We start from the raw sequence: 72,089 nt of genomic DNA, 5'->3' as shown, positions 1-72,089 counted from the left end.
AACATCGTTGGGAAGTATAGAAGTGTGAGGAAGCCTAGACTAATATGTATTCAATAAAATAAACCCAAATCATATTTGAAATTCCTCCAACATTCCATAATATACATAGATTAAGAATTTTAGGGACAAATGTGTGTAAAAAGCAAAACGGCAAAACCTACAATTTCGATTGGTCAAGTACTTTAAGAATGATATATTGAATATACTTACATTTCTCCAGTCTTGTTCCTCCAATGAAGACCAAGAATAGGTTTCCCATTGCACAACTTAGAAGTCATAGTGGTGACTGCCTGTCGTAGAAATGATGCTCTTACTAAATGTTTATTTAAAGCTTCGTAAATTTCATCTTTTTCACGGAATTTAATCCTCTCAAAGTCTACCGGACTAGTCATTACAACACATGGCGATGTCTCTGCTTCTTTCATACGCTGCTGACATTCGGACTCTGACCGAGGTAAATCTTCAACCGAAGGGATACTTATTCCTGCCCTCGACCATAACCATTTCCTTTGTGTCAGATAGTTGGCACTGCTCTCACTCACCGTATAATGTCTAAGGTATGGATTAGTGATAACGTCATTGATATCTTTACCACACTTCTCTACAAATTCATCAATAGATATGGTCGGCATAAATTCTTTAAACGTGTCGACATCAAATGTTTCGTGAAAATGGACTCTTCCTATGTGCTCTTGTGTGCGATGATGTCTAAAATCTGATAGAACTATCGTTCTTCTCGTATCTATCGCCATTTGTACAGCGATCTTAAACTGTCGATACTGGAAATTTGGTCCACCATTGAAATTGACAACTGGAAAAAGGTAACGTCCTTTCATCGCGTGACGTACTTCCGTTGATAAAACACTTCCACTTAACAGCTCTGTCTTAAAGGGCTCGGTTTTTGAATTATCTGTAGCGGTGTTTTTATCAGTTGTACCTCTTTTATGGGATGCAAATATTGTGGTTTCGAATTCCTCGGTTGTTTCTTCTGGTATTTTGGTACTGACAATAGATATATTGATATTGTCACTAGAAGTACTGTAAGTGTTCTGTCAACAAATAAAGGACAGTCTAGACAATTAAACTTGTTCGGACTGATTATAATGATACATGGTAAGATAGACGGACGGACGGACGGACGGGCGGGCGGGCGGGTGGGTGGGTGGGTTGGGCAGGCAATTAAACAGGGGGAGATACAATGAGAGGTACAAATTAAACAGACTGGCAAATATCTGTGGGAAGGCCTACTAATCAAGCGTTCAGCTCTTGATGATTGACAGACCATTTGAGCGGGTCGCGGATGGAATTAAACATATAATTTGAATCAGATGTCCGTAAATGAAAACCTATGCTATGATACAAAACTAAGGCTGCGGTCAGAATGTATGATAGGGGAGCCTGGGGAGAAATTGGGGGGGGGGGATTGAGGGTTCAAAGGGGAGCCATGAAAATTTTGATGATCTGACCTGAAATATTTTGCCATGATTTCAACCAAATTAAAACTCAGGAGCAGTCATTTACCGAGAACATTTATAAATTACCTTGTACTTTGCAAAACGTTCACTTCATTTACCTAACATACATCTAATTACGAGGCAGTCAATAGCAAAGCGAATGTGTGTGTCTGCCAAAATATCTCGGTATAAGTTAAAGTGTAGGAAATATAACCATACAGTTGGTGGGGCGGTGTTGCGAATTTTTTTTTGGCCAAACTAATTTCTCCTCAGGTACCCCTCCCCCCGCCGTAAACGTTGATCCCTCAGTGCCTAACTAGAAGGAAAAGAAGAACAATGTGTTGTTTTGTCTTTGTTTTGTCCTTCAGTAATTACAAGCAGGAGGGCCGGGGGATATCAGGCCCGGGCTGTTGTGTAAAACAGGACCCACCCCCGATTCCGTTGTGCTAAAAAGTGCCCCCCCCCCCTTCTCTGAAACATGACTCTCCCCCTGTTAAAGTAATTAAAACACATAGATTTTTAAAATTAATCCCATTTTCCATTAATCCCATTTTCTAAGGGACCGGTCAGTTTCGGGGGGGGGGTGTAAAACCGAAAACAGGCTGATCCCATCACTTAATTCTAAAACATAGTGACACCCCCGACCCCCACCCCCACCCCTGATGTATCATATTTACATGACAGGTATTGATCGTGACTCAAAGCGGACTGCTTGACTAAATACTTTATAAGATATCATACTAAATTAGCGACTACTCAGGGTATATATATTGAAAAAGGAATTTAATAGCATCTTGACTGTAAAAGGTAGAGGGAAAGTTTGATATGATAATATGTAGACTTCTCATGGGGTCCCAAGGGGCCCCCCGAGAAGCTCTGGAGGTTCAGACCCTTTTGGGCAATAATTTTCAAGCTTTACAAGACAGCACCAACATATAAAAAGCAACTACATAGGGTTGAAATATTAAATGAAGTTGAATAGCATCTTGACAGTAAGAGGCAGAGGGAAGGGCTAGCTTAAGACTAGGATATGTCCACCTCTTGTGGGGGTCTTAGGGAGTCTCCCCCTTGGGAATTCTGGAGGTTTTTACTCTTAAAGCCAACTTGAAATATAAAGCCTTTCAGGCTCTGAATAGACAGCATCATCAAGTATCAGAAATTAAACTACTTTTTACACATAGGGTTGAAATATGTTCTTAAAAAGTTAAATGGCATCATTGTAGTAAAGGTCAGCACATGTGATGGTTGCATAATTGGCAGGGGAGATTTGGAGAGTTTCCATACTTTAAGAGTCTTTTCAGGCAAGTTTTAGACTATCCTGGCAATAATTTTACATCTCTAAAAGACAGTAAATCTAAAATTATCAAGAATTAGTACAGTTCATACCATTATGACAGTATAAAATTGGTGCATCTGATTGTTGTTTGACTGCATGAGTGACCTCTGGGTTGAGGTAGTCTTAGCAGGTCTCTCCATAGCATATCTGGAAATAGTTTGGCTCTATTAAGGAAATTTTAGATTATTCATAGCTTTTACATTATTAGATATTATTTCACAGCTTCGAAAAGCGTAAGTTAATGGAAGTTGTAAATGAGTTTTGCATGACACATAAAAACGGGCCAGGTAGTGTGTCCGTGACATTGGTATTGTGGCATTACTGTTACAGATATAGTAAACTCACTGGTATGTTAAAGAATGTAAGGTCCTCATACCTACTACATGTATTATTATGTATAATACAAACTGGAATCTGATGAGATGTGGTGATTTGTAGTGTCGATAAGTTGTAGTGTCCGAAATAGAAAGCATTCAATGCTGGGTTGAACATGTTAATGTACTATGTATGTAGCTTATTGCCCGAACAGATGCCAACTCATAACGTCAGAACATCTTTGGATTTATATATAGTGTGTATTTTCCTACCTCAATAATCTTGTCAGCGTTTGTGGGATGTATCTGTTGGGTTCTTCTACTCTTTCTAGATGCATTCATGATATGGAAAAAAGAAAGTGAAACCGTTCCCAAAACAATAATCCAAACGAAAAGCTTGTGAAAAAGTCGCATTTTGGGTGAATGTCTGTCACATAAATTGCAATCTACAGTTATACACGATAAGTATGTACGAGTGATAAGAGTATATGTGTTTATTAGATAGATTAGCATATATATTAGATTTTGTGTGATGATACATTGCAATAGAACTACACAATCTGTCACCATTCAATTGTACGACTATAGACAGTGGAGGGGAAATGGTACGACACAGCAAAGCACAAGTACCGTTACAGCGCCCCCTACATAACAAGATATTGCAAAATAAAGTCATAGGTCTGGCTCTGATGTGGCCTATCACAGTTTCTATGCATCTAGGGAAGCACCTTCTTTGTGTTTCTGTTGACATGTATAATAGCATGTCCTACTTTTAATGCCATTTCTACCCACGCTTGTACACATGACATAAATTGCAATCTACATTAACACACGGCGAGTGACTATGTACGAGTAATAGGACAATATATGTTTATTAGATAGATTAACATATATATTGGATTTTGTGTGATGATACATTGCAATAGAACTTCACAATCTGTCACCATTTGTACGACCATAGACAATGGTAGGGAAATAGTACAACGCAACAAAGCAGAAGTAACAGCGCCCGCTACATAACATTAACAAGATGTAATTTGTATTGCAAAATGAAGTCATAGGCCTGGCTCTGATCCCGGACTGAGGGATCCGGATCGATCCGGGTCGATCAGTTTTGACGGCCGGAGGGGGGGGGGGGTGTTGTTGGAATCGGGGGGGGGGGTCACCTCAATTTGGGACTAAAAGAAGGGGGTGGGAGGGTCGCCATATTTTCAACAACTAAACAAAATCATGAGCCACGCTGCTGTACTTAAATTTTCACACATTATACTAAACAACATAACAAATGTATGTGCATAAAATAAACCATAAACGAATCGCTATAAATATACATTCAAATATAACGTACACTCTTTGTCTCTTGATACATCCCATGCCTATGACATGGAGTCACAACATTGCACTATGGACACCTTTAAGCAACAGTTTTGTTAGAAATGACTTCTCAATATTGCACGTCATGAGTTGATTGTGTCATCATGTGATATAAAAACTAATTATGTAGCTGTACACGTAACACATAAGAAATGAAATACTAGTACTTTAAAATTTACTGGATGGACTGACTCTAAAATCTGTGCCTCCATTGAACTGAACATGTCCTTCGGCCCGAGACCAACAGATTTCCGTTCGGACCGACAGTTTTTCAGAATTACAACGTATCGGTCCTTATGACCGATTGAAATTTGGAGTAAATAATAACATTTATTCAAAGATATATCCAATTTCACCTACATGAATCTGATCTTGTGTTACCTATTTTACTCTCGACATCTAGTTCAAGTCAAGCGACACGGAGTTAGCTCGCTACGTGTTGTTGCCAATGTTGATATCATGTCTACATGACGTAGCATACAGCGTATGGCGTAGAATGCCTGCCAATATTCGAAAATACAATACTGCAATGACTATATGCAATACTGCAATGACTATATGCAATACTGCAATGACTATATGCAATACTGCAATGACTATATGCAATACTGCAATGACTATATGCGATATGACTATATGAGATGACTATATGCGATATGACTACATGAGGTGACTACATGCGATATGACTACATGCGATGTGACTACATGAGATGACTACTTGCGATATGACTACATGAGATGACTACATGCGATATGACTACATGAGGTGACTACATGCGATGTGACTACATGAGATGACTACATGAGATGACTACATGCGACATGACTACATGAGATGACTATATGCAATACTGCGATGATGACATGATATGCGGCTATTTTGTAATGACGTTATGCCATTCGTAGATTATTCAATACGCATAATACGAGTATTGATATGAAACAGGCTAGGGAGTACTCCTCAGCACGTTGCACCGTTGCACGTGGTAAGAGGTGGACCATTTGATATCCTGGGGGGGGGGGAGGGCTTGGAAGATTTTGGGGGAAAAAAGATGCCAAATGGATTTGCTTGAAAAAAAAAATCCGGATATGAGAGGGTTATGGAAAAAAAAGATGGACCACTGCTGCTAGAAAAAAAATGTCTTGGCAGGGAAATGATGCACAGGTTCGAGTATACTGTTCAAATTGCTCGTACCTCTCCAACCAGGACACTTGTCAAATCATGACAAACAGTTTCAAACACATGTCAGGTACCAGTCAGTTTCGTTAGCATGTGGTACATATATATATATTTGTTCTTGTCTCTGTTTCTTTCATAAATGGTTTAAATATTACTTCATGCAAGGGTTCATAAATAACTATACATAACATTATACATATAATACATGTATTACCTAGCTACCACACTAGTTACAGAACATGCCATGTAAGTGTTTGGCTGTTTCACAATCAGTGCTTCACTTATCTTACACTTTGGGGCAAAAGTGAACTTGAAGGTTTTGTAATGGTAACCTTCATACTATTGGATAGTTTATAAAAGAACTTAATCTAAATTGTTCTAGTCTCTTCAGTATGAATTTGTCAAAAGGGATGCTATACTTCCTATTTCAGACACTACATGTATCGACACCACAACTCAAATTCAAGTTTCTATTGTACACTAGGTATGACCTCCTAAAGTGCTCTAACACATCAGTAACTTTACTATACATGCAATATCAATGCCCCAATGTTACAGGCCCACTTTTATAACATGGAAAACTTAGGTAAAAAGTTATATTTACTTTAGCTTTTCGATGCTTGGCAATATATATCTCAGAGGCTATGCATAACCTAAAAATTGCCTAAATAGAAACAAAAAACTGCAGATCTGGCGGGGGGACCCCTTGCACTCCATCACCCCAGAGGCCACTCATTTGTTAAACCAACAATAAGATTCACCAAAATTGGTAAAAAAAAACGTAGACATGTCCAAGCCTCAAATAGTTGCTTTTTACATGTTAGAGCTGCCTTGTAAAGCTTGTAAATTATTGTCTGAAAGTGTCTGTGAATAGCCTAAACATTGCCTTTAGAAGTAAAAATCCTCCAGGCCGTTTTGTAGAACCCTAGAAACCCCCCCCCCCCCCATTCACACACACAATAACACACAAGAGGTGGACATATCCCAGTCTCAAAGCTCTTCCCTCTACAACTTACTGTCAGATGCTATGAAACTTTATTCAGGGGGGTCAGTGACTTTTTGTCGGCCCAATGGAAAAAAAACACTGACACCCCCCATCCCCCAAGCTTGAGAAACTGACTGGTCTATCTGAATGTTTGAGCTCACCAATCAAGTTTCCGATTTGTATTTATCAGTGTGTCACCATACCATGGTATAAAAACTGTCAACGATGTTTATTTAATTGAAAATCAAACATGTATGAAATATGTAGTTTTCTAAATATAATATGTGTGTCATAGAACATCTTTTTACTCTCTCTATTACCGTGTGCCAAAACCAAACAGAAAATTGTGGCAACAAATGTAGGTGTTCAACATTGACGTAAAAAAAAATACGGATATCTCAGAAAAGCAAAGAAAAAAAAAGTTGCCAGCATAGGCGAAGGAGAAAAAAATAATTCTCAGGCAAGCAGGTGGGAAAAAAAATAATGACTCTCCACCAATCTTCAAAGCCCCCCAGGATATCGAATGGTCTACCCCTTATGCATATTGAATAATCTACGAATGGCATAACGTCATTACAAAATCGCCGCATATCATGTCATCATCTCGCATCGCAGTATAGCATGTAGTCATCTCATGTAGTCATATCGCATGTAGTCATCTCATGTAGTCACATCGCATGTAGTCACCTCATGTAGTCATATCGCATGTAGTCATCTCATATAGTCATATCGCATGTAGTCATCTCATGTAGTCATCTAATGTAGTCGCATCGCATGTAGTCACCTCATGTAGTCATATCGCATGTAGTCATCTCATGTAGTCACATCGCATGTAGTCATATCGCATGTAATCATCTCATGTAGTCATATCGCATATAGTCATTGCAGTATTGCATATAGTCATTGCAGTATTGAATTTTCGAATATTGGCAGGCATTCAACGCCATATACAGCGTCTAATCAGAACGTCTTAGACATTCAGACTCATTTTACGCATTCAGCGCATGCGTCTTTTTCCGCCGTGATGTCGTAATCATGTACGGAATTTCATTGTTGTAAAGTTTACTGTTCGAAGTGTATGAAACTTTTAACTTCACGTGTTTGAGACAGTTCCACGTTGCATTTATAAAGTATGTGGCGATATTTAGAAGGTGGCAATGAGCTTCCGAAGAAGAAGACGAAACAGACACTGTTTTTTTAAAGGCTGGTATTAAAGCCGGTAAATGTTAGCGGGTTTCCCGATCACTTTACCGGAGTTCCCCATGTCCGTTGTCATGGTCAAAACAAACTGACGGAAAACATACGAAAATGGCGTTTTACTAATAAAGAAGGCAGGTACACTTCGTAAAATACCTTCAGTACGATAGGTTTTTTTTGGTAAAAACAGTAAAAAATGCGTAGTCTGATTGCTTTCAATTTGATACATATGATAATGTACGTCCTGTCATGTTGTAATAACGTGTAGACTTAGAAATGTTGCATTTTTGTTGCCATTGTTGTATCTGGAAAATTACTGCATCATGCCAAACACGCAGTGGATGACACGTTACAGTACAGTTACCATATCACGTTCCCACGTCAAAAAAACTCGCACTGTAAGACATGCTTAGCCATAGTTCTCTTCATCATGGTCAGATTTCTTACACAAACAGTCAGAGACGATACTCAATACACCACGGTAGGGTATACGAGTAGGGCTTTATGGGGGGGGGGGCGATGAAACCACTCCGTGTCACTGTGTGGATGGAAAAAGAAATAAAGCAAATACACAGTTTTCAAGAGGGGTAGTTATGCGATAAAACTTTCTGCTATGATGAATGTGTGGGTGTACGTTCGCTAAGAGTTGGAAAGCTACATCAGCTGTTGCAACAGACGATGAATCTGACTTTGGATTATCGTGATTCAGAATTTAGTGAATCGTACAGAGAGGAAGGAGAGGACTGTGATCTCTGTGACTCTGTGACTGTGAGATTGCAGATAATGTAGATTTATTGATTCATTCACCCATATTATCTACAATCTATGGATCTGTATTTCTATGGTTGAATGAATACATTCAGTCTCAGACCACTATAGTCTATATGAACAGATTATGCGAGAATGAATATTCATAGTCTCTGGGTCCATAGTTACAAATGAAAATCTCTACTCACAGAGTCAAAAATTACTTGGTTGGGAATCCAAAATTTACTTCCAAGTTATTTTTTGACTCTGTGAGTGGACATTTTATGAAATAATAGTGGATAGTGTACAATTTGTTGTACTCTCTTTTACTTTTATATCTAAACATATGTTGTATCATATTAAAGTTCAAAATCATTTAATCTGTAAATGGGGGGGGGGGGGTGTAGATACAGGTCGTGAACATGGACTGCATTGAGTATGGACCAGCAGTTTTCCTTAAGGACCAGCAGCATTTGCTACATGTCGGTCCTTATGACCAGTAGTCATTTTCCCTTAAGTTCACACACTGGTTGAATTGCGTACAAAACATAACCAATCGCTTAATATGTGGCAAAATAATATGTGGCAAACACTTTGACTGAAAGTGCCTTACCTAGCCTGTGTCTGGATATTGGATATTCAATGTCCATGTATATAGTTCAAGTCTAGTTCCTATACATTTTTGTACGTACGCGTTCTACGATCATCTCCGTTAGAAGTCCCAAATTGATTTAGGGCTGAGATCAACAGTTCAATAATTCAATAGTTCAAAACTATATTCTTTTAGTGTGGGGTGGGGAGGGGGGTCTCATCCTACATGTATGTTTTGTACCCCAATACAAGCATTTATAAAAATGTCAAATTGAAAACTGGCACGTATATTAGTGCCAATAAAAGAGCTATTTTTCCTCACTACATACTGGCTTTGTATTCATAGCACTACATAGTACTACATACTGATTTGAAATTGATTATGCTGTGTTCAATAATTTTAAGTGTTGACCAATTTAGCTAGAAGGGGGTGGGGGAAAGGGGGTCTGAGGCCTTACTAAAAGAATTTAGTTTTTTACCTATTGATCTCACCCCTAATGTGTTGATTTATCATGTAAAAACTACTGAACTGTTACGTGGCATAGCTATAGTATGAACTACATGTCTTCTTATTAGAAATAACCTATCTGTGTTTGTGTTTCATTTATTCTCTGCTACCACCATCATCAAGTTTAATACAATGTTACCGGGTTACATGTGAGACCCCCCTTTGTCTTGCTATTGTTTTACACCATAAACTACCAAGAATGAAATACATCACAGGGTGAACACAATATTACTCGGATTCTCGGAGAATATATTATATGAATGACTGATAAAGTTATAAACACAGACTTGTTTGATGATGATCTAGTAAAGGGCTACTTACTGTAGCCAGGACTTCTATAGTACAGACACAGTGCAATGTTACGATTCGGAAGAAAATTAGATTTTACATCTTCCCCGGAATATGTTAAACCGAGTATCCATCATTGAGTGACTGTATACTGCGAGTAACATTTTGTCAGCAGATAATAATATTACATTTCCTTGGTATTTTAAAATGTATTTATTTTCAAAGCTTTCATGTTGTCAGCAATATACTGGACAACATAGCCAGTAGTAAGTGAATTGAATTAATAGTATCTAGTTCTGAAACAGTTGTACTACAAAAAAAAAACATTTTTATGACATTTATTAAAATTTATTTTGAAATCAATGACATTCATCACATTTCATTAATCAAAACCTGTTCAAAACATTTTGGTCAATGAAGGGAGGGGAGTTTTGAGTCAGTGCCATGATTAAACTGAACAATTATGACCTGGAAAAACAAGTGCCTTGAAGTGTGCAAACTGCAGCTGGTCAATGTGTTTACACAATTGCAGTTATTGACATGGGTTTACAATTATATTAACTCCATTTCTAATATTGTACTTCTATCTATATAATACCAGCTAATCTTCTTACGGATATCACAGCTGAGGAGGGAGGGATGCACACAAAACCTAGTAATAATGTTTTTGGAGTTTAGCCTTGAATGTGTCAGTGTCCTGACTGGCAATCATATCATGGTTTAGTAAGTTCTAGAAAAGAAACTGTGTTTATATGCTTGGTGTTTAAACTGAAAGTGCTTGAAACGGCCTCTTCTACCCGGTGCTAGGAGATCAGCATCTCTAGTGATTACTATTTCCTCATTTACCATTTCGAACAGTAGTATCAGCCTTGCATTTGGGCGCCTATCTGCTAATGGTTCCCATTTCAAACTCTGTAACATATTTGTTACACTGGATCTCCTACAATAGTCTCGTTTCACAAAACGAGCACCTCGTCACTGGATTTTGAAAACTTTTGATCCAAACTAGGGTACTTCCATTCCATGTACACCATAGAAATGAAGTTTGGCCAACAGTTTACGATGGTTTGTTTGGCCAACAGTTTACGATGGTTTACAACGTCATATGCTTTGGAAAAATCCAGAACATTGGTTGTAAATATTTAATTTATTTTAATTATCATCTGTGAACTGCTCTCATCTGTTATCTTGCAGTATGCAAAACACTTCATAGGGTGTCTGCGCATGCGTCCATTTTCGGAGTACTTTCTCACCAAACGTGTAATGTCGTTCGTTTTCCCACCCTCCCACCCTTTAACTGTCAACCAGTAAATATTCTAGATACCTTTCATTGCTTTGCTAGTAGAGGTGCCTTTCGCACAAAACAGTTTAAAACACTTGTTTACTCGGCATTCAGTCATGTATTACAGTTTATTGTGCTTACCCTTGTACTTGGAATTTTATAGTTTTGTACTAACTTGATTGGTGGAGTTCCAATAAATGATGAACATCCAGTTTTGCCGCCAAACCCCTCTCTTTTGTCCTTATTTTCTTTAGGAGGGTAATTTATATCAAACTGTGTGTTATCTGCCCTCAAGAAAACTTTTGATCCAAACTAGGGTACTTCCATTCCATGTACACCATAGAAATGAAGTTTGGCCAACAGTTTACGATGGTTTGTTTGGCCCAGATGCTTTGGACACATTTAGTGTAGATAGGAGTTTATGCACACCATTTTCTGTAATTAGTATCTTATCAGCTATTAGATATGGACCACCATGTACATTTCTGGGATGTCATCTTTACGATCTGTGGTAAAGGCAGATGTGAACTGAGCATTCAGAATCTCAGCAATCGGTCCAGCAGTTTTTGACGTTAAGTGGTTTACACACACACACACACACAGACTCTTAGTGATGCCTATAGCACTACTGAACCTTATTAGTTCAGTTGTGATAAAAAGTAAACTTACCTCAAACCGTGACTAGGTACACAATTGAAATACATGTATGTCTCTGGTTATAAGATTTCTAAAGTTATTGAACAATTTGCCATTTGACCTTGACAATGAAGGTCAAGGTCAAAGCTTAGTTTCCCACTTGCAGGCATACCTTTATAAACATAAGCGCACAAACAAAACTTCATAAGTTACAGAGCAATTTTGATATTTGACCTTTGAGACTGAGGTCAAGGTCGAAGTATAAAAAGACAGCTTACCTTTGATATTAATGAGGTAGTAGACAATTAGATTGAGTCTCTGTGTTCAACTTCTTGAGTTATGGTAGAAAGAGAAATTTTGGCTTTTTTAATTATCAATAATGGGGGTGGACACTTAAGTGGTGTCCATATAAATATGAAGCTTTGGAGATAAGAGACAAAAAGTGTATTTTTACGACAAATATGGCTACAATTTTGTCATAGAGGTTAAAGGTCACAAAATTAAATAATATGCACATGCTCCTACACTGTTTGATATTTGTGCAATGTTTGGTTGAACTGAGTCACAGATGTCAGGGATGTGACTGTCCATAGAGAGATGGACAGACAGACAGACAGACAGACAGACAGACAGAGAGACAGACATGGGTCGTTCAAATAGCCCCCTCTGGGCTGGGCTAATAACATGGAAGGAAATATAAACATATAAAGAATGGAGCAAGATTTCTACTTCAGATTTTAATCAGATTGCTCCTACTCAGGACTTACAATCTCATTCATAAATAAATTTCCAGTCTTAGCCAGGCTTACTATTTCATTCAACTTTATTTGCCACACAGTTGTACATTCAAAGCAATCTACATGTATGCTAATTTTTACATAACATTTTTCTCTTTTCATATGACATAATTAATTAAAGAACACATAGTGCAGGTAATTAAAACTGCTTAAAACAACACAATTTTTATCATCTATGAATTAGTCAGACTTGATCAATATTTGCTAAGAGAAATGTGAAATTCAATAAGTGCCAACCCATCCTTTAATGGTATAGTCCATGTCAGGGTAAGTGTCAACCAATTCTCTAATGGTATAGTCCATGTCATGGTAAGTGCAAACCCATCCTCTAATGGTATAGTCTATGTCAGGGTAAGTGCCAACCCATCCTGTAATGGCATAGGAATCTTGTAACAGTGCCAACCCATCCTGTAATGGTATAGTCCATGTCAGGGTAAGTGCCAACCCATCCTGTAATGGCATAGGAATCTTGTAACAGTGCCAACCCATCCTGTAATGGTATAGGAATCTTGTAACAGTGCCAACCCATCCTCTAATGGTAGTCCATGTCAGGGTAAGTGCCAACCCATCCTGTAATGGTATAGTCCATGTCAGGGTAAGTGCCAACCCATCCTGTAATGGTATAGGAATCTTGTAACAGTGCCAACCCATCCTCTAATGGTAGTCCATGTCAGGGTAAGTGCCAACCCATCCTGTAATGGTATAGTCCATGTCAGGGTAAGTGCCAACCCATCCTGTAATGGTATAGGAATCTTGTAACAGTGCCAACTCATCCTCTTATGGTAGTCCATGTCAGGGTAAGTGCCAACCCATCCTGTAATGGTATAGTCCATGTCAGGGTAAGTGCCAACCCATCCTGTAATGGTATAGGAATCTTGTAACAGTGCCAACCCATCCTCTAATGGTAGTCCATGTCAGGGTAAGTGCCAACCCATCCTGTAATGGTATAGTCCATGTCAGGGTAAGTGCCAACCCATCCTGTAATGGTATAGGAATCTTGTAACAGTGCCAACTCATCCTCTTATGGTAGTCCATGTCAGGGTAAGTGCCAACCCATCCTGTAATGGTATAGTCCATGTCAGGGTAAGTGCCAACCCATCCTCTAATGGTATAGCAATCTTGTAACAGTGCTGATCACAAAACACTATCATTGCTGTCATCTTGTTGATGCTCCTGATTGAATAACTGACGTAAATCTTTGATAGTCAATATCGCTGCATCTGATTGGGTTGTATCCAATGTAGCACTGAAAGGAGGAAAGCAATGGCTAATTAAATAAACAAGTTTTCAATGAAGACATATTCACCCATGGCAACATTTTCACTTACAAATTCATATTTTGAATTTATACAACAAATGTGTCCATCATTCAGCCATTATAATGAAGATCATGAAACAAAGTGATGTACACATGTAGGCTAATGTATCTGACATTTGTGCCATATTTGGTTGCAATCAGTCAATGCCTCTTATTGTCACATGTATATGTACACTTTGAACATATTTTCGCTATTGAGGTAAAATATGGCCCTAATCAGTTTACAATTGCTGCAAGATGACAAGGTAGTAGGTTAACTATGAATGAAACTCATACCTTGGTAATTATAAGGTGAGAAATGTTTTCATTTGGATAAAGGCAATTGAATGGAAGAAAGGACACAGTGTTGTTATTCAGTCACTAAGGAGACACAGTGTTGTTATTCAGTCACTAAGGAGACACAGTGTTGTTATTCAGTCACTAAGGAGACACAGTGTCAGATACTTACTTTGAGAGTGTGTGTGTGTGTGTGTGGGGGGGGGGGGGGATTACAGTTTATTAGGCACCCTGAGATGCTAAAACAAGAATTTTAACACACACTTACCTGGAATGCAGTGGTTTTAACATGGCATGCATTCTTTCTTCTATGGTATTTCCAACAAGGAATCGATGAACAATGGTTGGCCTGTAACAGAAGCAAACTGTAATATTCAATATTTGGTAGTCTAAGTGTCTTTGTGACGGTCTTTCATTCCTCATGTGTATTTTACATGTAATCTTTTTTTTCAACCTTGTCATCAGTCAATTCATTATAGCCTAGGTATACACTGTAGTATGGTAGACAATAGTATATGGTATACACTGTAGTATGGTAGACAATAGTATATGGTATACACTGTAGTATGGTAGACAATAGTATATGGTATACACTGTAGTATGGTAGACAATAGTATATGGTATACACTGTAGTATGCTAGACAATAGTATATGGTATACACTGTAGTATGCTAGACAATAGTATATGGTATACACTGTAGTATGGTAGACAATAGTATATGGTATACACTGTAGTATGGTAGACAATAGTATATGGTATACACTGTAGTATGGTAGACAATAATATATGGTATACACTGTAGTATGCTACACAATAGTATATGGTATACACTGTAGTATGGTAGACAATAGTATATGGTATACACTGTAGTATGGTAGACAATAGTATATGGTATACACTGTAGTATGGTAGACAATAGTATATGGTATACACTGTAGTATGGTAGACAATAGTATATGGTATACACTGTAGTATGGTACACAATAGTATATGGTATACACTGTAGTATGGTAGACAATAGTATATGGTATATACTGTAGTATGGTACACAATAGTATATGGTATACACTGTAGTATGGTAGACAATAGTATATGGTATACACTGTAGTATGGTAGACAATAGTATATGGTATACACTGTAGTATGGTAGACAATAGTATATGGTATACACTGTAGTATGGTAGACAATAGTATATGGTATACACTGTAGTATGGTAGACAATAGTATATGGTATACACTGTAGTATGGTAGACAATAGTATATGGTATACACTGTAGTATGGTACACAATAGTATATGGTATACACTGTAGTATGGTACACAATAGTATATGGTATACACTGTAGTATGGTACACAATAGTATATGGTATACACTGCAGCCATACTTTCATGTGTTCTCTGTTGCCATACTTTCATGTGTTCTGTGTGGCCATACTTTCATGTGTTCTCTGTGGCCATACTTTCATGTGTTCTCTGTGGCCATACTTTCATGTGTTCTCTGTGGCCATACTTTCATGTGTTCTGTGTGGCCATACTTTCATGTGTTCTCTGTGGCCATACTTTCATGTGTTCTGTGGCCATACTTTCATGTTTTCTGTGGCCATACTTTCATGTGTTCTCTGTGGCCATACTTTCATGTGTTCTCTGTGGCCATACTTTCATGTGTTCTCTGTGGCCATACTTTCATGTGTTCTCTGTTGCCATACTTTCATGTGTTCTCTGTGGCCATACTTTCACGTGTTCAAAGAGGGTACAAGTGCAGCAGACAATATCACAAACAGGAGATTATACAAAAAGATGCAAGTAACCACTGGTTAACCCATAATAATAGATACTCTTTATGTGTACATATCCCATATGAAACAAACATGGATACTTACTTAGTTTGGCCAATACGATGTACTCTGCCAACTGCCTGGAGTTCACTAGCTGGATTTATAATAGGCTCTACAAGGAGTACATGTGTCGCCTCAATGATATTCAATCCATGACTACCACAGTGTACTGGTAACAGCAATGTACTCACACTTCTATCATGTTTGAAATCCAGTAAGTTTGTCTGTCAGCAGGACAAATGGGTAAATCTTAACATCGCTATTTAGTACAGGCAAGTTACATGACAAATGGGTGAATCTTAACATCTCTATTTAGTACTGGTAAGTTACATGTATGTCAACAAGGGCAATATCTCACCAGTACTGTATTGGCAAACAATGTGAAAAACACTCTTATCTATCGATACACTTTCAACTAACAGTCAACAAAATAAAATTCAAAATTCTCTCTGATACATTGTCAGCATTGTTACTGTATCTTACTAGAAGTACATCCTTAGTGATGCTGCACCAAACATTCAGATTCAATTGTCATCATTTTGTGACTTTGAGTACATCCAAGTGTGTAAGTGTGGTGTACTTGGGGTATTTACATTGAGTGCTTGCAGTGTTCTCTGTTAGCAGTACTTTCACAACGTGTAGTGAGTGAAAGTGCAACAGAAAACACTGCAAGCACGAATGAAAATACCTGTGAGTTTTAGTGTCAGCATTTTAGATATAGAGTTGACAGCTTCATGTATTCAAGTCATTTTAGTATAAAGGGTTCAAAACAGTTTTTGAAACACTGCTGCAGCTATCAGTTACTTAAAGTGATAAGACTAATTTTTGTAAAGCTAGGGTAGACTATTGCACTGTATAAACTAAGTTAGTGCTATATTTGTAAAGCTAGGGTAGACTGCTGCACTGTATAAACTAAGTTAGTGCTATATTTGTAGAGCTAGGGTAGACTGCTGCACTGTATAAACTAAGTTAGTGCTATATTTGTAGAGTTAGGGTAGACTACTGCACTGTATAAACTAAGTTAGTGCTATATTTGTAGAGCTAGGGTAGACTGCTGCACTGTATAAACTAAGTTAGTGCTATATTTGTAGAGCTACGGTAGACTACTGCATTGTATAAACTAATATGTTAGTGCTATATTTGTAGAGCTAGGGTAGACTACTGCACTGTATAAACTAATATGTTAGTGCTATATTTGTAGAGCTACGGTAGACTACTGCACTGTATAAACTAAGTTAGTGCTATATTTGTAGAGCTAGGGTAGACTACTGCACTGTATAAACTAAGTTAGTGCTATATTTGTAGAGCTAGGGTAGACTACTGCACTGTATAAACTAAGTTAGTGCTATATTTGTAGAGCTAGGGTAGACTACTGCACTGTATAAACTAAGTTAGTGCTATATTTGTAGAGCTAGGGTAGACTACTGCACTGTATAAACTAAGTTAGTGCTATATTTGTAGAGCTAGGGTAGACTACTGCACTGTATAAACTAAGTTAGTGCTATATTTGTAGAGTTAGGGTAGACTACTGCACTGTATAAACTAAGTTAGTGCTATATTTGTAGAGTTAGGGTAGACTACTGCACTGTATAAACTAAGTTAGTGCTATATTTGTAGAGCTAGGGTAGACTACTGCACTGTATAAACTAAGTTAGTGCTATATTTGTAGAGCTAGGGTAGACTACTGCACTGTATAAACTAAGTTAGTGCTATATTTGTAGAGCTAGGGTAGACTACTGCACTGTATAAACTAAGTTAGTGCTATATTTGTAGAGCTAGGGTAGACTACTGCACTGTATAAACTAAGTTAGTGCTATATTTGTAGAGCTAGGGTAGACTACTGCACTGTATAAACTAAGTTAGTGCTATATTTGTAGAGTTAGGGTAGACTGCTGCACTGTATAAACTAAGTTAGTGCTATATTTGTAGAGCTACGGTAGACTACTGCACTGTATAAACTAAGTTAGTGCTATATTTGTAGAGCTAGGGTAGACTACTGCACTGTATAAACTAAGTTAGTGCTATATTTGTAGAGCTAGGGTAGACTACTGCACTGTATAAACTAAGTTAGTGCTATATTTGTAGAGCTAGGGTAGACTACTGCACTGTATAAACTAAGTTAGTGCTATATTTGTAGAGTTAGGGTAGACTGCTGCACTGTATAAACTAAGTTAGTGCTATATTTGTAGAGCTACGGTAGACTACTGCACTGTATAAACTAAGTTAGTGCTATATTTGTAGAGCTAGGGTAGACTACTGCACTGTATAAACTAATATGTTAGTGCTATATTTGTAGAGCTACGGTAGACTACTGCACTGTATAAACTAAGTTAGTGCTATATTTGTAGAGCTAGGGTAGACTGCTGCACTGTATAAACTAAGTTAGTGCTATATTTGTAGAGTTAGGGTAGACTACTGCACTGTATAAACTAAGTTAGTGCTATATTTGTAGAGCTAGGGTAGACTACTGCACTGTATAAACTAAGTTAGTGCTATATTTGTAGAGTTAGGGTAGACTACTGCACTGTATAAACTAAGTTAGTGCTATATTTGTAGAGTTAGGGTAGACTACTGCACTGTATAAACTAAGTTAGTGCTATATTTGTAGAGCTAGGGTAGACTACTGCACTGTATAAACTAAGTTAGTGCTATATTTGTAGAGCTAGGGTAGACTACTGCACTGTATAAACTAAGTTAGTGCTATATTTGTAGAGCTAGGGTAGACTACTGCACTGTATAAACTAAGTTAGTGCTATATTTGTAGAGCTAGGGTAGACTACTGCACTGTATAAACTAAGTTAGTGCTATATTTGTAGAGCTAGGGTAGACTGCTGCACTGTATAAACTAAGTTAGTGCTATATTTGTAGAGCTAGGGTAGACTGCTGCACTGTATAAACTAAGTAAGTGCTATATTTGTAGAGCTAGGGTAGACTACTGCACTGTATAAACTAAGTTAGTGCTATATTTGTAGAGCTAGGGTAAACTACTGCACTGTATAAACTAAGTTAGTGCTATATTTGTAGAGCTAGGGTAGACTGCTGCACTGTATAAACTAAGTTAGTGCTATATTTGTAGAGCTAGGGTAGACTACTGCACTGTATAAACTAAGTTAGTGCTATATTTGTAGAGCTAGGGTAGACTACTGCACTGTATAAACTAAGTTAGTGCTATATTTGTAGAGCTAGGGTAAACTACTGCACTGTATAAACTAAGTTAGTGCTATATTTGTAGAGCTAGGGTAGACTACTGCACTGTATAAACTAAGTTAGTGCTATATTTGTAGAGCTAGGGTAGACTGCTGCACTGTATAAACTAAGTTAGTGCTATATTTGTAGAGCTAGGGTAGACTGCTGCACTGTATAAACTAAGTTAGTGCTATATTTGTAGAGTTAGGGTAGACTACTGCACTGTATAAACTAAGTTAGTGCTATATTTGTAGAGCTAGGGTAGACTGCTGCACTGTATAAACTAAGTTAGTGCTATATTTGTAGAGCTAGGGTAGACTGCTGCACTGTATAAACTAAGTTAGTGCTATATTTGTAGAGCTAGGGTAGACTACTGCACTGTATAAACTAAGTTAGTGCTATATTTGTAGAGCTAGGGTAGACTACTGCACTGTATAAACTAAGTTAGTGCTATATTTGTAGAGTTAGGGTAGACTACTGCACTGTATAAACTAAGTTAGTGCTATATTTGTAGAGCTAGGGTAGACTGCTGCACTGTATAAACTAAGTTAGTGCTATATTTGTAGAGTTAGGGTAGACTGCTGCACTGTATAAACTAAGTTAGTGCTATATTTGTAGAGTTAGGGTAGATTGCTGCACTGTATAAACTAAGTTAGTGCTATATTTGTAGAGCTAGGGTAGACTGCTGCACTGTATAAACTAAGTTAGTGCTATATTTGTAGAGCTAGGGTAGACTGCTGCACTGTATAAACTAAGTTAGTGCTATATTTGTAGAGCTAGGGTAGACTGCTGCACTGTATAAACTAAGTTAGTGCTATATTTGTAAAGCTAGGGTAGACTACTGCACTGTATAAACTAAGTTAGTGCTATATTTGTAGAGTTAGGGTAGACTGCTGCACTGTATAAACTAAGTTAGTGCTATATTTGTAGAGCTAGGGTAGACTACTGCACTGTATAAACTAAGTTAGTGCTATATTTGTAGAGCTAGGGTAGACTACTGCACTGTATAAACTAAGTTAGTGCTATATTTGTAGAGCTAGGGTAGACTGCTGCACTGTATAAACTAAGTTAGTGCTATATTTGTAGAGTTAGGGTAGACTACTGCACTGTATAAACTAAGTTAGTGCTATATTTGTAGAGCTAGGGTAGATTACTGCACTGTATAAACTAAGTTAGTGCTATATTTGTAAAGCTAGGGTAGACTGCTGCACTGTATAAACTAAGTTAGTGCTATATTTGTAGAGCTAGGGTAGACTACTGCACTGTATAAACTAAGTTAGTGCTATATTTGTAGAGTTAGGGTAGACTGCTGCACTGTATAAACTAAGTTAGTGCTATATTTGTAGAGCTTGGGTAGCCTGCTGCACTGTATAAACTAAGTTAGTGCTATATTTGTAGAGCTAGGGTAGACTACTGCACTGTATAAACTAAGTTAGTGCTATATTTGTAGAGTTAGGGTAGATTGCTGCACTGTATAAACTAAGTTAGTGCTATATTTGTAGAGCTAGGGTAGACTGCTGCACTGTATAAACTAAGTTAGTGCTATATTTGTAGAGTTAGGGTAGACTGCTGCACTGTATAAACTAAGTTAGTGCTATATTTGTAGAGTTAGGGTAGACTACTGCACTGTATAAACTAAGTTAGTGCTATATTTGTAGAGCTAGGGTAGACTACTGCACTGTATAAACTAAGTTAGTGCTATATTTGTAGAGTTAGGGTAGACTACTGCACTGTATAAACTAAGTTAGTGCTATATTTGTAGAGTTAGGGTAGACTACTGCACTGTATAAACTAAGTTAGTGCTATATTTGTAGAGCTAGGGTAGACTACTGCACTGTATAAACTAAGTTAGTGCTATATTTGTAGAGCTAGGGTAGACTACTGCACTGTATAAACTAAGTTAGTGCTATATTTGTAGAGCTAGGGTAGACTACTGCACTGTATAAACTAAGTTAGTGCTATATTTGTAGAGCTAGGGTAGACTACTGCACTGTATAAACTAAGTTAGTGCTATATTTGTAGAGCTAGGGTAGACTGCTGCACTGTATAAACTAAGTTAGTGCTATATTTGTAGAGCTAGGGTAGACTGCTGCACTGTATAAACTAAGTAAGTGCTATATTTGTAGAGCTAGGGTAGACTACTGCACTGTATAAACTAAGTTAGTGCTATATTTGTAGAGCTAGGGTAGACTACTGCACTGTATAAACTAAGTTAGTGCTATATTTGTAGAGCTAGGGTAGACTACTGCACTGTATAAACTAAGTTAGTGCTATATTTGTAGAGCTAGGGTAGACTGCTGCACTGTATAAACTAAGTTAGTGCTATATTTGTAGAGCTAGGGTAGACTGCTGCACTGTATAAACTAAGTTAGTGCTATATTTGTAGAGCTAGGGTAGACTGCTGCACTGTATAAACTAAGTTAGTGCTATATTTGTAGAGCTAGGGTAGACTGCTGCACTGTATAAACTAAGTTAGTGCTATATTTGTAGAGCTAGGGTAGACTACTGCACTGTATAAACTAAGTTAGTGCTATATTTGTAGAGCTAGGGTAGACTACTGCACTGTATAAACTAAGTTAGTGCTATATTTGTAGAGCTAGGGTAAACTACTGCACTGTATAAACTAAGTTAGTGCTATATTTGTAGAGCTAGGGTAGACTACTGCACTGTATAAACTAAGTTAGTGCTATATTTGTAGAGCTAGGGTAGACTGCTGCACTGTATAAACTAAGTTAGTGCTATATTTGTAGAGCTAGGGTAGACTGCTGCACTGTATAAACTAAGTTAGTGCTATATTTGTAGAGTTAGGGTAGACTACTGCACTGTATAAACTAAGTTAGTGCTATATTTGTAGAGCTAGGGTAGACTGCTGCACTGTATAAACTAAGTTAGTGCTATATTTGTAGAGCTAGGGTAGACTGCTGCACTGTATAAACTAAGTTAGTGCTATATTTGTAGAGCTAGGGTAGACTACTGCACTGTATAAACTAAGTTAGTGCTATATTTGTAGAGCTAGGGTAGACTACTGCACTGTATAAACTAAGTTAGTGCTATATTTGTAGAGTTAGGGTAGACTACTGCACTGTATAAACTAAGTTAGTGCTATATTTGTAGAGCTAGGGTAGACTGCTGCACTGTATAAACTAAGTTAGTGCTATATTTGTAGAGTTAGGGTAGACTGCTGCACTGTATAAACTAAGTTAGTGCTATATTTGTAGAGTTAGGGTAGATTGCTGCACTGTATAAACTAAGTTAGTGCTATATTTGTAGAGCTAGGGTAGACTGCTGCACTGTATAAACTAAGTTAGTGCTATATTTGTAGAGCTAGGGTAGACTGCTGCACTGTATAAACTAAGTTAGTGCTATATTTGTAGAGCTAGGGTAGACTACTGCACTGTATAAACTAAGTTAGTGCTATATTTGTAGAGTTAGGGTAGACTACTGCACTGTATAAACTAAGTTAGTGCTATATTTGTAGAGCTAGGGTAATCTACTGCACTGTATAAACTAAGTTAGTGCTATATTTGTAGAGCTAGGGTAGACTACTGCACTGTATAAACTAAGTTAGTGCTATATTTGTAGAGCTAGGGTAATCTACTGCACTGTATAAACTAAGTTAGTGCTATATTTGTAGAGTTAGGGTAGACTACTGCACTGTATAAACTAAGTTAGTGCTATATTTGTAGAGCTAGGGTAGATTACTGCACTGTATAAACTAAGTTAGTGCTATATTTGTAAAGCTAGGGTAGACTGCTGCACTGTATAAACTAAGTTAGTGCTATATTTGTAGAGCTAGGGTAGACTACTGCACTGTATAAACTAAGTTAGTGCTATATTTGTAGAGTTAGGGTAGACTGCTGCACTGTATAAACTAAGTTAGTGCTATATTTGTAGAGCTTGGGTAGCCTGCTGCACTGTATAAACTAAGTTAGTGCTATATTTGTAGAGCTAGGGTAGACTACTGCACTGTATAAACTAAGTTAGTGCTATATTTGTAGAGTTAGGGTAGATTGCTGCACTGTATAAACTAAGTTAGTGCTATATTTGTAGAGCTAGGGTAGACTGCTGCACTGTATAAACTAAGTTAGTGCTATATTTGTAGAGTTAGGGTAGACTACTGCACTGTATAAACTAAGTTAGTGCTATATTTGTAGAGTTAGGGTAGATTGCTGCACTGTATAAACTAAGTTAGTGCTATATTTGTAGAGCTAGGGTAGACTGCTGCACTGTATAAACTAAGTTAGTGCTATATTTGTAGAGCTAGGGTAGACTGCTGCACTGTATAAACTAAGTTAGTGCTATATTTGTAGAGCTAGGGTAGACTACTGCACTGTATAAACTAAGTTAGTGCTATATTTGTAGAGCTAGGGTAGACTGCTGCACTGTATAAACTAAGTTAGTGCTATATTTGTAGAGCTAGGGTAGACTACTGCACTGTATAAACTAAGTTAGTGCTATATTTGTAGAGTTAGGGTAGACTACTGCACTGTATAAACTAAGTTAGTGCTATATTTGTAGAGCTAGGGTAGACTACTGCACTGTATAAACTAAGTTAGTGCTATATTTGTAGAGCTAGGGTAGACTGCTGCACTGTATAAACTAAGTTAGTGCTATATTTGTAGAGCTAGGGTAGACTGCTGCACTGTATAAACTAAGTTAGTGCTATATTTGTAGAGCTAGGGTAGACTGCTGCACTGTATAAACTAAGTTAGTGCTATATTTGTAGAGCTAGGGTAGACTGCTGCACTGTATAAACTAAGTTAGTGCTATATTTGTAGAGCTAGGGTAGACTGCTGCACTGTATAAACTAAGTTAGTGCTATATTTGTAGAGCTAGGGTAGACTGCTGCACTGTATAAACTAAGTTAGTGCTATATTTGTAGAGCTAGGGTAGACTACTGCACTGTATAAACTAAGTTAGTGCTATATTTGTAGAGTTAGGGTAGACTACTGCACTGTATAAACTAAGTTAGTGCTATATTTGTAGAGTTAGGGTAGACTACTGCACTGTATAAACTAAGTTAGTGCTATATTTGTAGAGCTAGGGTAGACTGCTGCACTGTATAAACTAAGTTAGTGCTATATTTGTAGAGCTAGGGTAGACTACTGCACTGTATAAACTAAGTTAGTGCTATATTTGTAGAGTTAGGGTAGACTACTGCACTGTATAAACTAAGTTAGTGCTATATTTGTAAAGTTAGGGTAGACTACTGCACTGTATAAACTAAGTTAGTGCTATATTTGTAAAGTTAGGGTAGACTACTGCACTGTATAAACTAAGTTAGTGCTATATTTGTAAAGTTAGGGTAGACTACTGCACTGTATAAACTAAGTTAGTGCTATATTTGTAGAGTTAGGGTAGACTACTGCACTGTATAAACTAAGTTAGTGCTATATTTGTAGAGTTAGGGTAGACTACTGCACTGTATAAACTAAGTTAGTGCTATATTTGTAGAGCTAGGGTAGACTGCTGCACTGTATAAACTAAGTTAGTGCTATATTTGTAGAGTTAGGGTAGACTACTGCACTGTATAAACTAAGTTAGTGCTATATTTGTAGAGTTAGGGTAGACTACTGCACTGTATAAACTAAGTTAGTGCTATATTTGTAGAGCTAGGGTAGACTGCTGCACTGTATAAACTAAGTTAGTGCTATATTTGTAGAGTTAGGGTAGACTACTGCACTGTATAAACTAAGTTAGTGCTATATTTGTAGAGCTAGGGTAGACTGCTGCACTGTATAAACTAAGTTAGTGCTATATTTGTAGAGCTAGGGTAGACTACTGCACTGTATAAACTAAGTTAGTGCTATATTTGTAGAGTTAGGGTAGACTACTGCACTGTATAAACTAAGTTAGTGCTATATTTGTAGAGTTAGGGTAGACTGCTGCACTGTATAAACTAAGTTAGTGCTATATTTGTAGAGCTAGGGTAGACTACTGCACTGTATAAACTAAGTTAGTGCTATATTTGTAGAGTTAGGGTAGACTACTGCACTGTATAAACTAAGTTAGTGCTATATTTGTAGAGTTAGGGTAGACTACTGCACTGTATAAACTAAGTTAGTGCTATATTTGTAGAGCTAGGGTAGACTGCTGCACTGTATAAACTAAGTTAGTGCTATTTGTGATAAAAAGTGCTAGCTACAGATGCTAAAGATATCAGTAATTTATAATTTGATGAATAAATGTGTCAGCCATGTTTGAATTTGGCAACAACCTTCGATAAGAGTGTTGACTTTGACACTTACCTGGAAATGTCTATGTCCAGCATTAGTAATGTACCTATACTCAATACCATTGTCTGTCAGTGCTTGGCCTATTACATCTAATACATCCTGCCACTGAAATGAAACACATCAAAGTCAAAATGATAATAGAATGACAGGATCAGGCCAGATAACTCAGTTAAGAATGAAAACATAATTTTCCATGAGATTAGTTTATTTCAGTAATTTAAAATCAACACTTGTTGAGTTAGTTAGATAACCCACAAAGTCAAGTTTCCAGTGGGGTCCATGCAGTGATTCAAAAAAGTGGCGGGATTAGGAAAAATTACCGCCAATGGCATTGTAGCACAACTGTACAGTTTTTAAAAATGTTTATCCATATGCTAGTCCATGCTAACAATAGGTGTTCATTTGCTGAATGACTATCCAGTTGCTTATCCAACCATGTTGCTATCTTTGCGATATACATGATCATTTGGCCATTGCTATGGGCGTGGTCATGTTGCTAGATAGATTTGCATACATTTTTTAATCTTTCTGTTCACTTGTGTATGAATTCCTGATATTATCTTTGCAACATACGTGATCATTTGGCCATTGCTATGGGCATGGTCTTGTTGCTAGGCACATTTACATACATTTTTTGAATGTTTATTCAATTTCTATTAATCCCTGTTGTTATCTTTGTGAAATACACGACCATTTGGCTGTTGCTATGGGCGTGGTCATGGTTGCTAGAATATTTGCATACATTTTTTGAATGTTTACTCATTTGCCTACCAGATGATGTTGTTATTTAACCAAAATATACTGCCATTTGATTGTTGCTAAGGGCGTGGTCATGGTTGCTAGGGCCAATTGTGTCAAAATGTTTTGAAGAAAATCTGCAGAATAACACTTTCAGAAACATCTCACCAAGTTTCACCATCTACTTTTTGAGATACAAATTTTTGACCAATATTCACATGTTTACACCTAATTTGCATATTCCTGATGAGATCATTATATGTTTAAATTTCTTCATCTATACACCCACAGATGCATCCCTATTAACTTTCAGCCCAATCTGCTGAGTAGTTTTGGAATTATAGGTTTTGACAAAAAAGACACATTTTTAGCCCAATTTGCATATTACTGATGGAATCATCATGTCATGAACAAATCTTAATTTACTCGCCCCTAAGAATGTTCCCACCAAATTTCAGATTTTGTTTTGTTGTGTAGCAATCATGATATAATTGGATTGGTAGAAACATTCTGTTTAGAGCAAGATTCTAGTGATTAATTATAAAGTTTGTAGTTCAAGTGCTGTAAGGTAATTGTCTTATAGTTTGTCACGGGTACACTTACATTTTATAAAAAGACGACAAAGTTAAGAAGTTACAAAGTAGTATTGACAACTCTACTTTTGTTCATCTTGATAAAATTTTATTAAAATTGATAAAGACGTCATCTTTGGCTGTTGCTACATTAGGCTAGTGGATACACCTGATAGTGTCAAAGTGACGTAATGAATTAGAGCAGCACAAAGGTTTTGTGGGAATTTTTGTTGAGAAAATATACTTGTTAATAAAGCAATATAAGCCTAGAAATTGTTTTCTTAACTTTAACAACTTTTGAAGATTTTAGATCCCTGATACACTTTGTTTGTCAAGATCAAGTCAAAGGTATTTGACAGACTTGCTGGCATGAATATCACATTGATTTTGAGTTTATCTATGCAATGTGCATTTTGATCTGTATTCCCTAGATGGAGTGAAAGCTTATCGTCAATTAGCCATTTGTCAAGTTCTTTGCTTAACACTGAGGCATTAATGTGACACTAATATTGCACAGAGTAGGAGTTTACATTTGATTGAAATTCACAAAAATTCACAGAATACTTCCTTGTGGAACACCACAGTGAATATCCTTGGAATCTGAATTCAATTAATTTACATTAACTAATTGTTTTCTGCTAGTGAGATAAGATTGGAACCATTGCATTGAATCCACACCCATCAGATTAAACTTTAAGTCACATGTTTCAGACAGCTATGATTAATTTTCCATTAGATTAATTAGTTTATTTCAGGAAATCAACACAATTGGCATGCCAGCAGCACAGATATACACATCCAAGTCTTTGTCACAACATGGTCCATGAATTAGGTCATGGGTGTTGTAAAAATCTGACTTACGAGAACACTACAAACTACATAATATATATATATGAGTGTATAAGATAAGTTGACATCGGGCAGATGAGAGATTATAGCTCACGCAGAGGCCGTGTAGCAGCTCAATGACTAGTACACATGTGCGTCCTATATACTATGTGATGTTTTTTGGTGGTTTTACCCAAGGATGCATTGCAGCACAATGACTATGTATGCGCGTTCTATATACTATGCGTATGCTCCACACGGAGGGTGCTATCTATGATATCATCGTGAGGCAGCTGCTCACAAATGAATCTACCCTGTGCGAGCTTATGGGCTTTGCCTACTTATGATATTACAGATGATAAAGGCAGAGATCGGAAACTTACAGTTGAGAAAACTAGTGCCTTAGTTCCTTGTTCCCTGCTTTGGATCTTCTTCAAGGTTCTAACAACTGCCTCCACTTTTGTTGAATGGCTTCCCTGCAACAAACAAACAAACAAACAAACAACATAACTGATCTGAGTTGATTCTTAATAAAACAAGTGACTTTACTCTTAAAAATCTCAATATGTATAGACTACTACAAATACAACATCAATGTGTCTCTTTGGATTCTTCTAACAACTTGACATGAAATCAAGTCACCAACAGTAAACAGATCATGATCATTTTTCTCAGATGACCTCAACTTTGCCTTCTCTCTGTCCAGTAAATGCTGAAATGCTGTATACCAGTACACATTTTTATGGTTACTGTGAAGTAAAAGAATGTAAATCTGCCTTTCAAAGCCCAGTCTCGGTTACCCAGACTCTCACCACTGAGGGCTCTACTATAAGACCACCAAGCCCACCAGTCTGGGGAAACGTAATCCAAAGTTGCCTGCACCGAAAGTTACATACATGTAGTACATTTCTTCCAAGTCGTAAAAAATACAGGGCTGGAGGCCTGTTAGTTGTAATTAACCTGTATCTGTCAACTGAGACAGATAAACCTGTTGCGAAGGTAACTAGATCATTCAGCAATGTAGGACATGATGTATTCCCAGCATGCATTGCTCTGGGAAAGAGATCCGAAGTGGGCGACTTTGGAGTACGTTTCCCCAGGCTCTTGTCTGGTGGCCTTATGGTAGATTCTCCAGTGGGGAGATTTTGGGTAATTGAGACTTTTCAAAACCATAATATGTATACATCTATTCTACTCCTACCTTAACTTTGATATGTTTATCTTCTTCATTGAGATGACTACTGGGGTCTGTACTAACATACGAGATCTCTCTAATGGGTGTCCTCTGTCGACATATAGCACACTTGATGGCACCACTCCTACCACCAACACTATATTGGCGTATTAAGATGTCCATGCAGTCATTACAAAAGCAATGTCCACAATGTAGTACAGTCCACTGCAATCATAAAACAAAACATTGATAGAATACATAAACCCAAACTGGTTTATTGGAATCTGCAAATTAAAGTTTGACCTCGAAAGTGAATGTTTTGGTCAAAAGTCAATGTGAATAGTAACCATACCTCTAACAATGTGAATAGTAACCATACCTCTAACAATGTGAATAGTAACCATACCTCTAACAATGTGAATAGTAACCATACCTCTAACAATGTGAATAGTAACCATACCTCTAACAATGTGAATAGTAACCATACCTCTAACAATGTGAATAGTAACCATACCTCTAACAATGTGAATAGTAACCATACCTCTAACAATGTGAATAGTAACCATACCTCTAACAATGTGAATAGTAACCATACCTCTAACAATGTGAATAGTAACCATACCTCTAACAATGTGAATAGTAACCATACCTCTAACAATATGGGGGTACTCATCTAAATGGTGTCTCTAAGGATAACACTTCAAAACATATGGAACAATTTAATATTTGAGGTGGTTATGGTCAAGGTAAAAGGAAGCTCTCATATCCACCTTGACAGTTAACCTCTACAAATATAGGTGTAGACACTTGAATGGTGTCTCTAGATACAAAACATCCAACTATAGGTGTAGACACTTGAATGGTGTCTCTAGATACAAAACATCCAAATATAGGCGTAGACACTTGAATGGTGTCTCTAGATACAAAACATCCAAATATAGGTGTAGACACTTGAATGGTGTCTCTAGATACAAAACATCCAAATATAGGTGTAGACACTTGAATGGTGTCTCTAGATACAAAACATCCAACTATAAGTGTAGACACTTGAATGGTGTCTCTAGATACAAAACATCCAAATATAGGCGTAGACACTTGAATGGTGGCTCTAGATACAAAACATCCAAATATAGTTGTGGACACTTGAATGGTGTCTCTAGATACAAAACATCCAACTATAGGTGTAGACACTTGAATGGTGTCTCTAGATACAAAACATGCAAATATAGGTGTAGACACTTGAATGGTGTCTCTCAATACGAAACATCCAATTTATTAATTATTAACTAATTTGCTATTTGATATTGAATATGGAGGTCAATGTCAAAGTCAAAGGTTAAGGTATAAAAAGAAAGCTGACCCTTGATAATATGAATGTAGACACTAAGTGTAGTCTTTGTGTATTCAACTTTTGAGTTGAAGACAACTTTTGGTTATTTTGACTTGAAAATCTTTGCCAGGGTCAAAGGTCAATGTCTTAATTAAAAGCTTACCATTGGTATTGTGGGGGGAGACACTTGAAATGGAGTTCATCTGTATCAAACTTTTGGAGGGAAGCAGCAAAATGTTTGTTTTTATACAACTTTACCATTTTGCTATCGAGGTCAAAGTCACAAAATTAAGTAACATATGCATAAATTATGTATCACCGAAAAAATCCAAGTCATGATTAAAATATCATCATCAAATGTTTGACTAAAAAGCTATGATGATAAACCAAATTTGGCTATTTGATATTGGAGAAGACTTTTATATGGCTGCCATACGGCCATATTTGACATTGGAGAAGACTTTTAGCAAGTATGGCTGCCATACGGCCATATTTGATTAGGTCACAAATTAAAGTAACATGCATACGTCTCTCATAGTATATTACATTTGTGCCAGGTTTGGTTGAAATCAGTTGGTGGATGTTAGAGATTTGCTGGTGAATGCACACATGCATGGACAGATCAAGACATGGATGGAACCAAATAGTCACCTCTGGAAAATGACTGTTGGGGATTAAAAACAATTTTTGCTATTTTATACTATTTAAATTTAAAGAAGTTCAGAATTATAAAATATAGATTTGATAAAATAAGATATGAAAATCACCAGTGTTTTACTAAGGTTTGAGAACTTGGTATGCACAAGAGGAAAACCTGGTAAAAGTGTGTGATGTAATGTTGATAGAGCACTCCATGCAGTCAAATACATGTGGAAGTAAGTTAGATTTTGTATATGTACAAATATCACTGGTCTAAGTCCTAATAGTTTTATGGGTATAAAATGGAAAATAAACAGTAAATGCAGGTCTACCATATTCTGGCCCTCATTTCTGGTCAAAATATCACTTCCAAATATTGTACTCAATGTCAAAATATCACTTCCAAATATTGTACTCAATGTCAAAATATCACTTCCAAATATTGTACTCAATGTCAAAATATCACTTCCAAATATTGTACTCAATGTCAAAATATCACTTCCAAATATTGTACTCAATGTCAAAATATCACTTCCAAATATTGTACTCAATGTCAAAATATCACTTCCAAATATTGTACTCAATATCACTTCCAAATATTGTACTCAATGTCAAAATATCACTTCCAAATATTGTACTCAATATCACTTCCAAATATTGTACTCAATGTCAAATAACTAATGTACCATTATCACAATGCAGCATATTGTGTTAAAATGTCAAAGTCTAGAACAACTGACCTGTGAACCAAGTTGTTTGGCACATATAGGACAAGGCTCGGGATTACAGCCTTCTTGGCAGCCATCTTGTACTTTGGCCAAATTTGTCAAATATAGCAACTGTCCAAGCTTCTTTCGTAATTCTGAAGTTGCTATAATTTTGTCTGATATATGCTTCAACCGGGTTTGATCAAACTACAAAAAGATATGACAACAAAGTTGTATCTGATTCAATGTCTTACTCAACCTAATAGTACAACATGCACAGAGTTTTCATAAATACACGCCTTCATATAAAGTAATCTTGACTAAGTTATCAGAGTCAACTCTTACATCAGGTGTGTGCCTCACTCACTCACTCACTCACCCACCCACCCACCCACCCACTCACCCACCCACCCACCCACTCACTCACTCACTCACCCACCCGCCCACCCACTCACTCACCCACCCATCCATCCATCCACCCACCCACTCACTCACCCACTCACCCACCCATCCATCCACCCACCCACTCACTCACTCACCCACTCACTCACCCACCCACCCACCCACTCACTCACCCACCCACCCACTCACTCACCCACCCACCCACCCACCCACTCACTCACCCACCCACCCACCCATCCACCCACCCACTCACTCACTCATCCACCCACTCACTCACTCACTATAGTAAAACATGCTCCCTACAACAGTGGCAATGATAACACATGCAGCCCTTCACATATTCCTAAGGCAAGGGAAAACAACTTCAGTCTAATAGTACAGTATTAAACTGTACACTTAAGATATTTTTGTCACTAGAAAATTTCACTTTTTTAACTGTCTTAAAATAGTTCTCAAAGACTAATTTTTACTAATTACAGACTAGTACATTGTTGAATTGAAATTATTTTAATGTACAAGGCAGATTACTCACTATTCATTTCAGCAAAATAACCCCAAAATATGTCTTTAGCGAAAATTTCTCTGACTTGAAAGAATTCTTGCTGTATGCTGACCTACAGGTTCTACATGACATAGTCATTAATATTTTGGTACAGGTATGTATGGCATGATTCTACAGTCTAGAAATGGTGATTACCATTATTTCACTACAGCCATACAAACATTTGACATAACAGATTACATATATCTGTGACTATTCTGACAGATTTGACCTTTAAACAAGGTATGACAGATTTGACCTTTAACCTACCCTGCAAGGTTCAATGATGTAAGGCTGTGAGTCAGGGTCATGGGGTTCATCGGGTAGTAACAATCGTAACCTCATCGTTGTCATCTCAAGTTCATCCATAGCAGCTACATGGTCTCTCAGAGACATCCATACAGATCTCAAACACTGTCAAAATAATCACAGTACATTAAATGTTAGGGTATAACAGCTGACTATAATAATAATCAGTACAACAGGGTGGGAAAGATTTGTTGTTGTGGATGAACAAACTTACCTGAGTTGTTAAGCTCTGTATTTTTAGTTTTGCCTCAAAAATTCATTCCTGCATAAAATTCATTGCAGTACAACATACAACATGATACACACAGAGAATTGAATACGAATCCACTTTCCTTAATTTGCAAGAATTCCATGGTAGAAACCCAAGTCATACAAAACTGTGTCTAGAAACCCAAGTCATACAAAACTGTGTCTAGAAACCCAAGTCATACAAATCTGTGTCTATAGAAAGTGAAGTCATACCAAACTGTGTCTAGAAAGCCAAGTCATACAAAACTATGTACGATGAGAAAGCCAAGTCATACAAAACTGTGTCTAGAAACCTAAGTCATACAAAACTGTGTCTAGAAAGCCAAGTCATACAAAACTGTGTCTAGAAAGCCAAGTCATTCAAAACTATGTCTTGAAAGCCAAGTCATACAAAACTGTGTCTAGAAAGCCAAGTCATACAAAACTATGTCTAGAAAGCCAAGTCATACAAAACTGTGTCTAGAAAGCCAAGTCATACAAAACTGTGTCTAGAAACCTAAGTCATACAAAACTGTGTCTAGAAACCCAAGTCATACAATGTCGTTATACCAGTCTTGAGTTACAGTAAAAATTTATAGACTGAGATGAGCCCCCATTTTGTTTATATACACAAAATATATTGATGAATTGAAAAACTCACTTTAAATTCTTTTCTCAAATTTTCAAACAATTCCATTTGTGTGTTGCCATCTTGGACAGTGAGATCGTCATCACTATAGCGACGTAACTTGGCATAACTTAGGATGACTTTTAGACTTCTTTCAACCTCACCAGCAGCCCAGGTGCCTGTAGTTTGACTTCCCTGACCCATCACCACGGTATCACCATCTTGTTCTTCTATCACTAATTCCTGAAGATTTCTGAATAATTTCAGATTGAGATGATTAATCTGGGCAGGTCCCTCTTACAATTTACATCATTAAAGTGATTTTCAGAGTATGTGTACATGTACTTTTGTTAATATTAGTTGTGAACTTTCTGTACCATTCCTATTTTATTCATGTATATATATTGCAGAAACAGTTCTAATACTTTGTTTAAACCACACAATATTTCTCTATTGGTTATTAGACACTTTGGTGTGGAATGCCTTGTATACTGAATACTGACAAAGACTTCATCAAATTCCTAATACATGTACAACCAGGTCATAGAACAAAAGATTTGCTTGAAGTACAACATCAATGAATATCAATTATTGAATGTACATCAATGTTATGTAACGTTTCAACCTATTTCAATCGTCTCCTGTATGAGGAGATCAAATCTTCAGATTGCTTGAAACCTGTATTTCAATAACACTCACCTCTTTTGCATAGAGAAGAGCTTGGTTTCATACTGAGAAAACACAGCATCAGCTTGACAGAAAACACAACTGAAAATATATGAGAGATGAGTAATATTTCATGAAAATATCTAACATAGCAGTAGATGGTAATATAAACTATTGAGTGCATGAAAGAGAGTGAAAAGGTATCTTCCATAACAGAAGAGAATACTTGTATTTCAAAGTGACAGATTGAGATATCTGCATTATTAAAACACTAAAGGGGAATGCCACTCCAGGAAATAGAGACATTAACATACATAATGGGTTCTGGACTCATTTCATGATTTTACATCATCTACAATTACTTGTAATTTCAGAAAAACATCAAGTTGATATTATGCCTTTATAGGGTATCTTTGTAACACTTCAACTATACCCGGTACTCTCTAGAATGTCATCAGTTGTGTAACACTTCAACTATACTTTCTAGAATGTCATCAGTTGTGTAACACTTCAACTATACTTTCTAGAATGTCATCAGTTGTGTAACACTTCAACTATACTCTCTAGAATGTCATCAGTTGTGTAACACTTCAACTATACTCTCTAGAATGTCATCAGTTGTGTAACACTTCAACTATACTCTCTAGAATGTCATCAGTTGTGTAACACTTCAATTATACTCTCTAGAATGTCATCAGTTGTGTAACACTTCAACTATACTCTCTAGAATGTCATCAGTTGTGTAACACTTCAATTATACTCTCTAGAATGTCATCAGTTGTGTAACACTTCAACTATACTCTCTAGAATGTCATCAGTTGTGTAACACTTCAACTATACTCTCTAGAATGTCATCAGCTGTGTAACACTTCAATTATACTCTCTAGAATGTCATCAGTTGTGTAACACTTCAATTATACTCTCTAGAATGTCATCAGTTGTGTAACACTTCAATTATACTCTCTAGAATGTCATCAGCTGTGTAACACTTCAACTATACTCTCTAGAATGTCATCAGTTGTGTAACACTTCAACTACACTCTCTAGAATGTCATCAGCTGTGTAACACTTCAATTATACTCTCTAGAATGTCATCAGTTGTGTAACACTTCAACTATACTCTCTAGAATGTCATCAGTTGTGTAACACTTCAATTATACTCTCTAGAATGTCATCAGCTGTGTAACACTTCAATTATACTCTCTAGAATGTCATCAGCTGTGTAACACTTCAATTATACTCTCTAGAATGTCATCAGCTGTGTAACACTTCAATTATACTCTCTAGAATGTCATCAGTTGTGTAACACTTCAATTATACTCTCTAGAATGTCATCAGTTGTGTAACACTTCAATCAATTATACTCTCTAGAATGTCATCAGTTGTGTAACACTTCAACTACACTCTCTAGAATGTCATCAGCTGTGTAACACTTCAATTATACTCTCTAGAATGTCATCAGTTGTGTAACACTTCAACTATACTCTCTAGAATGTCATCAGCTGTGTAACACTTCAATTATACTCTCTAGAATGTCATCAGTTGTGTAACACTTCAATTATACTCTCTAGAATGTCATCAGCTGTGTAACACTTCAACTATACTCTCTAGAATGTCATCAGTTGTGTAACACTTTAACTATACTCTCTAGAATGTCATCAGTTGTGTAACACTTCAATTATACTCTCTAGAATGTCATCAGTTGTGTAACACTTCAATTATACTCTCTAGAATGTCATCAGTTGTGTAACACTTCAATTATACTCTCTAGAATGCCATCAGTTGTGTAACACTTCAACTATACTCTCTAGAATGTCATCAGTTGTGTAACACTTCAATTATACTCTCTAGAATGTCATCAGTTGTGTAACACTTTAACTATACTCTCTAGAATGCCATCAGTTGTGTAACACTTCAATTATACTCTCTAGAATGTCATCAGTTGTGTAACACTTCAATTATACTCTCTAGAATGTCATCAGTTGTGGAACACTTCAATTATACTCTCTAGAATGTCATCAGTTGTGTAACACTTCAACTACACTCTCTAGAATGTCATCAGCTGTGTAACACTTCAATTATACTCTCTAGAATGTCATCAGTTGTGTAACACTTCAACTATACTCTCTAGAATGTCATCAGCTGTGTAACACTTTAACTATACTCTCTAGAATGTCATCAGCTGTGTAACACTTCAATTATACTCTCTAGAATGTCATCAGCTGTGTAACACTTCAATTATACTCTCTAGAATGTCATCAGTTGTGTAACACTTCAATTATACTCTCTAGAATGTCATCAGCTGTGTAACACTTCAATTATACTCTCTAGAATGTCATCAGCTGTGTAACACTTCAATTATACTCTCTAGAATGTCATCAGCTGTGTAACACTTCAATTATACTCTCTAGAATGTCATCAGCTGTGTAACACTTCAATTATACTCTCTAGAATGTCATCAGCTGTGTAACACTTCAATTATACTCTCTAGAATGTCATCAGTTGTGTAACACTTCAATTATACTCTCTAGAATGTCATCAGTTGTGTAACACTTCAATCAATTATACTCTCTAGAATGTCATCAGTTGTGTAACACTTCAACTACACTCTCTAGAATGTCATCAGCTGTGTAACACTTTAACTACACTCTCTAGAATGTCATCAGTTGTGTAACACTTCAACTATACTCTCTAGAATGTCATCAGTTGTGTAACACTTTAACTACACTCTCTAGAATGTCATCAGTTGTGTAACACTTCAACTATACTCTCTAGAATGTCATCAGTTGTGTAACACTTCAACTATACTCTCTAGAATGTCATCAGTTGTGTAACACTTCAACTATACTCTCTAGAATGTCATCAGCTGTGTAACACTTCAACTATACTCTCTAGAATGTCATCAGTTGTGTAACACTTCAATTATACTCTCTAGAATGTCATCAGTTGTGTAACACTTCAATTATACTCTCTAGAATGTCATCAGTTGTGGAACACTTCAACTATACTCTCTAGAATGTCATCAGTTGTGTAACACTTCAACTATACTTTCTAGAATGTCATCAGTTGTGGAACACTTCAACTATACTCTCTAGAATGTCATCAGTTGTGTAACACTTCAACTATACTTTCTAGAATGTCATCAGTTGTGGAACACTTCAACTATACTCTCTAGAATGTCATCAGTTGTGGAACACTTCAACTATACTCTCTAGAATGTCATCAGCTGTGTAACACTTCAACTATACTCTCTAGAATGTCATCAGTTGTGTAACACTTCAATTATACTCTCTAGAATGTCATCAGTTGTGTAACACTTTAACTATACTCTCTAGAATGTCATCAGCTGTGTAACACTTCAACTATACTTTCTAGAATGTCATCAGCTGTGTAACACTTCAACTATACTTTCTAGAATGTCATCAGTTGTGTAACACTTCAACTATACTTTCTAGAATGTCATCAGTTGTGTAACACTTCAACTATACTCTCTAGAGTTGCTAAACTAAATTACAGTGAGTCAAGTTCTTTGAATTTCCCGCTCACTGTTTACAGTATGAGTCTGCATGGTTGTGCCCACCCATTGTGGACAGATGGTAACTTATCTCTGTTTCTCTTGATGTTACTTGTTTAAATGTGGCTATCTTCAGACATGTTTGACCATAAAACCTGAACGCTATTTTAAGAAGGGCTGTAGACAGGTTCATATAGAATAACAAGTACATGAATTAAGAATTCACTACTTACTCTTTCTTTACAAGACCTTTAAATGGTCTGAGATGACACTCAATGGCTGAATTTAACATCTTCATATCTGGTTCTTTACTTAGACTATGTAGTGTTTGTAACACCTCGCTATGGGAATCTTCTAGTTTCTCTAATTCATTCTGTAATACATATCGCAAACCACTAGCATTGCGAAACCTGTACAAAACAATATGATAAACTTGTATATATGATGGACACTTCCACAATGAGAACAAAAGAACTAACACATAACAACTGTGATCACATGTGTAAACATCCACCATATAATATACATATACTGTTATCATGTCACCGTAACTATAATTGTAATGTGCAATTCATTATTTTCCAAATATGAACCACTGAAAATTTGTATCAGGTTGTCAGTTGTGCATGTCAGACTCTAAATAGCTGAATCAAATATCAGTAGCTCTAATTGACTGTTTTTGTATTAAACTATTGTTAGTATTTGAGACATATTTCATTTATTTTTTGAACTCATTGACATCATCTACCATAATTGAGTAAACCCTATAACTATCAAATAAATATACAATTTTTTGACTAATCAATGGTGCTGATCTTTAATTTTCAATGTTTACACATGGACATCAAGTCAGTGTACACAGTACCAACAGTGACTAGTAAAGAGGTAATTCGGGTAAGTAAACAATGAAGGTGTCCAAGTACTTTTGCTTACATCACCAATAACTAAGTTTCAGTCTGTCTGTTGTTTCCACCTAAGCCATATGCAAATGCAGATTAAAACATCACTTAACCTGTAAAGTAGAAACAATTGATACAGACACTAATGCTTTTGATGACATCAGCATAGGTAATTGAGCACCATACCCAGAATTCCCTACCCCAGTTCTGTAAGGTAGAAACAATAGATACAGACACTAATGCTTTTGATGACATCAGCATAGGTAATTGAGCACCATACCCAGAATTCCCTACCCCAGTCCTGTAAGGTAGAAACAATAGATACAGACACTAATGCTTTTGATGACATCAGCATAAGTAATTGAGCACCATACCCAGAATTCCCTACCCCAGTCCTGTAAGGTAGAAACAATTGATACAGACACTAATGCTTTTGATGACATCAGCATAAGTAATTGAGCACCATACCCAGAATTCCCTACCCCAGTTCTGTAAAGTAGAAACAATAGATACAGACACTAATGCTTTTGATGACATCAGCATAGGTAATTGAGCACCATACCCAGAATTCCCTACCCCAGTCCTGTAAAGTAGAAACAATAGATACAGACACTAATGCTCTTGGTGACATCAGCATAGGTAATTGGGCACCATACCCAGAATTCCCTACCCCAGTCCTGTAAGGTAGAAACAATAGATACAGACACTAATGCTCTTGGTGACATCAGCATAGGTAATTGGGCACCATACCCAGAATTCCCTACCCCAGTTCTGTAAAGTAGAAACAATAGATACAGACACTAATGCTCTTGGTGACATCAGCATAAGTAATTGAGCACCATACCCAGAATTCCCTACCCCAGTTCTGTAAAGTAGAAACAATAGATACAGACACTAATGCTCTTGGTGACATCAGCATAGGTAATTGGGCACCATACCCAGAATTCCCTACCCCAGTTCTGTAAGGTAGAAACAATAGATACAGACACTAATGCTCTTGGTGACATCAGCATAGGTAATTGGGCACCATACCCAGAATTCCCTACCCCAGTCCTGTAAGGTAGAAACAATAGATACAGACACTAATGCTCTTGGTGACATCAGCATAGGTAATTGGGCACCATACCCAGAATTCCCTACCCCAGTTCTGTAAAGTAGAAACAATAGATACAGACACTAATGCTCTTGGTGACATCAGCATAGGTAATTGAGCACCATACCCAGAATTCCCTACCCCAGTCCTGTAAGGTAGAAACAATAGTTACAGACACTTGATGACATCAGCATGGGTAATTGAGCACCATACCCAGAATTCCCTACCCCAGTCCTGTAAGGTAGAAACAATAGTTACAGACACTTGATGACATCAGCATGGGTAATTGAGCACCATACCCAGAATTCCCTACCCCAGTCCTGTAAGGTAGAAACAATAGTTACAGACACTTGATGACATCAGCATAGGTAATTGAGCACCATACCCAGAATTCCCTACCCCACTGTACAGCTGTCAGTTCATGGTTAATTTGAATAATTCAATTTCTCTTATTTTAAGAGCAGTCATGAGATGTAGAGGTGGTGAAAGTGACTTTTTTGACAACTTACTGGCCAACAATCAAACAATAGGTATGACCTTCCTTCCTCTTTCAACTAATCAGAAGGATTGAACCATCTCCAGATTTTCACTGGGCAAAAATTGAAATGGTGAAAATAACTGTAAGATTTACTTGGGCTTTCTGACAGCAAAAACTAAAGAATGTGATAAAGACTAGATAACATACCTATGCATTATGGTTATAGTATTAGTTGATGCCTTGGAAGCCAACTCATCATGGATCTTATCAACCAATTCTTTGTCTTCAGATGATTGAATAGACCAGTCTATGGTATCCATCCACCACAGACACCCACTCTGGCACTAGAACAATATCACAGTAGTCAATTGAATGGATTTGTACAGATGAGAAAGATAGTGATATTTGAATCATTTTCCAACATAATGAATTGTGAACTCATTCTACTAGTATTTCAGTTTTAAAATCTAACCAATAGATATGCCAGTTGATTCATGCCACTAACTATTCAACCATCAATAACAAATATGGCTTCCATTTTTACCTCCAAAGAGAAAGTATATATTGTTAATATGCTTTCGTCTGTCTGTCTGTCTGTCTGTCTGTGTGTTCGTGTGTGTGTGTGTGTGTGTGTGTGTGTGTGTGTGTGTGTGTGTGTGCACGCGTGCGCGCGCGTGTGTGTGTGTCTGTCTGTCTGTCGGTCTGTCTGTGGACACAATATCTCAAAAACTACTGCATTAATTCTAATGAAACTTGGTACACATCTTCCTTATAGTAACAACAAGAACTGATTAGATTTTGGTAAACATCCTGATAATAATGATAATGATTAATTAGGCTAATTAATGATTGTCAGTAATCAGACTATATCTACAGAGTGCAAGCTTCAAATACTATATAATTGTATACATACATTTATGATACCATAGCGCATCTAATCTGAAAATATTTATGATGTAGCTATTAGTTTTAATTAGTTATTTGCATATTTTGGTAATTAGTCTTTGAAAACTATCTAATTTGAATATTGACCCAACGTTTTACACATGTTTCACATTTTGTGTTGTGTTGGCCGTAAATAGATTGCATCAGCAGGCAATGTTGCTGAAGAATTAGCCAAGACAAATTCATACGATATCATTCTCAATCAAAAGTGAATATCTTTAGTAAAAGATATGTAAATGCACTCTGAAGTGTTCGAAATTTATGCCAGGTTTGGTTGAAAGTGAGTCATGGGTGTCAGAGATATGACTGACCATGAGTAGGTGACTGGCTAACAGACATGGGTCATTATTATAACCCTCTCCAGGTTGTGCCCACTTAGGGGATAAAAAACTAAACTGACAACATTAGAGTTCCAGACTCCTCCGAATTATTATCAGAAAATCTGCACACCTTTTTTCTCAGTTCTGTTATTTTCATTTGTATTGGTCTGAGGTTCTGTTGTGTCTGTGTTACCAAGGCAACAGCTTTGGCCATATAGGTGGCCTTGATTTCATTGGCCTAGGTGGAAGAGCAAAAAAGGAAAATTAAAAAGACATTAAAATTTGTTAGTTTGTTTGAGTAATGATAATAATGTTTTTGGAGTCATCAGGGAAAGTAAATAATTTAATTGGATTAAATAACACTTGGAACAGCATGTTGGAACAGCAGAGACTTGTATTATATTTCATGGTTTCATAAGAACAGTTTTATGGCCTCTTTACACAATAGCTCACATTCACAAACAAATTTCCAGTTCCCCTGGCATTTCATGTACACATAAAGAGGCCATAAAACTTTTCTTATCAAACCATGAAATGTAAGACAAGTAGTAGTTCTATGCTGTGCCAAGTATTATTAATCCAATTCATTTATTTACTTTCTGTTTGTAACAAGCTTCACTTGTAAATACTTGCCTGTTGGTTTTACAAATCTAATATAGAGCACTTGGGCTATGTCTATCAGCATTATAGCAACACCCTCTGCAGTAACCACGGGAACTGACTAAATATTACACACTGTACATCTAAATTCATGTCAGTTGATATTTCTCATTAACTCTAGATACTTCATGACTTTTGGTGTTTTATTGCCTTATTCTTACACGTTATTCATTTGATCATTTGATGTTATCCATTTATTAAAATCAAGTCAGTAAACTATGAATACCTCTTTTCCAAGTTGAGCATCTCTAAGAGTTGGTGAAATGCCTGGATGACTCTGTTCCAGCAATTCATTAAGATTGTACAGTGTGTGTAAACGTTGTAGTGAATCTGTCTTCAACTGTCCTCTGTGTTCTTCTACGGCCCGTAGTACCTCACGGTACATATCTACAGCATCTACATACTGTAAGACAACAAAACAAGATTATCTATGGACCATAGTACCTCACAGTATGTATCTACAGCATCTATATACTGTAAGACAACAAAACAAGATTATCTATGGACCATAGTACCTCACGGTACATATCTACAGCATCTATATACTGTAAGACAACAAAACAAGACTATCTATCAATTACTGCTAACAGCAGATTGATATCAAGTGTATTATCTTTAGTATAATTTTAGTAAAAGTCCACTCAGTCTTAAAATTACCCTCATTACATCAATCAACATTTATCAAATACAGGAACTGCCTGTATGTCAGCCTGTATGTCTGTCTGTATGTCAGCCTGTATGTCAGCCTGTATGTCAGCCTGTATGTCAGCCTGCATGTCTGTCTGTCTGTCTGCCTGCCTGTCTGCATGGTTATAAAGATGTCTGTCTGTGTCTGTATGTCTATCTGCCTGTAATAAACCTGTCTGTCTGTCTGCCTGCCTGTCTGCATGGTTATAGAGATGTCTGTCTGTGTCTGTATGTCTATCTGCCTGTAATAAACCTGTCTGTCTGTCTACCTGCCTGTCTGCATGATTATAGAGATGTCTGTCTGTGTCTGTATGTCTATCTGCCTGTAATAAACCTGTCTATCTGTCTACCTGCCTGTCTGCATGGTTATAAAGATGTCTGTCTGTGTCTGTATGTCTATCTGCCTGTATTAAACCTGTCTGTCTGTCTACCTGCCTGTCTGCAAGGTTATAGAGATGTCTGTCTGTGTCTGTATGTTTATCTGCCTGTAATAAACCTGTCTATCTGTCTACCTGCCTGTCTGCAAGGTTATAGAGATGTCTGTCTGTGTCTGTATGTTTATCTGCCTGTAATAAACCTGTCTATCTGTCTACCTGCCTGTCTGCATGGTTATAAAGATGTCTGTCTGTGTCTGTATGTCTATCTGCCTGTAATAAACCTGTCTGTCTGTCTACCTGCCTGTCTGCATGGTTATAGAGATGTCTGTCTGTGTCTGTATGTCTATCTGCCTGTAATAAACCTGTTTGTCTGTCTACCTGCCTGTCTGCATGGTTATAGAGATGTCTGTCTGTGTCTGTATGTCTATCTGCCTGTAATAAACCTGTCTGTCTGTCTACCTGCCTGTCTGCATGGTTATAGAGATGTCTGTCTGTGTCTGTATGTCTATCTGCCTGTAATAAACCTGTCTGTCTGTCTACCTGCCTGTCTGCATAGTTATAGAGATGTCTGTCTGTGTCTGTATGTCTATCTGCCTGTAATAAACCTGTCTGTCTGTCTACCTGCCTGTCTGCATGGTTATAGAGATGTCTGTCTGTGTCTGTATGTCTATCTGCCTGTAATAAACCTGTTTGTCTGTCTACCTGCCTGTCTGCATGGTTATAGAGATGCCTGTCTGTGTCTGTATGTCTATCTGCCTGTAATAAACCTGTCTGTCTGTCTACCTGCCTGTCTGCATGGTTATAGAGATGTCTGTCTGTGTCTGTATGTCTATCTGCCTGTATTTAAACCTGTCTGTCTGTCTACCTGCCTGTCTGCAAGGTTATAGAGATGTCTGTCTGTGTCTGTATGTCTATCTGCTTGTAATAAACCTGTCTGTCTGTCTACCTGCCTGTCTGTCTGCCAGTCTGTATATCTGTACATCTCTGTCTACCTGTCTGTCTGTCTGTCTGCCAGTCTGTACATCTGTACATCTCTGCCTGTTTGTCTGTACGTCTGTCTGCTAGTCTTTCAATCATTACCAAAGAAATGACATGGAATAAATCTATGAACTTATTAAGACCAAAACCTCTCATCCTTCATTGGCCAAAAACTGTCAACAATTTGAAACACTGATTTTGGCATGAATGGCAATCATAAATTCGGCAACAAAAGTAGTAACCATGACAACCTGACTCTACTAACCTCCTCTCTGATGATATGTAAGGCAGCTAATCCATTCAATGCACAAATAAATTGTCTGTGAGATTCTTCGCATTCTAGTTTAGTTTTCTGAGTCAAAGATTTGAGTAGTTCTTCCATTGTCATGGTACTTTTATGCAGTGGTAGAAACTCTCCCCTTACTGCCTGTGGATGACAACATGCTTGGCGTAGCTTCAGTAGTGGCCACATCATCTGTTACAATCATAGAATAAAAACGTCTCAATATTTTGAAATGTGATAAAAGTATACTGTACTGCAAGTCAATACATCTAATACTAATGTATATGCCATTATGCAATGTTACAACTGAATTCTATCAACTTACCAACTTTGCATAGACTCTCTCACAGTCCTTGGAGCTTGGGCTTTGCGAAAACACGGAGGGTTGCAGTCACACGTCAATGAATGATTATCTCTATGTGGTCGATGAGGGCACACAGTACAAGGACATTCAAGTACGGTTATGAAGATGATATCGGTAATACAAAATAACTCATTTAGCTTTAATTTTAGTAATGCGAAGCTCCGAGGACTGTGAGAGAGTCTACAACGTTGCAATGTTTCTAATCAACTGAGTTCTATCAATTTACCAGCTTTGCAATGTTACAACTGAATTCTCATCAACTTACTAAGTCTGCCAGTGTCAAGCTATGCTTAAACTATCTGGGATCTGTTCAAGCATGTCTGAGTTATGGCTTTGGACATGAAAACTACACCAACAAAATGGCTGCCAGGCAGCCATTTTGTACCACGTGTCACGACGAAAATGGATATGCACATGTATGTCACAGAACACTGTCCTAATACCAACTTTGAATGACATCTGTTCAAGCATGTCTGAGTTATGGCTTTGGACATGGAAAATTCGCAAACAAAATGGCTTCCAGGCAGCCATATTGGATCGCATCACGACAACAATGAATATGCACATGTATGTCATAGAACACTGTCCTAATACCAACTTTGAATAAGATCTGTTCAAGCATGTCTGAGTTATGGCTTTTGACAGGGAAAATTCGCAAACAAAATGGCTGCTAGGTGGCCATATTGGATTGTATCATGAAACAAATTGACGTGCATATGTATGCTATAGTATGTTGCCCCTGTACCAAGTTTGAAAAAAATCGGTCCAGGCATCTCCAAGAAACGGCTCTGGACGGACGGACAGATGGAACCCAATCCATGTGTTTCCATAATTTCCTGATGAAAATGTTATTTCAAACATAGTATAGACAAAACAAAACTAAATGTAACAACATAAGCGACATCATCTTGCGCAATGCATCTTGGAACTGGAAAATCTATTATAGATATTACAGTGTATTGTACATGTAGACTGGATAAAACAACTTATAGCATTCAATACTTACAGCATGTACTAGTTTCCTATCTAGTTGACTTAGTTTAGTGTTTGGGTCCTGTGGCCATCTATTCAGAACCTGATAAACAAATCACATACAAAATACTTATTATCAGTGTATACAATGCATTCAACTTTCATAGTATACCTCTCTCAGCATCGACCACTTTAATCTCCAAAAAATACAACAAACTATCAGTAAAATCTCTCAAAACAAACTATTTCCTCCTTAGAAAGATTCCCAGTGTGTGACCATTATGGTACCTACCCTAATTGCATTTTGAGCACAATCTTCATGTTTACGATGATAAAAATGTTCTTCCACTGGTGAAAACTTCAACCAATGGATTACCTCCGTCTGGTTTGGGATATTAATCTACAAAGATACAATAAAATTTAGTAGATAGTATTATAGGTTGTAGTTTTATAGTATGTATATGCATACTCTGTTGTTATTACAATTCAGTTTGAAGAAGTTTGACCAAGCTGTTAAATGAACTATCAAGATCAGTTAGCCTGATCATAAGAGATACACACTGTAAAGATAACACACAAACATCACTTACACAGTGTGAACTCTGTATTTACTTTATCTGTAATGATATAAACTGTAACTGCATGATAGAATCAGTTCGGTTGACTGATGACCATGAACTTATTTGAACTTCAAGAAACATATACCTCATGTCTATTGTAATTATAGTACCGGTAATGTGCATGCTGTTACTGTGTATATCGTTAACTAAATAAAGGGTCCACACTGTGTAAGTGATGTTTGTGTGTTATCTTTATTGTGTCTATCTCAACATGAAACCTTGCTTTCAGTCTCATTGATCTAGCTTGGTCAAGTTTCTCTGAAGAGAGCCTAGTAGACAGTACTTGTTTTATATTATGTATACAATATTTTGGTGTCTTTTCTCTGTATAGCTACCCTGAGCTGAATACAATGACTTTTTTTCTGTGTTTTCAACTTTATATTGAAATCAAATACTAAAAACATATGAGTATGGGAGGGGTGGTAACTCACATTACCTGAAATCAGGGTATGGGAGGGGTGGTAAGAGGAGGTAGAGAACACACATTACCTGAAATCAGGGTATGGGAGGGGTGGTAAGAGGAGGGTAGAGAACTCATATTACCTGATCTAAGACGTCTTTCTTAGCTGTTCTCCATAAGACCTTAGCAACGGCTTCATTAACTGGTCTAGGATTGCCATTTAAATATGGTTGGTATAGCAACCGATTCCACCAGTATTTCACCCAATATGGATCAACACCAAGAAATAAAAATAGACCATACAAATCTAGAAAATAACAAAATGGTTAAATACATCACAAAATCTGCTGTATGAAATCATATGACATAACCCCCAGGATGCAACAGTGCAAGTGTGGCATATTTTGGGTATTTGTATGAATGCTTACAGTGTTCTCTGCACCCCATACTTTCACAAGCATAGACAGTGAAAGTGCAACATAAAACACTGCAAACACAGGTACAAATACCCCTGAGTACCCACATTGGAACTCATGCAGAGTGGGTTCTGTTATTATTACATATGTTAATCTGAAAGAGCAAATTTCCACAAAGAGCTATCACATACTTTGGTGTACAACAAATGACTGTGTCCTCATTTGCATATCATTTGTATACAGGCATGCAGTAATGTTGGTATTGTACTGCAATACCACTAAGTAAGCATACGGTGCAAGTAATCTCTATATGACTTGTAATAATTTGATATTATTGATATGTCACATGCCTCCGAGCATCTCTAAGACACATGTTACATGTATTAAGTACAAAGTCACATGCCTCCGAGCATCTCTAAGACACATGTTTCCATGCCTTATTATTTGGATTATTTCTTGGGTTTTATGGGCTTCAACTTTCTCAAATAAAATATTTGTGTAATTGATATGTTTGGATAACTTCTTTGATTCTAGCAGTAATATGAGGTTATTATAACCCATTATCACATAAATACGTGCAAATCTCCACCAGTGTGACGTCAAACAGGGCAGATCAAAAACCAATATCACCCCTGTTCTTCCAAACTATTTTTTCTCTCAACTGTTTTGAGTGTTCGTGCCAATCCTACGCTACGATCAAGTAATTGTACTAATTGTGTGCTTTCATAATGTAAATGCACACATAAAGTTACATATATTGTTGGGTGGCATGAATCTGATACATAGCGGTAATTTTATTTTTATTTAATACATTTTATTCTATTTTAAAATCATGTAGATTATCATCGATATCGATGTACAGCAGGGGGCAAGTGAAGTTACTTTCAATTTTTAGTCGAGCTCAGAGGTCAGAACATCCCGAGCAAATATGATTAAAATGACAAATGAACAAAAGTCGCATTCAGACAAATTTTACAAACTAAATTTGATATTACATGTACATCACAAAGTTATAATCAATAGATTTGGGTGAGAAACCACACAACACTAGTGACTGTGTGTATGTAAGCTTGACCTCGCAACAGGTCACGTGATTATGTATAAATTTGCATATCCGTCAGACACCATTTTTTGATGTGCGATGAAGAATAAAGTGCGATGAAACGATGCAGTCTCCGTAAATTTCATATGTTAATATAAAACTAGATGCTTCACTGCAAGCGTAACTACTGCAGTACGATAGTGTGGTATTGGTAGCGTACACAGTGGATGGCCTTCACTCACAGTCACGCCCACGATACCATTGCAAAATGTACGTACCTGTACAGTGTTGTTATAAATTTACAATCATAAATAGTATCATTTGGATATGAATATTTTCATTAAAATTTCCTTTTGAAAATTTCTCAGTGTTGTGGCAATACAAAATATAACTAACTTTAACGTCGAAGATCGGCCACCTTTTAGGTTTTTTTTTGTTTATGTTCTGAATTGACGTGTTTTGTCCAATCAGAGAGGTGTTTTCTGAAAACGTTTAACGTGAATATCACGACGTTTAATGTCCCATATCAGAAATGATATTTCCCATTAAACGTCATCAAGAACAATTGATCTGGGCATAGGTATATGATAATTTATATCATTGCAATGCTCACTATGTACATGTATGAGTAGTTGATACTTATATACTCAAGGGAAATCCTGCATGTAACTTTGGTGTGTTTGTTGGTTCATTTTCACTAATGTATTATTATAAGAACAGAACATGTACATAAGTTTATGTCTAAAGGTAACTAGGTATTTTACCTTCCATTCCCTTCTGAATTGGTGTACCAGTCACACACCATCTATTCACTGCACTAAGCCTCAATGCCATCTCAGCGGCCTGTGGTCAAAGGTCAAACACAATTCAAAATGCATAAACTTAACAATGATAAACAATACATTATACAATTTTCTATGACAAAAATTACATACCACATACACCCACTACACATACATAATGTACTACACATACCACACATACTACACATACCACACATACTACACACATTACACATTTTACACTAATACACATACCACACATACTACACATATTACACATACCATACATACTATACATATTACACATATGTGTACCACACATACCACACATACTACACATACACATACTACACATACCACACATACTAAACATATTACACATACCATACATACTATACATATATTACACATACGTGTACCACACATACCACATATACTACACATTGAAACACTGATATGATCTGTCATGTTATGCAAAGTCCTTCATAAAACTATTTTACAAGAGTACCTTAGTAGTAGCACATTCCACCATCTGTGCTTCATCTAGACACACTCTCCACCATTGCACTGCAGTAATAGAACTTGGCACAGCCATGTATCGCTTTGCATGACGAAAACGACGACCCTCATCACCTGCAGATACAATAACAATACCACAGGATTAATAACCCTCAAACAGAATTCATCAAAATGAAAAGTTAACAAAGAAAACCACACAGATATAAAACTTCATTTTCATTTTTACAACATTATCCATCATAAGAGAAACAGCTCCGTGACATTGACACATTTCTAGATGATGTAAATCAGACTTAGTGAAAATTGTACAGGTCACATCACTACAATAGATGATGTAAATCAGACTTAGTGAAAATTGTACAGGTCACATCACTACAATAGATGATGTAAATCAGACTTAGTGAAAATTGTACAGGTCACATCACTACAATAGATGATGTAAATCAGACTTAGTGAAAATTGTACAGGTCACATCACTACCATTGATACATTTCTAGATGATGTAAATCAGACTTAGTGAAAATTGTACAGGTCACATCACTACAATAGATGATGTAAATCAGACTTAGTGAAAATTGTACAGGTCACATCACTACAATAGATGATGTAAATCAGACTTAGTGAAAATTGTACAGGTCACATCACTACAATAGATGATGTAAATCAGACTTAGTGAAAATTGTACAGGTCACACCACTACCATTGATACATTTCTAGATGATGTAAATCAGACTTAGTGAAAATTGTACAGGTCACATCACTACAATAGATGATGTAAATCAGACTTAGTGAAAATTGTACAGGTCACATCACTACAATAGATGATGTAAATCAGACTTAGTGAAAATTGTACAGGTCACATCACTACAATAGATGATGTAAATCAGACTTAGTGAAAATTGTACAGGTCACATCACTACAATAGATGATGTAAATCAGACTTAGTGAAAATTGTATAGGTCACATCACTACCATTGATACATTTCTAGATGATGTAAATCAGACTTAGTGAAAATTGTACAGGTCACATCACTACAATAGATGATGTAAATCAGACTTAGTGAAAATTGTACAGGTCACATCACTACCATTGATACAATGTAAACACCAACCAGAACTAAGCACTGTACAAATGTATTAGCACTAAATTTTAATCAACATCTCAGTGGTAAATAGTGAACCTGCTATCATTGAAGGTGCAAGAATTTTCAAAATTTGGTTAGAAGTACAAAAGTGAATTCAGCAATTGAACCCTCTATAAAATGAACAAAGTTTGTTCATTGAGCTTATGTGACACTGTGCCATCATCAGTTGTAAACTATACTGCATACATTCATACTAAAGACAACACTTTTAAATTATTGTATTGGCTGTTTGAGTTGTAGACTTTAGCCAGTGAGATGTTTGAAACTAGTATTAACAGTTTCTAGACACCTTAAAAGTAAATCTTTAATTCATAAAATAATTTTTTCATGGCTTCCTTCTTGAAATATCAATGTGAAATAAAATAGATCAAGTCCTTCTTTGAAACTCAATAAATTGCTGAAATATATGCAAAAGGTTTGTTATTGTACGTACAATAGGAAACAGTTTACATGTTTATTAATTTGTTGTAATGTATTGAGTTACAAACAAGGACTTGCATCTGTTATTTCAGAAATAGGAAGCCATGATAAAATTGTTTATAAATTCAAAGTCCATAATAAATACCCAATCTTCATCCATACAGTGACTTTAAGTAAAAATAGATAACTTATGACAACATACAATGTACAGTTAGCAATTCAGTAAAGAGACAACTTACTGTTACTGTGAGGTAAATCAACATAATTAATTTCATTTCTCAGCGTTTCATATGTTGTTATGACGATATCATGACTAGCCAGGCTGTGAGGCTGTATAAATCCATGCTTCTTGACACCTTGGTATACCTTTAGAGAAAATGTTACAATTCAAATCAGATATGACAATGTTACAAGTTGTTATCATTACAAATCAGATATGACAATGTAACATGTTGCTATCATTTCAAATCAGATATGACAATGTAATATGTTGTTATCATTTCAAATCAGATATGACAATGTAACATGTTGTTATCATTTCAAATCAGATATGACAATGTTACAAGTTATCATTTCAAATCAGATATGACAATGTTACAAGTTATCATTTCAAATCAGATATGACAATGTTACAAGTTATCATTTCAAATCAGATATGACAATGTTACATGTTATCATTTCAAATCAGATATGACAATGTAACATGTTGTTATCATTTCAAATCAGATATGACAATGTTACAAGTTATCATTTCAAATCAGATATGACAATGTTACAAGTTATCATTTCAAATCAGATATGACAATGTTACAAGTTATCATTTCAAATCAGATATGACAATGTTACATGTTATCATTTCAAATCAGATATGACAATGTAACATGTTGCTATCATTTCAAATCAGATATGACAATGTAACATGTTGCTATCATTTCAAATTGATTCAAATCAGATATGACAATGTAACATGTTGCTATCATTTCAAATTGATTCAAATCAGATATGACAATGTAACATGTTGTTATCATTTCAAATCAGATATGACAATGTAACATGTTGCTATCATTTCAAATTGATTCAAATCAGATATGACAATGTAACATGTTGTTATCATTTCAAATCAGATATGACAATGTAACATGTTGCTATCATTTCAAATTGATTCAAATCAGATATGACAATGTAACATGTTGCTATCATTTCAAATTGATTCAAATCAGATATGACAATGTAACAAGTTGTTATCATTTCAAATTGATTCAAATCAGATATGACAATGTTACAAGTTGTTGAGGGTAGCTGTCTTGATATGTCTGTTGATTTCATCTACCTACTATAAATCAATATACTTACCAAAACTTTAAGGGTAGCTGTCTTGATATGTCTGTTGATTTCATCTACCCACTGATGACTTATAGATGAAGGTGAAATTATCAAAGTTGCACACGATGGAAGTGGAGGCTAAAATATGAATGAGAACAATTTTTAGCCTAAAAATCAAGACAACAACATGGTAAATAGAAATATGACTTTCACAATTCAATGCAATATTACCAATCTATTATCTCAACTCTGTCAAACATCATTTTCATTTGGAATTCATTTTTCACTACTTTACTCTGGTGTTTTTCTTTCCTTCATAACTCAATGATATAAGTTCCATGAAAAAAATCACTTTTCAGTGACAATTGTTACAGTATTAAACAATGTTGTAGTCATTTCCAAAAGCAATCAAATTAAATTTGATACATTTTGATACTAGAGACAGGACTTTTCTAGTTCTTAGTCTTATGACAAGTGTAATATGTTTGATAAAAGTCACCTGATCATAACTCTACAAGTCACCTGGTCATAACTCTCCAAGTCACCTGGTCATAACTCTACAAGTCACCTGGTCATAACTCTACAAGTCACCTGGTCATAACTCTACAAGTCACCTGGTCATAACTCTACAAGTCACCTGGTCATAACTCTCCAAGTCACCTGGTCATAACTCTACAAGTCACCTGGTCATAACTCTACAAGTCACCTGGTCATAACTCTACAAGTCACCTGGTCATAACTCTACAAGTCACCTAGTCATAACTCTACAAGTCACCTGGTCATAACGCTACAAGTCACCTGGTCATAACTCTACAAGTCACCTAGTCATAACTCTACAAGTCACCTGGTCATAACTCTACAAGTCACCTGGTCATAACTCTACAAGTTACCTGGTCATAACTCTACAAGTCACCTGGTCATAACTCTACAAGTCACCTAGTCATAACTCTACAAGTCACCTGGTCATAACTCTACAAGTCACCTGGTCATAACTCTACAAGTCACCTTGTCATAACTCTACAAGTTACCTGGTCGTAACTCTACAAGTCACCTGGTCATAACTCTACAAGTCACCTGGTCATAACTCTACAAGTCACCTAGTCATAACTCTACAAGTCACCTGGTCATAACGCTACAAGTCACCTGGTCGTAACTCTACAAGTCACCTAGTCATAACTCTACAAGTCACCTGGTCGTAACTCTACAAGTCACCTGGTCATAACTCTACAAGTCACCTGGTCATAACTCTACAAGTCACCTGGTCGTAACTCTACAAGTCACCTGGTCGTAACTCTACAAGTCACCTGGTCATAACTCTCCAAGTCACCTGGTCATAACTCTACAAGTCACCTGGTCATAACGCTACAAGTCACCTGGTCGTAACTCTACAAGTCACCTGGTCGTAACTCTACAAGACACCTGGTCATAACTCTACAAGTTACCTGGTCATAACTCTACAAGTTACCTGGTCATAACTCTACAAGTCACCTGGTCATAACTCTACAAGACACCTGGTCATAACTCTACAAGTCACCTGGTCATAACTCTACAAGTCACCTGGTCATAACTCTACAAGTCACCTGGTCGTAACTCTACAAGTCACCTGGTCATAACGCTACAAGTCACCTGGTCATAACGCTACAAGTCACCTGGTCATAACTCTACAAGTCACCTGGTCATAACTCTACAAGTCACCTGGTCATAACTCTACAAGTTACCTGGTCATAACGCTACAAGTCACCTGATCATAACGCTACAAGTCACCTGGTCATAACTCTACAAGTCACCTGATCATAACGCTACAAGTCACCTGGTCATAACTCTACAAGTCACCTGGTCATAACGCTACAAGTCACCTGATCATAACGCTACAAGTCACCTGGTCATAACGCTACAAGTCACCTGGTCATAACTCTACAAGTCACCTGGTCATAACGCTACAAGTCACCTGATCATAACTCTACAAGTCACCTGGTCATAACTCTACAAGTCACCTGGTCATAACTCTACAAGTTACCTGGTCATAACTCTACAAGTCACCTGGTCATAACTCTACAAGTCACCTGGTCATAACTCTACAAGTCACCTTGTCATAACTCTACAAGTTACCTGGTCATAACTCTACAAGTCACCTGGTCATAACTCTACAAGTCACCTGGTCATAACTCTACAAGTCACCTAGTCATAACTCTCCAAGTCACCTGGTCATAACTCTACAAGTCACCGAGTCATAACTCTATAACTGCTAGTCCTAATAGAAGTCACCTGGTTATTTTGTACACTAGTAATACACATCAGGTTGAGCAAACAGCATCATTGGATTTTACAAATGTACATGTAGTAATTCTAACCAATATAATACTATAATTGTAATATAGTCAATGTTAAAATCAAATAGTTACCATAGCAACCAAGCAGTGTGGACAATGATATTCAATATGGTCAGCATGTTCAAAGTCATAGTTGACACACTCTGCATGTTGCCATAAACCACATTGCGAACATTTAACCCTCAGTTTTTTGTCTTTCTTCTCGTCTGCTTCCTTTATTCCACAAATACACTGAAACTGAACTTTTTTCTTGGCCTTAAACCGGGACCAGTATGGAACTTTCTTTTTGGTCTGTTTCTGCTGGTTGTGTTCAAAGTCTGTAGATTTAGTTGTGCCATCACTTGTTTCCATGAGGAATGCCTCTTCGTCAACCTTCTGCCACCCATCAGAATTCAGGGTGTTCTTTGCAGTGCTGTCAGCATGTTTGTCATCAACGTTCTGGTTGTTTTCAGCAATGGTATCTCCATGTTTATCATTGAAGTTCTGGTTGTTTTCAGCAATGGTATCTGCATGTTTGTCATTGCAGTTCTGGTTGTTTTCAGCAATGGTGTGTGCATGTTTGTCATTGCAGTTCTGGCTGTTCTCATACTTCTTACTTTTTTCTATCATTTCATCAGATTGCACTTTAACTTCAGAAACTTCTTCCTTCATATAATTTGCCACTGCATCAGATTGACTATGGTCTTCACAATGGACAGTTTCATCTCTATGTAGTCTATCTTCATTCTGTTTTGATGTCTGGCTACATACATCTTCATTTGTTTTTCTCCCATCTGCCAACTCCTCTGTAGAGTTATTTATAGACTTCACATTAGTAAGAGGAGTACCTGAACCATCAGTATTTATTTCCCCAGTTTCTTTACACACATCTTCTTTCTGTGCACACATAAAAACTTCCTGAGTTTCTCTTTGCAGAATGTTTTGTTCCTTGTTGCAACTATATACACATGGTTGATATTTAGACCTAGTGACAAAGATATCAGTGCTGTGTGTAACTCTTGAACTTTCACAGCTTTGAAAATCATTCTCCATAGCAACATCCATCTCCTTTGCAGGCTCACCCCTAAGCTTGCTTTCAGTTTCATTTATGGGTACAAAACCGTCATTCTCATAACTCTTCTGTTTTGTTGCAAGTTCAGATATCTTTTCCAGTCCACCTCTTTGCTTCCCTGAATCACAATCCATTTCAGGTATCTTTTCCAGTCCACCTCTTTGCTTCCCTGAATCACAATCCATTTCAGGTATCTTTCCCAGTCCACCTCTTTGCTTCCCTGAATCACAATCCATTTCAGATATCTTTCCCAGTCCACCTCTTTGCTTCCCTGAATCACAATCCATTTCAGGTATCTTTTCCAGTCCACCTCTTTGCTTCCCTGAATCACAATCCATTTCAGGTATCTTTCCCAGTCCACCTCTTTGCTTCCCTGAATCACAATCCATTTCAGGTATCTTTTCCAGTCCACCTCTTTGCTTCCCTGAATCACAATCCATTTCAGGTATCTTTTCCAGTCCACCTCTTTGCTTCCCTGAATCACAACCCATTTCAGGTATCTTTCCCAGTCCACCTCTTTGCTTCCCTGAATCACAATCCATTTCATGAGTTGTGTTATTGCTACTTTGTTGCTCTGTAAATTTGTTATCAAGAGAAATGATGCCACTTTTCTCATTTTCATTATTGCATTCCATCTCACCCACCCTGAAAGTTTGAAAGACATTTTTGAAAGACTGACAAGTTGAAGACTGTCCCTGTATATCGGTATGATCTTTATCATTTTTAGACAAGTCTACATCTGTTGGCATGGTAACATCAATTCCTCCTGGTTGATTCCCATCACCTGGTGATACCTTGGTATCTATTTCATCAACATCATTTTTATAATAATTCTTTTCATTTTTTTCAATCTGTAAAAACAGAAACATGACAAAACTATAAATTAACATAACACATTTTAATAGTTTATGTACTACACTATATTTTGGATTTTATATCAAAATATTTTGTCAGGTACAACAACTTACTGCCTTGTAATATTGTACACACTAACTTCCTGCCTCATTATATTGTGCACAATAACTTACTGCCTCATAATATTGTACACAATAACTTACCTGTTCAAACATGTCTGAATTATGGCTTTGGACATGGAAAATTTGCAAACAAAATGGCTGTCAGGCAGCCATATTGGATCATATCACGACGAAAATGGATAAGCACATGTCATAGAACACTGCCCTAATACCAACTTTGAATGAGATCTGTTCAAGCGTGTCTGAGTTATGGCTTTGGACATTATAGTATGCAGACAAAACCCATTAAAGTATTCCATAGTGGGGGGACACAAACTATAACATTTATCTCATTTTCTAAACAATGTATCTTACCTGTTTGTGATTATTATCAGATAAATCAGTTCTTGGATGCAATAACATACATGCCAACACTTCCACAGTTTTACCTAAACCCATTTCATCAGCCAAAATACCACCTGGGTGCTGTACAACCTGAGTTGGCTTCTCCAGCACAATTCTGTAAGACATTAATTATCAAATAGAAACATGTACATGTATCCAGCAATATTGACTTGACAGTTCAACTCAAACTGTGTAAAGCACTCACAATACCTTTCATTTGAGATGAAGGTTGGTGTATTGGGGGGAACACAATTAACAGGGAGAGTAAGTTTAACTTTTAGCCATGTAGCATTGGGTGGATGGTGACTGTATAATCTATGTATGTTTTCATTCTAACAGCTATGTAACTTTTAGCCATGTAGCATTGGGTGGATGGTGACTGTATAATCTATGTATGTTTTCATTCTAACAGTTATGTAACTTTTAGCCATGTAGCATTGGGTGGGTGGTGACTGTATAATGTATGCATGTTTTCATTCTAACAGCTTGTAACTTTTAGCCATGTAGCATTGGGTGGGTGGTGACTGTATATAATGTATGTATGTTTTCATTCTAACAGCTTTGTAACTTTTAGCCAAGTATTATTAGATGTACAATGTAAATTTGAAGACACAGTAAAATACTGTAAACCTGGAAATTCTCAGTAAAGGCTTATATTTGCTTATTTTCCTGGAAAACAAAGACTTCAAAATAAATAGTGACTAAAATGCCTTCTTGTACAAGAACACAATGTACCAGTCTGGTAATTAGTCAAAAATAAATAAAGACTAAAATGCCTTCTAGGTTTACAGTATCTACATTTACAGTATCTAGGTTTACAGTATCTAGGTTAACAGTACCTAGGTTTACAGTATCTAGGTTTACAGTATCTAGGTTTACAGTATCTAGGTTTACAGTATCTAGGTTTACAGTATCTAGGTTTATGGTATCTAGGTTTACAGTATCTAGGTTTACAGTATCTAGGTTTATGGTATCTAGGTTTATGGTATCTAGGTTTACAGTATCTAGGTTTACAGTATCTAGGTTAACAGTACCTAGGTTTACAGTATATAGGTTTACAGTATCTAGGTTTACGGTATCTAGGTTTACAGTATCTAGATTTACAGTATCTAGGTTTATGGTATCTAGGTTTACAGTATCTAGGTTTACAGTCTCTAGGTTTATGGTATCTAGGTTTATGGTATCTAGGTTTACAGTATCTAGGTTTATGGTATCTAGGTTTATGGTATCTAGGTTTATGGTATCTAGGTTTATGGTATCTAGGTTTACAGTATCTAGGTTTATGGTATCTAGGTTTACAGTATCTAGGTTTATGGTATCTAGGTTTATGGTATCTAGGTTTACAGTATCTAGATTTACAGTATCTAGGTTTATGGTATCTAGGTTTACAGTATCTAGGTTTATGGTATCTAGGTTTACAGTATCTAGGTTTACAGTATCTAGGTTTATGGTATCTAGGTTTATGGTATCTAGGTTTACAGTATCTAGGTTTACAGTATCTAGGTTTACGGTATCTAGGTTTACAGCATCTAGGTTTACAGTATCTAGGTTTACAGTATCTAGATTTACAGTATCAAGGTTTACAGTATCTAGGTTAACAGTACCTAGGTTTACAGTATCTAGATTTACAGTATCTAGGTTTACGGTATCTAGGTTTACGGTATCTAGATTTACGGTATCTAGATTTACAGTATCTACATTTACAGTATCTAGGTTTACAGTATCTACATTTACAGTATCTAGGTTTACAGTATCTACATTTACGGTATCTAGGTTTACAGTATCTAAGTTTACAGTATCTAGGTTTACAGTATCTACATTTACAGTATCTAGGTTTACAGTATCTACATTTACGGTATCTAGGTTTACAGTATCTAAGTTTACAGTATCTAGGTTTACAGTATCTACATTTACAGTATCTAGGTTTATGGTATCTATGTTTACAGTATCTAGGTTTACAGTATCTAGGTTTACAGTCTCTAGGTTTATGGTATCTAGGTTTATAGTATCTAGGTTTACGGTATCTAGGTTTACAGTATCTAGGTTTACAGTATCTAAGTTTACAGTATCTAGGTTTACAGTATCTAAGTTTACAGTATCTAGGTTTACAGTATCTAGGTTTATAGTATCTAGGTTTACGGTATCTAGGTTTACAGTATCTAGGTTTACAGTATCTAGGTTTACAGTATCTAGGTTAACAGTACCTAGGTTAACAGTATCTAGGTTTACAGTATCTAGGTTTACAGCATCTAGATTTATGGTATTTAGGTTTATGGTATCTAGGTTTACAGTATCTAGGTTTACAGTATCTAGGTTTACAGTATCTAGGTTTACAGTATCTAGGTTTACAGTATCTACATTTACAGTATCTAGGTTTACAGTATCTAGGTTTACAGTATCTACGTTTACAGTATCTAGGTTTACAGTATCTAGGTTTACGGTATCTAGATTTACAGTATCTAGATTTACAGTATCTAGGTTTACAGTATCTAGATTTACAGTATCTAGGTTTACGGTATCTAGGTTTACGGTATCTAGATTTACGGTATCTAGATTTACAGTATCTAGGTTTACAGTATCTACATTTACAGTATCTAGGTTTACAGTATCTAGGTTTACAGTATCTACGTTTACAGTATCTAGGTTTACAGTATCTAGGTTTACAGCATCTACGTTTACAGTATCTAGGTTTACGGTATCTAAGTTTATAGTATCTAGGTTTACAGTATCTACGATTACGGTATCTAGGTTTATGGTATCTTGGTTTATGGTATCTAGGTTTACAGTATCTAGATTTACAGTATCTACGTTTATGGTATCTTGGTTTACGGTATCTAGGTGTACGGTATCTAGGTTTACAGTATCTAGGTTTACAGTATCTAGGTTTACAGTATCTACGTTTACAGTATCTACGTTTATGGTATCTTGGTTTACGGTATCTAGGTTTACGGTATCTAGGTTTACAGTATCTAGGTGTACGGTATCTAGGTTTACAGTATCTAGGTTTACAGTATCTACGTTTATGGTATCTTGGTTTATGGTATCTAGGTGTACGGTATCTAGGTTTACAGTATCTACGTTTATGGTATCTACGTTTATGGTATCTAGGTTTACAGTATCTAGGTTTACAGTATCTAGGTTTACAGTATCTAGGTTTACAGTATCTAGGTTTATGGTATCTACGTTTATGGTATCTAGGTGTACGGTATCTAGGTTTACGGTATCTAGGTTTACTACTTCAGTAGATTCAACAAATAAATGTGACTTACTCTCCATTGTAAATAAATGACTTACTCTCCATTGTAAATAAATTTGACTTACTCTCCATTGTAAATATTGAAGTAAAATACTTTATTGTCTTCACTTGTTATTTCTTTCCACAAAGAATGGACTTGTAGTTGTACCTCTGGAAAATACAAAATGTTAAACCTCATTGTTAAAAGCAGCCATACACATTACATTACCACTCTAGTACAGGTATGAACACATTACATTACCACTCTAGTACAGGTATGAACACATTACATTACCACTCTAGTACAGGTATGAACACACCACATTACCACTCTAATACAGGTATGAACACCACTGTATACATGATTATGCTTGAGTACAACAGTAATCTACATGTAGGTGGGTGGGTGGGTGGGTGGGTGGGTGGGTGGGTGGGTGGGGGGGGGCTTGAGTACAACAGTATAAATCTACATGTAGATGGGGGGGACTTGAGTACAACAGTATAAATCTACATGTAGATGGGGGGAGGGTAACTTGAGTACAACAGTAATCTACATGTAGGTAGGGGAGGGTAACTTGAGTACAACAGTAATCTACATGTAGGTAGGGGAGGGTAACTTGAGTACAACAGTAATCTACATGTAGGTGGGTGGGAGGGTAACTTGAGTACAACAGTAATCTACATGTAGGTAGGGGAGGGTAACTTGAGTACAACAGTAATCTACATGTAGGTGGGGGGAGGGTAACTTGAGTACAACAGTAATCTACATGTAGATGGGGGAGGGTAACTTGAGTACAACAGTAATCTACATGTAGGTGGGGGAGGGTAACTTGAGTACAACAGTAATCTACATGTAGGTGGGGGGGGGGTAACTTGAGTACAACAGTAATCTACATGTAGATGGGGGGAGGGTAACTTGAGTAGAACAGTAATCTACATGTAGGTGGGGGGAGGGTAACTTGAGTACAACAGTAATCTACATGTAGGTGGGGGAGGGTAACTTGAGTACAACAGTAATCTACATGTAGGTGGGGGAGGGTAACTTGAGTACAACAGTAATCTACATGTAGGTGGGGGAGGGTAACTTGAGTACAACAGTAATCTACATGTAGTTGGGGGAGGGTAACTTGAGTACAACAGTAATCTACATGTAGGTGGGGGGAGGGTAACTTGAGTACAACAGTAATCTACATGTAGTTGGGGGAGGGTAACTTGAGTACAACAGTAATCTACATGTAGTTGGGGGGAGAGTAACTTGAGTACAACAGTAATCTACATGTAGTTGGGAGGAGGGTAACTTGAGTACAACAGTAATCTACATGTAGGTGGGGGGAGGGTAACTTGAGTACAACAGTAATCTACATGTAGGTGGGGGGAGGGTAACTTGAGTACAACAGTAATCTACATGTAGGTGGGGGGAGGGTAACTTGAGTACAACAGTAATCTACATGTAGGTGGGGGGAGGGTAACTTGAGTACAACAGTAATCTACATGTAGGTGGGGGGAGGGTAACTTGAGTACAACAGTAATCTACATGTAGTTTGGGGGAGGGTAACTTGAGTACAACAGTAATCTACATGTAGTTGGGGGAGGGTAACTTGAATACAACAGTAATCTACATGTAGGTGTCACAAGAGAGAGTATCCCTTGAGTTATGGCTTTGGACATGGAAAATTTGCAAATAAAATGGCTGCCAGGCAGCCATATTGGATCGTATCACAACGAAAATGGATATGCACATGTATGTCATAGAACACTGTCCTAATACCAACTTTGAATGAGATCTGTTCAAGCATGTCCGAGTTATGGCTTTGGACATGGAAAATTTGCAAATAAAATGGCTGCCAGGCAGCCATATTGGATCGTATCACAACGAAAATGGATATGCACATGTATGTCATAGAACACTGTCCTAATACCAACTTTGAATGAGATCTGTTCAAGCATGTCCGAGTTATGGCTTTGGACATGGAAAACTTGCAAATAAAATGGCTGCCAGGCAGCCATATTGGATCGTATCACAACGAAAATGGATATGCACATGTATGTTATAGAACATTGTCCTAATACCAACTTTGAATGAGATCTGTTTAAGCATGTCCGAGTTATGGCTTTGGACATGGAAAATTTGCAAACAAAATGGCTGCTAGGCAGCCATATTGGATCGTATCATGATAACAATGAATATGCACATGTATGTCATAGAACACTGTCCTAATACCAACTTTGAATGAGATCTGTTCAGCATGTCTGAGTTATGGCTTTGGACATGGAAAATTCACAAACAAAATGGCTGCCAGGCAGCCATATTGGATCATGTCACGATGAAAATGGATATGCACATGTATGTCATAGAACACTGTCCTAATACCAACTTTGAATGAGATCTGTTTAAGCATGTCCGAGTTATGGCTTTGGACATGGAAAATTTGCAAACAAAATGGCTGCTAGGCAGCCATATTGGATCGTATCATGATAACAATGAATATGCACATGTATGTCATAGAACACTGTCCTAATACCAACTTTGAATGAGATCTGTTAAAGCATGTCTGAGTTATGGCTTTAGACAGGGAAAATTCGCAAACAAAATGGCTGCCAGGCGGCCATATTGGATCGTATCACGACAACAATGAATATGCACATGTATGTCATAGAACACTGTCCTAATACCAACTTTGAATGAGATCTGTTCAAGCATGTCTGAGTTATGGCTTTGGACATGGAAAATTCGCAAACAAAATGGCTGCTAGGCAGCCATATTGGATCATGTCACGATGAAAATGGATATGCACATGTATGTCATAGAACACTGTCCTAATACCAACTTTGAATGAGATCTGTTCAAGCATGTCTGAGTTATGGCTTTGGACATGGAAAATTCGCAAACAAAATGGCTGCTAGGCAGCCATATTGGATCGTATCATGATAACAATGAATATGTCTGAGTTATGGCTTTAGACAGGGAAAATTCGCAAACAAAATGGCTGCTAGGCGGCCATATTGGATCGTATCATAAAACAAACTGACGTGCATATGTATGCCATAGCATGTTGCCCCTGTACCAAGTTTGAAAAAAATCGGTCCAGGCATCTCCAAGAAATGACTGCGGACGGACGGACGGACAGACGCACGGACACACGGACAGACGGAACCCAATCCGTAAGTCCCCGTTCCGGACTTCGTCCGCGGGGACTAACAAACCTGTTATTGTTTGGTTTTCCTACCTTGTTCTTCCACAGACTCCTTCTTTTTCCCATAATTCTCTCTTTCCAGCATCCAGCGCACCCCATGACACTGGTAAGGCCTGAGTTGTGGCAGGAGACTGATATGCTGTGGATTCACACTTGATATTCTATCTTCATTCTCATGACAATCTCGAACAGTATCAAATAGAGCATTGATATCTTGAAGGGGTTCCTTTCTGCCTGTTTCTAACTCTCTGTTGTGGTTGTCTGAGAAAATAAAACATACTTGCTGTGATGTTATATGTGACCACTTATTGTAGTGTGGTTGACACTATACCATACTACATGTATATTGTGGTTATTAAAAGTACTAGCCACTTTGCATCTCAAGAGGGCACTCCAGATTTGGCAAAGTGTGGGCCAAAATTTTCATCATGGCCAATTTTTGGTAATGCAAAGTTGCTCTTGAAATCTATTTTTTTTTATTTGTCAACCATTCTCTTTCATCCCACAGCTCAATCATGTCCATGTAGAGGTCAGACTTATAGGGACATCTCATCCAAATTGATCTCTCTGTTGACTCACCATGACTTACCCATGAGGACCATTATAGTCAAAACTATTGTAATCATTTTTAAACAGAGGGACTGGCTGTTGCTATGGGTGTGGTCATGTTGTTAGACATATTTGCATACATTTTTTGAATGTTCGTTCACTTGTCTATGAATCCTTAATGTTATCTTTGCAATATACATGTATGTGACCATTTGGCTGTTGCTATGGGTGTGGGCTTGTTGCTAGGCACATTTACATGAATTTATTGAATGTTTATTCATTTGTCTATTAATCTCCATTATCTTTTCAATACATATAATGCTATGGGCGTGTTCTTGTTGCCAGGGACATTTGCATACACTTTTTGAATGTTTACACACTTGTCAAAGAATGCCTGTTATCTTTGTGAAATACACCACCACCATTTGGCTGTTGCTATGGGCATGGTCATGGTTGCTTCGGAAGTTTATACACATTTGTTGAATGTTTACTCACTTGCTTACCAGATGATGATGTTATTTGACCAAAATATACTGCCATTTGGTTGTTGCTAAGGGTGTGGTCATAGTTGCTAGGGCCAATTGTGTGAAAATGTTCAGAAGAAAATCTGCAGAATAACTTTTCTAAAAACATCTCACCAAGTTTCAGTCTCTTTGACCTAGTAATTTTTGAGATATATTAAGTTTTTGACCAAAATTCACATTGTTGCACCTTATTTGCATATCACTGATGAGATCATTATATGCTTAATACTTCTACATCTATATACCCCCAGATACATCCCCATTAAATTTTAGCCCAATCTGCTCAGTAGTTTTGGAATTAAAGATTTTTGACCAAAAAGACACATTTTTAACCCTAATTTGCAAATCACAGATGGGATCATTATGTCCTGAACACTTCTCAATCTAAATGCCCCTAAGAATGTTCCCATCAAATTTCAGACCAATCTGCCTAGTAGTTTTTGAGTTTATTAAGCTTTTCAACCCAAAATCACACTTCATGACCCAAACAAGACTTTTTATCATGTCTGTAGCATGAATCTCAGACCATTAAAAATACAGACTAGAAACACAGCTGTGATGATGTCACTTATTTGCTGTAGCGATAATCTTTTAATCCTAATTATGGGCTGTTAATTGTTATTTATGTATGAAGTTGCAATGTTACGTTTTATCACGTAAAGTAACATGATATTTGGGCTTGAGTAACTGCAATAATTGTAGGGTTTAATATGATTTTGAAGACTTTTTCTTCTGTGTTTTTGCATTGTGGCATGTTACATGTAGGTATACTAATGCGAATCAAATCTATCTTTGAAATTTAAGTGTGGACAAGAAAGTGGCTTTGACATGGATTAAGGACCATATCAGTCGAGGACAGGGTTATTAATTCACCTCAGACAAATGAGTCACCCTTGTCTTCTGTTAAATCAAGTAAACTGACTTGGTAAACTGACTTGGAACTGTATGATACTACATGTATAACTATCAGTAACTTTTGAGAGGAACTATTTACACTGAACAAAAAAAAATAGCTTTCCATCATTACTCACCATAAATAGGGATTCCATAGAACCATTGCATCAATCCCTGCAGACAACTGTATTGACGTTTACCAGGATTACCTGGTTGGCTTGGATACTTCAGTTTACTCAGCACTGACTTCAGTAAGTACAGGTCAAAGGTCATCTCAGCAGTCACATGATAATATTGATTTTTCACCACCCTGAGTAGTCTCCCTGATGCATATTGATGTAAGATTTCCAAATCATCTAAGTACTGCAGTTTGGGTATTTTAATGTCAATCTTAAAACACTTGTACATATTGATTGAAGTAACACCACTCATGTTTTCATTGTTGCCATAGCAATCATATATAAGATGATGAAGGTTGTTTCCTTTGTTGATAAAGAGAGATAGTTTGTCATCATTTGGTAATTGTTCAGGAGCAGTCCACTCTTCACCTTTATCATTATTTGCCAAATATTGACTGAGTTGAACAGTAAATGTTCCTAATTTGCATGACCAATCACATGATTTCACTTTTAGAGAGTTGTGAACTGTTATACTGTAGTCTGCTGCTTCCCAGATATTGTTGTATTCTGATTGGCTGATAGTATTCTCAACATTTTGTATGGAGCATATCGATTGGTCAATTTCACTTGGGTGATTAGAGTTATCAATAGTTTCAGCCAATGAGATTACAGGTTTGACTTGTGGTAGATGATTTAATGTTTCCTCTGATTGAGTTGTAGTAGCATTGATATCTTCTAGCATGTTCCATGACAAACACTGTCTCTTGTCTTCATCTACTCTTTGTGGAACTCCTTTCCTCTTCCTGGGCATCTTGCTGTTATCAGATAAAACCGGAAATGAAATACCATTACTATTATTATAAATGAATAGTTTAAGAGCATGCTTAGGGACTTCATTGGTCAATTTGGACTACTTGTGGCCTAAACTCAGAGAGATCCATCTGGTTTTTTTTTATCTATAAATAAAACCCAGATTGTGAGTTCATGTACATGTAGCAACAACACAACAAGTTTTGGTATCAAAAAGCATTTATTGCAATTAACCATTCACCATGACAACACACTCATTGAAACAAAGAACTCAATTATTGGGGCAAGTACTTGTACATTTCATTTCTTGTCCATTTCACATCAGGACATTCACATGTACATGTATATACATGTACACTGAATAAAAACAAAACAGTTGCAAAATGTTTTCAAAAAATAAAAACAAGAAAGCATCAACTTGGCAATGAAAATGGTACTGGTAATTATAAGGCCTAATCTGGATAACTGTGACCTTGTAACACACTTACAGAGTAATAACACAGTCCCTCATCAAGTTAGTCTTTATTGGGGTAATTATGTAATGTCCAAATATAGTAAATTTTCAACTCAGGATGTAGACTGTCGACAGTCTACTCAGGATGCTACATACACGTGTATACATGTACACTGTTTATGTCACTATAGCAGCTGGGGTTCACTTTTTGTGCTGATTGAGGGACTTTGACCAATATGTGGTTTAGTTAGAAATCCAGTCCACACTATGTATTATTATAGCCACCTCAATTTATTTCTGAATACTAAAAGGAATTATTGAGTGGAGAAATAAATGAATTAAATATTAATTAATATACCAAGACGAACCAAATCATTGATATATTATGCTATGACGCCCAAACAATAATCGTGAGTGCGATATACATGTATACCACGGATGTATTAGTTGATCTCTCATGGAATGGAAAAACCTAAGTTCAGTTTGCACAAGTGTATGGAGTACAGTCCCTATAGTACTAATAGGGGGACTGTGGATGGAGTATGTTAGGAGTCGCTTCTGATAATGTCCCTTGCCTTCTCCATTGTCAGAATGGAGTCCCTTTCTGCATGGATGTATTAGTGAGTCTAATACATCCATGCTTTCTGCAAGCCGGACTAGGAAGACGCTTTAGCTTTACTGTTCTAGGGTGTACACTCCAAGCATGTACCGCTAGGAAGAAGCCATCACTGGCTGGGAATGGGTCACTTTGATCTCATAAGTGATAAAATTCATGTTTTGTACGTTGGAATATTGCAGTCTTACCTTTATAGTGACGCCAACTTGAACAGATACGTTGTTTTCTCATAGACGATCCTACTTCTGGCAGCCTGCTCTTGAAGTTGGGAAGGGATGTGCGATTTCTGGAGCTAACTTGGCTCAGTCGATCTGGACACCTGATGATATCTCATTAGCGAATACACATCCCGTAGTGATTTCTCTGCAGTAATAACCCTTGTCTAACAATGCAGTCTACGTTAGTTTGTTATGGTTACCTTGGAAGATGCCTACTTCAGCAAATTGCAAATAAAAAATATAACATAATCAATACCAAATCAGCTGACACAGCATTACAAAGTCGTGTGCTGTGTGCCTGCAGCCAGCGAGCTAGCTATACCGGAAGTAAACAAAAAGGTTTGATGTGGAATTGTTTGTAACTAAATGCCTCCAGTGCTAGTGAAGCTCGCCGCCAACGTCGCACAAAAATATACCGGAGGGGTTGGCAAACTCCTACGCATCCAGCAACGACGTAAATCAAACAAACATACAAGTCAACAATAAAAGTAAAATACTTCCTAACCCGACAGTTTATTTCATGTAGGCTTTAGGGAGAGACAACAATTTTCTGTCGAATTTCTCACATTCAACACTAACAAATTCCTTTTCGTACTGCCTTTAGGGACAGGTCAGTAAGTTCTTCAGTCGGGTTTTTCAAATTGGCGGGGGGGGGGGGGTTTAAAGCTGTTTTGAAAGTTGTGCATAGGGGTCATTGTGTTTTGAACTGTGATGGAAGAAAAAAATCCTTTCAACAATGGCATATAGCCTTGTCTGAAATGTGGTACATGTAAATATATGTTCTTGTCCCTGTTTCTTACATGATTTTTTAAATAAGACATTACTTATTAGTTCAAACATAACTATACATATACATATACGTGTATTACCTACCTACCACAATAGTTACAGAACATGTCATGTAAGTACTTGGCTGTTTCGCAATCAATGCTTCACTTATATTGCACTTAAAGGCAAAAGTGAACTTGAAGGTTTCATATGGTAATCTTCATAGATAGTTTATAAAAAAAGTTAATCTAAATTGTTCTACTCGTCAGTATGAACTTGTCTGAAGGGATTAATACACTTTTTATTTTGGACACTACATATTATTGACACTACAAATCACCACATCTCATTAGATTCCAGTTTCTATTATACACTAGGTGTGACCACCTGAAGTTCTCTAACATACCGGTGACTTTACTATACAAGCAATATTAATGCCCCTATACCAATGTTACAGGCCCATTTTTATGTGACATGGGAAACTCATTTAAAACTTACATTTACGTTAGCCTTTTAAAGCTTGGAAATATTACCTGAAAGGCTATGAATAATCTAAAAATTGCCTTAATAGAAACAAAAAAACTCCAGATCTGCCAGGGGGGACTCCAAGGACTCCCTCACCCCAGAGGTCACTCGTGCATACAACTAACAATCAGATGCACCAACCTTTTTACTGTCATAATGGTGTTAAACTTTTTTTAGATATTTTCACCCTATGCTTATGAGATGATATTGCCTTTTAAAAGATGTGAAATGTTTGCCAAGATAGTCTAAAATTGCCTTAAAACTCCAAATCTCCCCTACCAATGATACTACTATTAGATGCGCTGACCGTTACTACAATTGCCATGATACTTTTTAAGAACATATTTCAACCCTATGTAAGTTATAAAGAATAGTTTCTGATAATTGATGATGCTGTCTTGTAAAGCTTTAGGGGGAGACCTCTAGGACCCCCACATGATGTGGACACATCCCAGTCTCAAGCTCTTCCCCCTACCTCTTACTGTCAAGGTGCTATCAAACTATATTTCAAAAATATTTCAACCGTACCCTATGTAGTTGCATTTTACCTGTTGGTGTTGTATTGTAAAGCTTGGAAATTATTGCCTGAAAGTGTATGTCTGAATAGTCTCAGAATTGACTTTTCAGAGTAAAAAACCTCCAGGGCTTCTAGGCCGGGAGACCCCTAGGACCCCCCCCCCCCAGAGATGTACATATTCCCTTCTCAAGCTTTCCCCCCTACCTTTCACTGTCACATGCTATTAAACTCCTTTTGGAATATATTACACTGTGTAGTCAATAGTTATAATAATTATATGATAGTCCTATCCTGGGATCTTATGAACTATTTGCAAGACAGTCAAGCAGTCCATACTGAGTCACGATCAAAAACATACCCGTCATATAAATATGATATATGGGGGGGGGGGGTCATCTTGTTTTAGAATTAAGTGATGGGGGCTCAGCCTGTTTTTTTTATTTTACAGATATGGGCGGGGGATCAATGATTTTTTGTCCGTCCGATAGAACAATCCACCGACCCCCCCCCCCACTGGAGAAACTGACCGGTCCCTTAAAAAGTTTTTGAATGTTGTCATTTTCACCGTGTTTGTCTAAAATAAACCAGTCCTGTCTTGTGTTCCTTGTGTGAGATACATACGTCATCACGTAGGAGTAACTGAACGTACAATCCTTGTGTGAGATATGAGAACTGTTCAGAAAACTAAATGACATACATCAGCGATCACAAGAAAATTTAAAAAAAATGGAAAAAATGTTACAGTAAGCAAATTTAAAACATGCATGTACCTACAATTAATTACAGAAAGTTTATACCTCCTAGATCCATACCGACCTCTGTTATGTCCTCCTAGATCCATACCAACCTCTGTTATGTCAAGCCGTTCAAGACATGGCCAAAAGTTTAGACCTCCTAGATCCATACCAACCTCTGTTATGTCCTCCTAGATCCATACCGACCTCTGTTATGTCCTCCTAGATCCATACCAACCTCTGTTATGTCCTCCTAGATCCATACCGACCTCTGTTATGTCCTCCTAGATCCATACCAACCTCTGTTATGTCCTCCTAGATCCATACCAACCTCTGTTATGTCCTCCTAGATCCATACCAACCTCTGTTATGTCCTCCTAGATCCATACCGACCTCTGTTATGTCCTCCTAGATCCATACCGACCTCTGTTATGTCCTCCTAGATCCATACCGACCTCTGTTATGTCCTCCTAGATCCATACCGACCTCTGTTATGTCCTCCTAGATCCATACCGACCTCTGTTATGTCCTCCTAGATCCATACCGACCTCTGTTATGTCCTCCTAGATCCATACCGACCTCTGTTATGTCCTCCTAGATCCATACCGACCTCTGTTATGTCCTCCTAGATCCATACCGACCTCTGTTATGTCCTCCTAGATCCATACCGACCTCTGTTATGTCCTCCTAGATCCATACCGACCTCTGTTATGTCCTCCTAGATCCATACCGACCTCTGTTATGTCCTCCTAGATCCATACCGACCTCTGTTATGTCAAGCCGTTCAAGACATGGCCACAAGTATTAATTTATCCTTATTTTACCAATAGTATTTTATATTTTTCGGAGTTACAAACTAATTCTAACCATTTATGTGTAGTTTTTCGATTGAATCCACTCTTTTATTCCATGTTAACATTATTTGAGATTATTGTTGTTTTACAGGCTTTATTCTGATTTAGTTTTCGTCAAACCAGATTTTTTAAAGGATTATCTATAATTGAAAGTCAGAATATTTTTTTAAGTTTTTGTTAAGTTTTTGGAAATTTTTCGAAAATTAAAAAAAAAATTGTGTTTCTAATTCTTCGGACGATTGTAGCACAAAAAACGTCGTGAAAGAGGTGAGACTTCTAATTGCACTGTCCACTAGGGACAATTTTGTGAATGTTGGGTCATATAGGTTGTGAATGTCTTATCTAATTATAAGTAAAGTATGTAGCTTGCAGTTAGGCGTAAAAAAAATTGTGGTTCCGATTATATTCAATTTTAAAATAGGTGGGGTAGATAGATTTTTTATTTTATTTCATTATATTTTTTTTCATGTGTGAGTGTCTAGTTCAGATTTTCCATTTTTTTCCAAATGGTCCCTGTGTTGTTTATTTCTTCCTATCAGATGTACAGTCATTACATATTTGGAAGAACAGTTTTATTTTGTCTTTTTACACATGTAAGTTGAAGTCAGTTTCTGCATGCACTATTTCTGATGAGACTTCACAATTTTTGCAATTTTATTATTTTTTTCTGGAATACGCAAATAAAAGTTTAGAGTCTGCAGTGAAAAACTAGGTGGGGTCGGGTAACCGGAACCACACAATTATTTTTTTAGGCCTTATTGGTCTGATGTACGATTTATGGATACTTTATAGC

At 36.9% G+C, this 72,089-nt stretch overlaps 1 protein-coding gene across 1 annotated transcript; it reads right to left on the bottom strand.

Annotated features, from left to right (window-relative positions):
* Positions 1–12,728: 12,728 nt before the first annotated feature.
* LOC144433448 (E3 ubiquitin-protein ligase SHPRH-like) lies at positions 12,729–68,213 on the bottom strand. The gene is made up of 28 exons (XM_078121766.1): positions 67,869–68,213; positions 65,819–66,615; positions 63,748–63,975; positions 60,607–60,691; positions 57,256–57,400; positions 54,946–56,775; positions 52,574–52,681; positions 51,460–51,586; positions 49,645–49,769; positions 49,119–49,197; positions 47,040–47,203; positions 46,169–46,276; positions 45,911–45,979; positions 44,523–44,732; positions 42,442–42,618; positions 41,686–41,793; positions 40,498–40,634; positions 38,054–38,230; positions 34,340–34,408; positions 33,674–33,893; positions 32,746–32,889; positions 31,566–31,739; positions 28,884–29,081; positions 28,066–28,158; positions 25,557–25,649; positions 16,168–16,346; positions 14,554–14,634; positions 12,729–13,937 (listed from the first exon to the last, which is right to left on the bottom strand). The coding sequence occupies exons 2-28, from the start codon at positions 66,609–66,611 to the stop codon at positions 13,826–13,828; spliced, it is 6,033 nt and encodes a 2,010-aa protein (XP_077977892.1). The 5' UTR covers positions 66,612–66,615; positions 67,869–68,213; the 3' UTR covers positions 12,729–13,825.
* Between the last annotated feature and the right edge of the window lie 3,876 nt (positions 68,214–72,089).

This window comes from Glandiceps talaboti, chromosome 3 (genome assembly GCF_964340395.1).
Source record: "Glandiceps talaboti chromosome 3, keGlaTala1.1, whole genome shotgun sequence".
NCBI classification, from domain to species: domain Eukaryota; kingdom Metazoa; phylum Hemichordata; class Enteropneusta; family Spengelidae; genus Glandiceps; species Glandiceps talaboti.
Note: the sequence above shows the minus strand (reverse complement) of the source record. Positions and strands in the feature narration are given on the sequence as shown.

Excerpts from the sequence above, each read along its gene's own strand:
- LOC144433448 (XM_078121766.1), bottom strand. The coding sequence starts at position 66,611 with ATGCCCAGGAAGAGGAAAGGAGTTCCACAAAGAGTAGATGAAGACAAG. Across the intron at positions 63,976-65,818 it reads CTATGGAATCCCTATTTATG|ACAACCACAACAGAGAGTTA; the intron begins GTGAGTAATGAT and ends TTATTTTCTCAG. Across the intron at positions 49,198-49,644 it reads TGGAATGTGCTACTACTAAG|GCCGCTGAGATGGCATTGAG; the intron begins GTACTCTTGTAA and ends CTTTGACCACAG.